This window comes from Spinacia oleracea, chromosome 5, assembly GCF_020520425.1.
Source record: "Spinacia oleracea cultivar Varoflay chromosome 5, BTI_SOV_V1, whole genome shotgun sequence".
Lineage (NCBI taxonomy): Eukaryota > Viridiplantae > Streptophyta > Magnoliopsida > Caryophyllales > Amaranthaceae > Spinacia > Spinacia oleracea.
This window is the reverse complement of record NC_079491.1, coordinates 15321150-15393238: the sequence shown is the minus strand read 5'-3', so window position 1 is coordinate 15393238 and position 72089 is coordinate 15321150. Positions and strand designations below refer to the sequence as shown.

The window sequence follows — 72089 nt, the reverse complement described above, 5'->3', positions numbered from 1 at the left end:
GCATTTCTTCGATTAACCTTGCTGATTCGTATGCCGTCAAACACCGCAGCAGGGGGAGGCTGAATGCTCTTTTATAGAGTTGTCCCTGATATATGACGTACCAGCAGACGTCTTTTTTGATTTTCTTTGCCTCCCTGATATCGGCCGGGAGCACTCCAGTTGTCTTGTACGTCCAGATATCGTCGTACCACTCTTTGTTTGCCGTGATGACCATTATTTCTTTTCCTTTTTCATCCGTACTCCTTCTGTGCATGATTTCTATCATTACTGATCGACTGAGCTCGATTGCTTTCGAACTGGCCAGTTTTGCTAGGCTGTCTGCGGCAGTGTTCAACGCTCTAGGGACCAACTTGATCTCAAAAGCCTCTAATTTCGCTGTCAGCGTCTTCAGTTTTTCTTGATACCGCCGCATTGATGGCTCCTTTGTTTCATACTCTCCCGAAAACTGATTTGCCACCAACTGAGAATCTGTTGTCATTACTATCCTCTTGGCATCTGCCAACAAACATAGCTGTACCCCTGCAATGGCTGCTTCATATTCTGCTTCGTTGTTCGAAGCTGCAAAAGTGAATCTGATTGCGTATTCGAACTTATCTCCTGTCGGAGAGGTCATGACAACGCCGGCTCCCGCTCCCGACTGAGCGGCTGACCCGTCCACTGATACTTCCCAGGATTCTGCTTTGGTTTCATCCTCTTGATAAGATGCTTCAACTACGAAGTCGGCCAAGGCTTGTGCTTTTATTGCATTGCGCGGGTGAAACTCAAGATCGTACTCCGACAGCTCTATTGCCCATCGCAACAGCCTGCCGGCTGTATCCATTTTTTGCAAAGCCTTCTCTAGTGGGAAGTTCGTCAGGATTTGTATGGTATGTGCATCAAAATATGGTCTGAGCTTTCTGGCGGCTATCAGGACTGCATAGGCAACTTTCTCTATCAGCGAGTATCTCGCTTCTGCCGGATTCAAAATGTGGCTGACAAAGTATATCGGCTGCTGGACTTTGTCTTTTTCACTGATTAGTACGGCAGCAACGGTTTGGGCTGAAGCGGACACATACAACTGTAGCTTGTCGCCCTCTTCCGGCCTGGCTATCGTCGGCAAAGCACGAAGATGGTCTTTTACCTTCTCAAAGGCCCTTTCCTCGGTTTCTCCCCACCGGAATTTTCCGTTCTGCTTAAGAGTGTTAAAAAATGGGATCGACCTGTCGGCTGATTTGCTAACAAATCTTGTCAGAGCTGCCATTCTTCCTGTCAGCCTTTGTACATCTTTGATGCTTTTTGGTTGGGGCAGACTGAGTATTGCTTCTACCTTATCTGGGTTTGCGTCTATGCCTCTCTCGCTGACAAGGAAACCCAAGAATTTCCCCGATTTCACTCCGAACACACATTTCTTGGGGTTCAGCTTCATTTGGTAACGGCGTAGAGTTTCAAACGCTTCCCTGAGGTCGTCTAAATGGTCGGTCTCCAATTTGCATTTCACTATGGAGTCGTCGACGTATACTTCAATGTTGCGGCCTTTTTGGCTTGCGAACACTCTGTCGACCAGTTTTTGGTACGTTGCCCCAGCGTTCTTTAACCCAAACGGCATAGCCTTGTAACAGAATACTCCCCCCCTCAGTGATGAATGCTGCTTTTCTCCTGTCGGCCTTTGCAAGGCTGACTTGGTGGTACCCGGAAAATGCGTCAAGGAAACTGAGCAGCGCATGGCCAGATGTGGAGTCGACTAGCCTGTCGATTCTTGGCAGTGGGTAGCAGTCCTTTGGGCATGCTATATTAAGGTTTGTGAAATCTACGCACATTCTCCACGAGCCGTTTGACTTCTTAACCATTACGACGTTGGCCAACCACTCTGGGTAGTCGCATGGTTCAATAAATCCTGCTGCCAGCAACTTTTCTACCTCTTCCTGTATTGCTTGATTTTTTTCTGTTGAGAAGTTTCTTTTCTTTTGTTTTACCGGCCTGACTGCTCTGTCGACATTCAGTCGGTGCTCGATTACATCTGGGCTTATACCTGGCATTTCGTCTGCGAAAAATGCGAACACATCCGCGTGTTCTCTCAATAGACCGATCATGTTTACCCGCAATTGGGGGTCAATGTCGGTTCCTATCTTCACTGTTCTGCCAGTTTTTCCTTCTACCAGCTCGACTTCTTCCGACTCTCTTCCGGCCTCTACCCTAGGTAAAGTAGCCCCCTTTTCGATGCTTTCGATTGTGGGTGGCTCTATTTTCTGCCTTTTCTCCTTCTTAGGCAACAGAGATTGCTCACCCTCCGATTTTGGGGTTTGGCCTTTTGCCGGTCTTTTCATTGCTGCCTCTCTCGCTATATTCCTAGATGGGGTCAGTCGGCCTGGTGTTTTTAATGCCGTCAAGTAGCATGATCTTGCTGACTCTTGACTGCCTCGGATTCTCTCAGCCTTCTCAAAGTTAGACATGTATATCATGGTTAGATGGTATGTTGATACCACTGCCTGTGCATCGTGGATGAATGGCCGGCCCACTATGACGTTGTATGCAGCCGGCACTTTGATTACCAAGAAGTCTACCATTAGGTCCCTTGCGGTCCTTCCCTCTCCAATCTGCACCGGTAGCCTGATGCTACCTTCCGGGAAGACCGTGGCTCCGGAAAATCCTATCACAGGATAGTTGACTCGTGTGAGCTCTTTCTCGTCTATTTTCAGCTGAACGAAGGCTTCCCAAAAGATAATGTTCGCTGAACTCCCTCCATCCACCAGTATTCGTTTTACTGGGAAGTTTGCTATTTCGAGGCCCAAAACCAGTGGGTCGTAGTGAGGGTATATAATTCCGCGGCAGTCGGCTAGGGTGAACGAGATGTTTGGCATGACTTGGGGTGATGGCCATTTTCTGGTGCTATGGTAGTTTATCAGGTGGCGGTGTTCGCCCAGACTTCTGCCGGCTCCACTGATGGTTCCTCCATGGCACGGTCCTCCGGATATGACCCACACCGTCGGCCCTTTCTGGCCATTGTTTCTAGCCTCTCCACTCCGACTGGTTTCTGGTGCTTTCTGCTCTATTCGGAGTGGCGCTTGGGTGGATGGTAACCTGTTGTTTGTGTTATTACCTTGCCGGCTGCTATTCTGTTGGTTGTTGTTGTTGTTGTTGTTCTGTCGGGCTTTATATTGTGTCAGGTAGCCTCTCCTGATCATATCCTCGATGTTATTCTTCAAGTCTCTGCAGTCTTCCGTGTAGCGTCCACAGTCATCATGGAATGCACAGTACTTCGACTGTGGTATGGGTTTGTCGCTCATTGGTGGGGGCCTTTTCCAGTTTTCGTTCTTGTTGACATTGTAAATTGCGGCTCTTGGGGCGTTCAACGGGGTGTATTCATGGAATGTGGGGTATATGCTGGTTGACTGTTTCTGGTAATCTCTCCCTCTTGGGTCCCTCCTCTGTTCATCCTTTCTGAACCCCCTTGACTGACTTTGCTGTGCCGGCTGAACCGGCCTTGGTGCGACATTTCTAGTCTGTGCCGACTGAAAGTGATTTGGGATTGTCATCAGCTTGTCGCTTTTGATGTATTCATGGGCCTTCACCAATGCGCTTCCCAGATCGGTGAAGGATTTCCTTCCCAAGTATTTTTTGAACTCGCAGTGGTTCATTCCTCTCATCAGGGCCACCACAGCTATCTCTTGTTGCAAGTTTGGGATGCTGGTGGACTCGTTGTTGAATCTGGTGAGGTAATCTCTTAAGGACTCTCCGCTTCTTTGGGTGACTGCCATCAGTTCTCCCGACGTTTTCTTTCTCTGCTGCCGACTGATGAACCGTAGCATGAACTCTGCTTCTAACTGTCGGTAATTATATACCGACCCCTTTGGTAGTCCCTTATACCAGCCGGATGCCACTCCCAGCAGCGTTGAGGGAAATACCTTGCACCACATGGCGTCGAAATCTGTATACAGCATCATATGTTGCTCAAATGTGTTGCAATGGACCTCCGGATCCGTGGATCCGTCATACTTGCAGAGTGGGAACTTCAATTTCTCCATTGGTTCCTCCAGAATGTCCGCGCACAGGGGGGGGTTTGCAGGTTGGATGGTGTAACGGCGCGGCGCGTACCTCTGGGGTGCTTCTCTTGTTTCTTCGATGACCATGGGTTCTGGCCGACTGCGGAGAGCAATCGCCTGGTTTGTATTGGGGTGTTGTTCTTGTTGCACTAGGATCTGTTCTCTGAATAGGTTTCTTATCGGCAGTCTCTTCCGTTTTTCGCCGAATGGTGTTTCCGCAGCCTGGTGTGTGACTGTCCTGGGTGCGGGTTCTGTGTTTGCTTTTCTCCCTGGCTTCAGGGCCGACAACGCGGCCATCACCGCTCTTGCCGTAGCCAACTGTTCCTCCGAGAACTGACCGGCAAGTTCAGACGGCATTTGTGTATCATCCTGGGCTGGGCTTTCGGGCTCTCCGTCTGAGTCGTCGTCCTCGACTGAGTATCCAAGGACATGTAAGGGTGTTGCTGCAGTCGTAGTTTTGCTGACTACCGACTGGCTCCCTAGCTGGGGGGTGGGTTGGTCATTGACGGGTGTTATTATTGGCTCTGCTGAGAACAGCGTGGGTTTCGATGGGGTTTTTGTTTTTGTCGTCTGTGTACTCCGTGGGGTTGTTTTCGAGGCCTGCTTTTTGCTTCTCCTGTACGAATCCGACTGCGTACTCTCCATTCTCAAGGGTGATTTTTGATGGTTCGGGGGGTTTTTTTTTTTTTTTTTTCGTGTCTGGCTGTGGGTTCTGTTTACAAGTGGGGGTCCCCTCCTTCTAGCGCCAATTGTTCCGGTAGCGGACTTGGAACAGGAAAGGGATGAATGACTTCCGACTGAGACTGCTGACTGGATCCTGCACAGTGAAACCGTTAACTAGCCTCGGGGGTGATCCGAGAATTACCCCTCCGATGCTTAAGTCAGATTATGCTGGTAGCTCTGTAATAAATGCTTATAAGAATGATTGGGCTGGAATTGCGTACCTTTGGCATCGATGGGGGTACGTATATATAGACGGGTTACTTGTACGGAGGACCCGGGTTATTACCCGTTGGTTCCGGATCCTCTCTTTCGGCTCTGATAGGTAGATGATGTCAGAGCAATGTCGGCTGGGATTGTAAACCCTGGATAACGACTGCACCTTTGGTGCTTCTTGTGAGTATATGTCTATGATACACCTGTTATGGGTTGTCCTACCGGTATGCCGGTAGGGCTACCCGTACAGTTCGTAATTTTTTTTTTTTTACGTAGGCTATTTTTGCAATAAATAAAGAGTTTACAAAACTAAAACACTAAGGTCTTTAGAGATCATTACACAGATTATAAAACAAACAAATACATAGGTTCTTCTGTTTCCTGCCCTTGTGTGCTGAAAATGCCTTGTTTACACCGGTAACGAGGCGTAATCATGCCGGGGTCACTTATGGTTGTGATTTTTGTTGAGTAATGAGGTTTTGATGATTGTAAACTAATGATGATTATCTAATTAACATGTGTGCTAAGATGTGCATAGGAAGAACAAGCTATGATTAAACCAAGAGACAAGGGACATGAGCAATGATAAGCTATTGTTGACGAGAGCGGAGATGGCTACGTTATACATGTTGTTTATATGTAAATTAGCATTTACATTGGTAAACTTCATGTGGTAAGTAAAGTGACAAAGGAGGAACGAAATGATACTTTATATGGTCCAACAGGAACAACAAGAAATAGATCAGAAATAGTTTAACAGAGTTCCTAGTTGTCTGACTGTTCCTGTTCCCAGTCACCTGTACGAGATACGCATGCGTGCATCAATAGAGTTTAGGAGTGCATATAGTTCTTTCATATTTGCATCCTAATATGTTCGTTATATGCATGTGTAATTTAGAGTCCATATTGGGATAAGTTGTTTATTAGACGTAGGACTTTGCATTGGTTTAGGTCTCTTATGATATCCTATCATAAGTACATATAGTTGTGTGTGATTAGGACTCTTCATATAGTTATATATGCAATAGGAGTCTTCTAGGAATGCATATCATAGCTGGTCTCATTTATCATATATTATGGTGCATTGTAGACGATGTAGGAGTCTAAGAGTTTTAGTTTGCATAAGCATGTTAGGAAAGATTAAATGTTTAGAGTTTAAGCTTTTATAATTTGTATTATGCATAATATAGGACTGTCTAGATTCAATGTATTTTAGGTGTTTGAGTCACATAATACTTGCCGTAAATATTAAGTTCATATTAGGATAGGAATAGTATTTATCCACTAGTATATTATATTCCATATTATCCTATGTGTATTTTAGTTAAGCAAATATTATAATATATGATTTATGCATATTTATCATACTTGACTCAATATCTAAACTGGTTTATTATGCATGCAAATAAATGATAAATGACGTGTGTAGGTAAGACTTTGAAGAAGACCCAAAGACTTACAGGAAGAACGAGGATTCAAGAGTTAGAGAATCTAAGAGAAGAGGAACTTGGACTCGAGGAGAATTAAGAGTACAAGTACAGAGAAAGAGAAGAGAAGAAAATCTAGCAGCATTAGTGTGCTTAATAGATTTGTTTTAGAAACTGAAAGTTAGGAGCTGGTGGAACAACGTACGTGGAACAGTGTCAATGACGAGGGTACTGGTCCTAGTCTGCACGTAGTATATTAGGATTGCATGAGTATAGTATTTAGATCACGATACCTTAGAGTTTGTGTCCTAATAGAAGTCTAAACATAATAATACTAAGTCATGTACTAAGGAGTTTTAGTATAGTTAGGATTATGTGTTTGATAGTAATTAGGATTGCATTAGTTAATGGTTAAATAATGTTTATCTTATTTAAGAGTCATGATAGGAAAGGAGTGTCGTTTAGATAGAGTCTTCATTAATATATCTACTGCATAAAGAGTTATTATTCGATCATATGTTTGTTAGAGTCTTGGGATAAAAGTCTATCATGATAGAGTTCTATTAGGTCTAGGATTCCTAAATAAAAGATAAACATAAAATATATCTTCTAGGGTTAATAGGTAACATGCATCACTATATATACTGCATTCATAAGTCTAGGAAAATTGTCTGACTTAGTGGTGTTACGTGCTTAAGTTAAATCTACATTATAACCCACGTCAGTACCGTCAGTTCCTGTTCCACATACGTAGTTCCTGCTCCAGCAGAATTTCAGATTCTATTTGTTATTCTATCTTTTATACTTGAGAGTTGGGAAGGGGTTTGAGTGAACCTTGTAATTGAGAGAATCAGCTTGAGTCGAGCTGAAGAGTTGAGAGAGAAGATCTCTAGAGAGATCATTGAGAAGGAACGGTTGAGGGACTGTTCATAAGGGAGTTGAGTTTAGGGAACTGTGATTTTCCTAATTAGTAAAAGGGTTTAAGTCTCTACGGGGCCGTGGTTTTTCCTCTCTATTAGGGTAGAGAGGTTTCCATGCTAAAATCTCTCTTGCAATCTCTTAATGTTTTTAATTCCGCGAAAAAGTAGATCCAACATCTACAAACACTAATTCACCCCCCCTCTTGTGTTGTTCATCTAAACTAACAATTTTCTTATAAAAACATGGAGGTGAAGTTGGACTGAGTCTTCATGTAAAGACCTTATGAATTGCGCATAAGCGTCTTGAGTCAATAAACATGACCCGGGTAGCATACTATGAACCCCAAAAAATGAGGAGCAGCGCTTGTTCGTAGTTACTTGTAGGAAGGATACAAGTATATGGTAGGGAGATGATCTTAACTAGTTACAAGTTGAGTAACGTCATCGAAGGGAGATTCAGAGATGATTCTAGATACCAGTTGAGTTTTTTTTTTTTTTTTTTTTTTTGACAAAGGAAGATACAAGTTGAGTTATGCGCATAGATGAAGTCTATTTCCACAATTTTTTAAAAAAGACTCTTATTTGAAGTCAGTACATACGTATTATATAAGAGAGAAAAGATTTCCCTAAATAAGAGTCTCTCTTATTAGTGAATAAGGAGCGGCGCCGGCTAGTAGGACTTTCACGTCAAAAAGCTAGTTAGTTTTAAAATTCACCGGCCTACGAAATTACTATTCAATTATTAATTAACCTAATATGACTATATGTCTATATGCACGTTATAACCATGCTTAGTTGATCGTAAGCCACGATTGTTGGGCGCCCTTTACCAAAAAGATTACCATCATATTATGTAGGATAATTAATTAGAAAAATTTAATTCTAAAAACATAATGTTTGGCCGGCTTTCTTAATAAATAATAAATAATAAATAATAAATAATAAATAGTACTCCGTAATATATAGTAATAAATAATAAATATTACAAATTAAATGATATTGAATATTAAATAATATTAAATAAAAAATAATAAAAAATAATAATAATATATAGTAATAGACAATAAATAATATATAACATATAATATATAATAAAATAATAAATAATCATCAATAAATATTAAATAATAAATATTAGTAATAAATAATTATGTATTATTTTCATTTATTATTTATTTTTATTTGTTAATGATTATTTATTTATTTATTTATCTGAAAGATATTATTTATTATTTATTCAGTTCAGTTAAGTTACTTGAAAGAAAGAGGGGGAAAAAATGGGGAAACCAAATACCATTATTAAACAAAGAATTTTCATTCCATTCTCCCTGATACCCTTTCTCATTCTCATTCCCTTTCCCCTTCTCCAACTAAACGGCCCCCTTAGAACAGTGGTGTTCCACGACGTACGTTTCCGGTCCTATTGGATTTGTTGGTAGACTGCTAAATGAACATCAAAATAGTTACCTTTGATCCGTTTGTAATTTCATATATACCTGAACTCACTCGATCATGCAGTTCAAGCTTCCTTCCTCACCCGAATTCCGGGACTTTGCTCCGGCCTTACGGTACGTGTGGTCCGAGTGGCTCTTAAGGCTACGCTCGTTGTTTTAGTACGTTGTGTTGTTGCTCTTGGTAGGTGCTTAGCTTGTTACGTAGTCGGTAGTACTCCGTAAGTCCGTTGTTGCTTGCTAATCGATCGATTCGCAACTTCTCAAGTGTCGTAGTTGTAGCTGTTGCTTTTATTTTCTGTCACGATTGTAACATAAAGTGGTATAAAAACAGAATGAAAGAACAACATTACTCATAAAGTACACTTCCTTATTGCTTTTTTTTATTCTTCAATTAAGGTCATCTAAATTAATTTCCCTAGTTACCATTTTTATTAGGTACAATACCTTGTGCACTATACAGCCAATTTAATTTCTTTACTTAATTAGATTTTTGTATTGTACCTTGTGAGAAAATGACAAAATCATAACTTAAGTTGTATCGAGTACCTTATAAGATACAACTGGTTGTACGGAAAATATACTCCTATACTTGATGATTTAATTATAATGGACCATTTAGTTTGGGATATTCAGGTAAAGGGAAAGAGAATGAAATGTGCAAGTTTTCTTTGTTATTGATTGTTTTATCATTTTAATCATTCTCTTTTACCCTTTCGATCCTTACCCTCAAAGTCCCCTACTCTGATTCCCCCCACCCTCGTCGCATTTTATTCTTTTTCCCTAAGTTATCAACACACCACCACATCCACCAATACACCTCTACGCCAACCACCATCCCACAACACCTGTTACCCTCACCAGTCACCACCTCGTCCCAACACCGTCATCCTCGCCGGAGCCGTATTTGCCTGCCCACCACTAGTCATCCACCACATAACCCCACCCAAAAACCGACCTTCACCAACGAAAACCCAGCCCACCACCCGAAAAACAACCCCAATTACTCAAAAAATCATCTCAACCACTCGGAAAACCAATCGCGACGCCCAAACACCACCCAATCATCTGAAACACCAAGTCCAATCACCCCAAAAGCTAAGACAATTAGTACCGAACTACCGGAATGTACGAACCACGTGCAAGTGAATAATTGAATACGCGATATACTTCATTATTTTTTGATGCGAATTAGCCACAAGGACATTACAAAGGGGGCAGAGTTCAAACCTACCCATCTTACATAAACTCACAGTTTTAACCACTGTACCAAAACCTCATTTGTTGAATATTCCATATATGGAGGTAGAGATTGGACAATGCGTTGCATATGTATTGCATTTGCACCACTTTTTTTATTTTATTTTATTAATTAATATTAATTTTAAAAATTGAATTATAATTCCTCGTTTATTTTTTACTTGCAACATTTGATTTTTAACGATTGTCAATGTAAATTTTTAGCTATTAATGTCTCTAATTATACATTAGCTAAAATTATTAAAATATGATATTTTAAAAATATATATCAATGTAAATCTAACAAGATTACACATGACTATATAATTCATTAATTGTGTATAAATCACAAAGTTTATAAAAGGAAGTGTGTGAATAATGTAAAATTACAAATTGTGCAAGTTAAAGAAAAACAGAGGTAGCATATTATTACATTCCGAATATTTTGGCGTCAATTTCATTTGTAGAAAAGGAAATGGGTCAACTTCTTAAGCACTTCTTAGATTTCACTATTAAGATTATACGAAGCATGTATTTAAATTTAATCATTTTGAAATTAAAAACGTTCCCCATTTTGTACTCATTTATACAAATATACAATTCTATGCATACCCTAAAATCTGTTTGATATTTTTGTACACATCATTTTCTTCTTTAGTCGCATTCATACTTTAACAATTAAGTTTTACTTTTGGACACCTTAAGTGTTAAATTTGGTATTGGACGGACAACATGGAGTACTGTGTGTATATTTGTAAGCAGATAATATGATATGGGAGTTTTAAATTTTTAATAAATCAACTAAAAAACGTTATGACACGACAATAACGACTCGTTTGATAGCCAGTAATAAATAGTAAGAATGAAATAACTCTAAGTGTTACTCCGTATTTGACAAGAAAGATAGCATCATATTGCTCATGGTAATGATCTTATCTCAAGATGGAGTTTTTCTTTATGAATATGCATTACCACTCAATACCACTTCCCAAATGGTAATTGATGGTAATGGAAATTTATGAAGAAATAAAATATAATTTGAAGTGAACTATCATTACCAATTTACCATGGGAATGAAAGTTGATTTTCCTTATAAATTTACCTACAAATTCATTCCCATTTACAATATTTATGCCCGGATACCAAATAAACCGTAAGAGTATAACGTTTCGGGATTAAAGAAAGTTGGCAAACGATATGATTGTGGTAAATAAATAATTATCAGTATCTAATACGAAGTAAAAACAACGCAAAAAGTTAAGAGGAAGTGTGTGATATTGTAAAAACTAAAAACTTGTTAGTAATTGATAAACGTATCTTGTTGATCATGCAATGGTCGTGAGCCTAATTATAAGGGTTGAAATAAATAAAACAAATGCATGACGAACACAAGTTCGATGCTTGATCAAGATAGTCCCCTTTTTGGGCAAGGCTACATATGTACTGGTGTTAGAGTTGGGCATGGTTGGGCCAAGAGTCAGACTATTCGAGCCTGACACAAAGTTGGTCTGGTACGACACAATCCTGTTGTAAACCCGACATGACATGAGAGGCATGATGATGGGCCATGAGAATCATTTTAGAAATCCGGCACGAGCCCCACACGAGTATGGTGGGCTGCCCCGCACGTCTGCACATTTTTTTTTTTTTTTTTAAAGAAATTAACAAAAAAAAAACAAACAAACTTACACTTACTTAATAAGAGAATCCGCTAGGTCCGGCTTAACATGACATATGAGACGGGTCTTGCATAGACCTCATTTATGGAAGAGAGACATGAGCTCGACACAACACGATCCCTTGACTCATTCAAGACATAGCCTGTTAAGACACGAGATGATGCATCGGCCTATACGGCCCGACACATGAGTGCATGACCAACTCTAACCATGAACAAATTTGCCCGTGACAACTTATTTACTCCGTAAAATAGTAAAAGGTAGCTTGCCTTTTACATCATCAAACCACATGTGCAATGGTCCGAATGTGAGATCAAGTGCCGGCAATAATCGTGAAATCATTTTTTTCTTTTCTTCCCAATTTTTTTTTGTTGTAAACCGATGGAGTCAAAGATTCATTTATTCTTTTGGCTGTAGGAAATGACTAAATTAAAATGGCTCTTAAAATCCTTTTATTTCCTTTCTATGAAATAGAAGATGATATTCATGTTGTCGTCCTGTCATCGCTTTTGAGTTAATTGGAAACAACCTCTCTAGTACACCGACCCCATAATGATCAACGTTCGAACATACTTAATTTTATGTGACGTATCGCATGCTTATCTATCACGAAACACACTTTGAATTAAAAGTATCTTACTGTCACTTTTAATATGGCCTCTCAGGTAGGGTTCTCTTCACCTAAATTTCACTTATCTCATTTTATCTTATTGACCCTTATCTAATTATCTTATCTTATCTTATTGACCCTTATCTTATCTTATCTTATCTTATATATCTTATTGACCCTGAACTTATCTTATCTTATCTGAACTTATTAGCCCTTATTTTATCTTATGTTATTAGACCTGAAATAAGTGAAAATAAGGTAAAGAGAACAGAGCTTCAGTCTTAAAAATATTAAGCTTGCTAATCAGATCCAGATTTAAATTGTACGGAATTCCGACTCGTACAACGTTTTTTTCTTACCTCTAGGAAAAAAGAAAAAAAAAACAAACAAAAAAATGGTAAAAGTTGAGTGGGGTTGATTATTTGTCCCTGTTGTTTAGTGTATTTAGATATCTTTGAAGATTCCTTATCAAAGTATGATCGATCTTGTGTTGTCGTGTTTAGGGATTTATGTGGACGAGTAGAAACGTAGTCTCCTTCAACAATTTATGAACATGTCCTTCATATATGGAGCCCTAGCTAGGGGACCCTAATTAAGCCTTCGTACCCTTCCTAGTTTTCCCTCTTTTAAGAAGATCGATCACTATACTGTTTTCCTTTATTTTGTGTGTAGTAATTGGTGAACTTATATTGGGTTCCCTTCTCAAAATGAAGATTGAGTTATTATGTCAAGGGACATGTTGACGTGGTTAAGGAACCTCAACTCTAACCCATAACTTGGACCGTGAAAGCTAGTAGGCTAAGTAGAGTTGTCAATTCGGGTGACGGGGTGGGGTTGAAGTTGATCCATATAATGGCCATGTGCCCATGTCATGTCCGGATCAAGTTCATTTGCCAATTACTATATATGGTTGTGCCATAACGTACAATATGTGTCTTAGCCAAGTCAGAGCGGTTTGTGATTGATCGAGTCATTTTTAGGGTAGGTAACATCATATGCTAAACAGATTAGTACGGGTTATGTACGTACGTACATATTGCATGGAATTTGGGTTTGATCATATCTAGTATCAGATCTGATATTTAAGATTTCAAAGAAGACTAATATTTAAGAACAGAGTAAAATCTTAATTCCAATTCGATTGGATTTCTAGAACATATTAGATGCACCCGGGTGCACCGTTGTGAGGAGAAAAGGTGAGATGGACCATCCATTACCCATGGGCCATGGGCATAAAAATACCCTTGGATACACAGTACACTGGTTGCACCTAATAACTTTCATTGAATTTCAGGTTGGTATTTGGAAAGTATATATATACTTCCTTCGTTCTTGAGTATTAGCCCCAACCTGAACTTTAATCGAATTGGAATAAAAGTTTACCCTTAAATATCTTGAAAATTATTAGATACACCCGGGTGCACAGTACATCCTAGGTTATTTTTATGCCAATTAGTGATCCCCGTTACATTTTCTCTTCATATGTAAGGAGAAAATGTGAGAGGGTGCGCGGTACACCTGGGTACATGTAATATTATTCTTAAATATCTAGTATCAGATCGCGATCCCACTAACCAGCCCAAAACTTACCAGCCTGTTTGAAGCCCAAACATTGTATCCCAAACAAACTTTTACGTACATCTTCTCTCACTAGCCTTCTTTGATGGCTTGAATGCTTGATGCCCTAGAAATGTAGAAGTCGAAATAGTTACATCAAACAACATCTGATTAAAACAACTTTTCTTTTCTTAACTAGTTACATTAATTAAAGGAGTCGAATAAAGATCTAAAAGTTTTCTTTTTTGATAAGCAAGAGTAATGATATAAAGATTCAATTTTTCCAAGTTTTTCTTAGGCCCTATTTGGTTCAATTGAGTTTGATTAAAAATTAACTAATATGAACTTATATTTTGTTGTCTGAAATCTGAACTAATACTTCGTATGAACTTATTTTTGCTAAAATAAGTGGAAATAGTCAAATTAAATTAAATTAAATTGCAACAAACAAACCCAATACCGACCGTGATTCAAATTTTCGGATTAGATGAACAATAAATGTGGTGGTGAAACAAAATTAATGAAAGTAGCAAAAGAAGAATGCAAACAAAATGGTAATTGAACACGAAGTAGTTTTGTTCTTAGATTCTTACCCCTTGAGTTGAAAATTTTGATCTTTAGATTATTTAAGAAACAACTTATTTAAGAAACAAAAGCTTACCAGTACACGGTTGTTAAATACAATTTGATTTTATTTGACACACCCTTTTTTACTTTAATTTTTTTAATTCTAAAAAAACGCATAACCCTCACTTTTACTATTTTTTCCCAACCTTTTTTGATATTATTTTGGTTCAAATAATTTTAGTGTCACGTGTGTTTAATCAAATTAGAATACATCTTTTTGTTATAAACAATTTTTTTGACTTGGAAAACCTTGGAATTGAAGTGTTTTTCGTTCTTTTTCGTGTTTTTTCGAACCTTTTCATGCAATTTGTATGAAATATATTTCTATTTTGTACAGATTGAACATAATCTATTAACTATTTCGTACAAATTGAAAAAAAAATAATTAACCATTTTATAACGATTGAACTTAACTAAAATAAGTATCTCGTACAATTGAACAAAATTAATGATGATACTAGTTCTTTCAGTTGTGTATAGTGAAATAACTGTTGACTTGTCATGTAGTGGTCGTTTTGTTATACATTAGTAGCGATGATAAAACTCATTTATGTTTTGTTCAATTTGTACGGAATTATATTTTGTTCACTTCATACGGAATACTTAGTTCCGTTATTTTCAATTCGTCCGAAATGGTTAATTATATTTTGTTCAAAATGTACGAAATAGTTAATTATATTATGTTTAATCTGTACAAAATAGAAGTATATATTTCATACAAATTTCATGAAAAGCTAAAAAAAACAGGAAAAAAACAAAAAATACCTTTATTCCAAGGTCTTACAAGTCAAAAAAAATCTTCCATTGCAATCAAAATATGTACTCTAATTTGATGAGATACACAAGACATATAAAAATTGAATTTAATAATATCGAAAAAGGTTGAGAGAAAATAATAAAAGTGAGGGTTAGAGTTTTTGAAAATGAAAAAATGAAAGTAAAAAGGGTTGCGTCAAATAAAACCAAGTTGCGTTTAACAATATTTTTTTTATTAAAAAAGTAACAGAATTATCAAAAGGTCTTGCGCGCACAAGGTGTGCGATAAATTTATTGTACACTAAAATAACTTTTACCTAGTTTTTTGTAAATTTAACAGGTTTGCTAAACTTTTATATTATAAAAAAGTTGATAGATAAACATTTTAAAGGGTTAAATGATTAATTTTATACACTATTAGTGATTTTGAAGAAATAATATTTATTAAAATGAAAAATTTTATTACTAAAAAATACGGATTACATATTTTTCACATTTATAAGGGTAACTTATAATAATTTTAAGTTAAATTTTACTCTGGTGTACAAAATTTATTGTACACTACTTGTAAATACGAATTTGTGCAGAATTATAACTTCCATCCATTTGAGGTAACCCTAAACATTAAAAGATGAGATCCTAACTAAAAGTCTTAAAGTACCCTTAAACCCTTATCTGTTGGAAACTTAGAACTAGACATGTCAAAAATCAACCTGATCCGATCCGAAACCCAATTCGAAACTGATTCGAAAACCGCCCCGAAAATATTGGGTCTTGAACAAGATTGTGACCAGTAACCCGATTTTATCCGAACCTGAGCAACCAGAAAAGTAATGAATCAAAATTCGATTGAACTCGTTTTTGACCTGACCAATTGAAAAGCATTGTATTTATAGTAATAAATGAGTTTATGAGAAAATTTAAGCATAATAAAGACGTTGTTGTTACTATTGTTGAGAGTAATATGATTTTAATTTAAATTATACGCCATTTTATGGTTGAATTAGACTAAATATAATCTTGTGAAGAAAAAATTGTTAATTTGTGCCCATATTTTGTAATCCGTATATTAATACCTAAATTAATGAAATTATAATACACGTTTAAAATTATTCAATCCGTTGGGTCGACCCGAGTCCGAAAGTTGTGGGGTTCAACAAGCATTTTAAACCTGAATCCGAAAATGACCGATCCAAATTAAATCGAACCCGAAAATAATTTTTTACAACCCAGCCGACTGACCAGTTTGACGGGTCTACTTATAACTATATAAAAATAAAAGTTATCCTTTAAAACTGCATATATCAAAACGGTAGTTTAAAAAACCATCTCAAGCTGAACCAAAAAAAGCCATTCGAATCTCAGTTATGGGTTATGGGACAAATTGGTGTAAGTTTTCAAAAGAAGGAAGCCCAATTGACGCCTCCACAATGCATTTGATTTGATGTTGTTCTTCCCTGTTCTTGTTGTGTTGAGGGGAAATTTCTCTCTCTTCCCCTTCTCACTCTTCTTCCTGCTATGCTAACACCTTCACCAAAATCATGGTGTTTTGGAATCACCACATTAGATTATTGCCCCACAGAAAGCACATCAGACTCAGAACATTCTCTCTTCTCCTATCCTCCTGCAGATTCTTTACCACATTGAAGAAGATCTCCTACGCCGAAAATGTTGAAACTGTTGAAGAAATTTCAAAGCTTCTCAACCACAATAGCTGGAGCATTTTAATGGGGTCATCAGACATCATTAAGAAGCTAAACCCAGAAGTAATTCAAGCTGTTCTTCATCATAATCAGTTTTCTGATCCAATTCGGCTTCTGGGGTTCTTCAATTGGTCGCATTCTCAACTGGGTATTCATCACAATTTGTTATCCTACTCAGTTTTAGCTGTTTTGCTTTGTAATTCTAGCTGCTTTCCTCTTGCGAATGGGGTTATTGAGCGCTTGATTGAAACACGGCCTCCTTCTTATATGGTTTTCGATTCAGTGGTTAGTTGTGTTAGGGAATATAATAGGCGTGATTGTAGTTCTGTCATTTTTGATATAGTGATTAATGCTTACAAGAAAATGGGCCTCTTAAAAGAGGCTGCTGACTTGTTCTTGTGTGTAAAAGATGGTGATTTTTGTCCTAGTTTAGTTTGTTGCAATTCTTTGTTGTCTGATTTGTTGAAGAAGAGTATGATGGGTGTGTTTTGGAGGGTTTATGATAAAATGTTGGAGGTTAATCTTGGTCCTGACATATATACTTATACTAATTTGATTAGTGGTCTATGTAAAGAAGGGAAGGTTGAGCAAGGTAAAATGGTGATTGTGGAAATGGAAGAGAAGGGTATTAGTCCTAATTTGGTGACTTATAATGTACTTATTAATGGTTTGTGCAGAACCAGTGCCCTAGATGAAGCTTTGGAACTTAAACGCTCCATGGCCGAGAAGGGCCTAACACCCGATAGCTATACTTACTCGATACTCGTTGATGGATTTTGTAAAAATAGAAGGGCTTGGGAAGCAAAGTTGCTCTTGGTAGAAATGATGGGGAAGGGTTTGAAGCCTAACCATATTACGTATACTTCTTTGATAGATGGGTTTATGAAGCAAGGTGATGTGGCAGAGGCTCTCGAAATTAAGGATGAGATGACTGCTTGTGGAATTAAGCTGAATTTTGTGACATATGCCGCATTGATTAGTGGTGTTTGTAGGATAGGTGACATGGACAAGGGAAAAGGTCTATTGTTTGAGATGATTAGGTTAGGTTTAAGTCCTAGTTCCCAAATCTACAGCTATTTGATTGAAGGTTATTGCAGAGAAAATAAAATGGAGGCGGCCTATGAGCTGCTTGCTGAGATGAAGAACATGAATTTGTCCCCCACAGCTTTCACATTTAATGCAATAATCAATGCGCTTTGTCATGTTAGAAATGTTCAGTGTGCTTATAAAGTTCTACAAGAAATGACCTTTTGTGGTATAAAACCAAGTGTTGTCACTTACACTACTTTGATAAAAGGTTATATTCACGGGGGTAACTTGGGGGAGGCGATGAGAATTTTTGAAGAAATGAAGGAGAAAGGGATTCCACCTGATGTTTTTTGCTACAATTCTCTTGTAATGGGCCTCTGCAAGGGTGGAAGAATGGGTGAAGCAAGGTCTTATTTTGATGAGATGTTGGAGAGAGGATTAAAGCCAGATGCATATACCTATGGTGCTTTAATCCATGGATATTGCAAAGACAGGGAAATGAAAATTGCCAGTAGATATCTTGAGGAGATGTCAAGGTGTGGCATTAAACCAAATGATATCGTCTATACAGCTTTTATTGATGGACATTGCAAAGAAGGGAATATCGATGAAGCCATGTTGTCCTTTGAAGATATGCTCAAGCAGAAAGTACTCCCTGATTTACTCGCCTACAGTGTGCTCATCCATAGTCTCGCCAAGAATGGAAAGATGCAAGAAGCTGCACAGGCATTCATAGAGCTTAGAGCTAAGTGTCTGGTGCCTGATGTGTATACTTACAGTTCCCTAATCTCTGGATACTCTAAGCAAGGAGATATGACAAAGGCTCTTGAACTTCTCGAAGAGATGAGACGGGAAGGTGTTCATCCAAATATTGTAACTTACAATAGTTTGATTAACGGACTGTGCAAGTCTGGTGAAATAGAGAGGGCGCATGAACTCTTTTGTGAGACCACTGCAAGGGGGTTGGCACCAAACAGTGTGACTTATGCTACTATTATAGATGGCTATTCCAAATGTGGGAACTTAGTGGAGGCGTTTAGATTGTTTGATGATATGCAACTAAAGGGCATACCATGTGATAGTTTTGTCTACAATTCCGTTATTGATGGTTGCTCCAGAAAAGGAGATTTGGACAAAGCTCTGTCCTTATTTCAAGAAATGCTGCACAAGGGTATTGCTTCAACTCATACTTTCAATACATTAATTGATGGGTTTTGCAAATCAAATAAGTCGGCTGAAGCATTAAAACTATTGCAAGATATGCTAGACTTAAATATTGCACCCACCAATGTGACATATACCATTTTAATTGATCATCACTGCAAATTGGGAATGATGGAGGAAGCTGAAGATCTCTTCTTGGAGATGCAAAATAGGGATCTAAAGCCAACTACTGTAACTTATGCCTCCCTTTTGAATGGACATAACAAAACAGGTAATGGGCTTAAGTTGGTGTCTCTTTTCAATGACTTGTTGAACAAAGGCGTTATGCCTGATGAAGTTGTCTATTCCCTAATGGTGGACACTTATTGTAGAGAAGGAAATTGGATAAGAGTCTTTCAGATGTTGGATGAATTATCACTTAAGGGTTTGACATTGAAGGAAAATGTATGGGATGCGTTAGTTGAAAGCCTAAACCAGAAGGAACAATTTTCTGAAGCCTTAAATCTACTTGATGATATGGAACAACAAGGTCTCATGCTTAGTTCAAATGCTTGCACTAATTTAATTCGTGCTTTGTGTCAATCCAGACATACAGACGAAGCAGCTAAATTTCTTGAGACCATGGTTCAATTTAAATGGGTTTCCAGCTGCACTATCTTGAATGATTTCAATCACATTAACGATCAAGACAATTCTAAGAGTCCCGACCAAATTTCAGGGCAAAGGGTATTGAATGTTGCTAATCTGGTGTAAAGTCGTTCAGAGAATGTTGCCTTGTCACTGATCTCATGCCGTGAGACTGCCAGCAGGCGCTATTGCAGGGGATGTCGCACAAGTACATGTAAGTCAGATTCTTGTTCTCCTTTTTCTCTCTCTTTATCTTAACTCTGATATATTGGTCTGATAAGAAAATATTGGTTTTGCTACCCCATCTTTTTTGTCTTTGGTTCATACATAACATTCTTACTGAAAAAGAAGGAGAAGTAAAATTTATTCTTATTACTGCTGATGGTCCCTGAAATAACACATTTTCATCGGACATTTGGTATCACCCAATCCTAGTGAATTTGAAGCGCAATACGTTGTAGATTTCTCTGTAACTCTCAGTTCGAATAGGTGCAATTTCTGTACTAGTAGTAGGCTGCTTAGGTTCTCGACCATTCAAAATTTTATTCTTGACATGCTATGTGGTCTTTCTCCTTGTAGAACTGTGTGATTTTTTCTTAAGGCTCCGTTTGGTAGGGCGTAAAACATTTTCCGGGAAAATAGTTTTCCTCTATTTTCAACTTTTACATTGTTTGGTTTGCAAAGGAGTGTAAAACCCTTTTCCCTAGGAGTAAAATTGCTCTCCCAATGATGGAAAACCATTTCCCATTCAAAATGAAGGGAAAACTGTTTTCCTTCCTTTTCCTTATCTCTCTTGTACACTCCTCTCACTACGTGCTTACTTTCCCTTTCATTTACCTTTTGTTTCATTATTTTTCTTACATGGAACCAAAAAACGGAAAACTAACTTTGGAATTGTGTTTTTCCATTGTAAATTGTTTTCCATGAAAATTATTTTACACTAAAAATATTTTACACCCAATCAAACGGAGCCTAAATGTTGCCACGAGCTTTGGCATCATCCGCATCTGTAGAGTTATCTAGTGGAATGAGATACGGGCTCTGATTGCTGAGGTTTCTGTAGGGCGACACGTTGGTAATATGGGGAAAAAGTGTTCACTTTGGTGATTGGGAAAATTAGTAAAGAAGGCTGGGTTTTCCTTTCCTTCTTTTGATTTTGAATGCTCTTAATTATTTGCTTGGGTGGAAAACAACGAGGATGCCAACAAGAAAAGTGATCTGGTGTAACAGTAACTTGTTTGTTTACTGCTAAAAAGGCCTTCTTAATTATTTTTTCGACATACTAATTTAATAGAGGTTGGAGTTACATTATCTAGCTCCTTGTTTCAAATCTTCAGGATTAAACACTGTTTTTTTGAAGCTTGATACTTCTGTTGCTTCACAAACTCTTTAAAATCTAGATTGTTTGTCTGAGAACTTCTTCCTGTCTCTTATGAACGAAGGCCATGGAAGTCATTACACATCTTGCAAGCTTTGTGAGATGCAACTACTTGTTTGTCTTACGCACATCACCTCTTTCTGTGTTTTTTCAGGGAAGATCTTGGAAAGCATTACATGCTTTTGCTGCATTTGGAGAAGGGAAAAGAAAAAGGACCCTTCAGGTATAACTTCTGCATATGAATTTAGGTTTTTATTTAGTTGTGGACTTGTGATATACAATCCGACTAAACTTTTTGATATAGACTGTTGTGCTATATGAAATTTACAAACTTTCTCCAAGAGTTAGGCTTCTTTAGGTATGGTGAAAAACTTTTTCAGTGAAAAATGATTTTCCATGTAAAACATTTTCCAAGGAAAAACACAGTTCCAAATTAGTTTTCCATTGTTTGGTTCCTTACAAGAAAATTCATAGAGAAAAGGAAAATGAGGGTAGATGGGTGGGGATTGTTGGAAAGAAACAAGAGGGAGGTAAGGAGAAAAAAATAGAAAAAGTGGTTTCCCTTCCTTTCAAATGGAAAATGTTTTTCACCCTTAGAGAGAGTTATTGGAAAATTATTCACCCTTGCCATACTAAACAACGTGAAATGATTGAAAAGGGGAAAATCATTTTCCATGAAAACGTTTTTACCAAACCAAACACTTTCCATTTGCAAAAATTTAAATGCTACTCCCTACATATCCCGATTCATTTGCAGGGGTTTAGAAATCTTTAACATCAAGAAAATAGTCAAAGTTTAATTAAAGTGCTGTTACACTGACCATTTTGCAACGTTTCTCTTAATGTATGACTGGATCTATTATAATATATTTGTGAATGATGTACTCATATAGAAAACAAAGTGCAAAATGCAATTTATAGCAATTATGCTAGTAGTTTGTACAAATATATACAGGAGAGTTACATGGGTGAAGTACTTATCATGTACTTTTAGGCATGGCATGAGACATTTGCTACTGCATTATATCGTGGAAGTTGGGAATTCTGATAACTAATCTTTGAAGATGGCATGCTAAGCAAGTGAATCAGTGCCTCTAGAGTCTAGAACCTCTATGAACTTGAAGGTGTTTAGAGAAGCAAATATAGCACACTCCCACCAATCCCTGTTATTTGTCCACTAAACAAACCCTTTTTGTTCCATATCGTTTATAACCGTACACCGAATATTAATGCCTTACTTTGCCAATATGGATAAATACTTAGAGTATGAATACACTACCTAATTTTTTCTTGATAATAACCTTTTCCTGACAAGAAAAAACCTGTATTAAACAGCTGAAAAAAAAAGTTCAAAATAAAGACGACAAGTTACATTTTAACTAAACTTTTTAAAACCTCCCTGACCGAGTAACTCTTAAAATCCCCAATCGCCTTAGCCTATAACAAAGCTATATAAGTGACTTTGTCCAATAACAATTGAGAAGACAAAGACTTCTGAAAAGACCTTTGAATTCCGCAACCACACACCACACGAATGCCATAGAAGCGTTGCCCATTAACTACTACTTCTCCTATACATTACTAGGACTCGATTACTCATTTCCGACAAGGGTATGAGCCCAAGTGTCTGACTCAGCTTTTTTAATCTTTTTTTAATTTTGTCCCAAAATGAAATGTCAAAGTGTCAATAACCATGGTGGCGTGTTGGACCCGACATGGGAACTTGAGGTGAAATGAAGAGTCCGAGTTACATAGCTTCTCCATACCCTTACCGAACCCATGAAATTTGATATTTAGCCAATCTACAAACCTTTAAAAGGAAAACCCAAGATTCCTCCTAGTGGTTGGGAATGGAGCTTGTGAGGAGAGAGAAAGATGTTTGCGGTTGGCCATTGGTTGCCTAGTTGGGATATGGTGTAATGGTACCATTAGTACAGTTAAGTTCGGCTGTTTGGGTATCTTTTGTGTGGCAAGAGTATAGTGGGGGGTGGGGGTATCTTGTGTAACGAAGTGAAAAAGTAGAAAATATACCCCTCCCACACTCTCTCCTCCTGCCAAATATTGTACCATTTAGATATAGTGCAACTATTTCTGAATGGAGTCAGTATCTTATAAGGGTCCCCTTTATTTTTTTACTTCTATTTTTATTTGGTTTTAATTATTCTTTTGCACTTTTATGAGCTATTCAGAAGATATATCTTCTACAATTACAGATGTAAATCATGTAATGCGTGGTTATGTAGAATGTAGTTTTGCTAGAACCAGGGATGTAACTAATGACAAGCAAGTAGACATGCTGCGATTTGACTAAACAAGGACATTTGATGATTTGGTAATGTGATATCGACAGAATTCTGATTAAGCAAATTACTACGTTACAAACTAGATCAAAACGGATTTTCTCTTGACGTATACCTTGGACGAACGCTTGCAAACTATATTTTAGCTTCAAAGGCTTGTAATTTGCATCACAATTTTGAGAAGTTATGTGAGAGGATGAAATTTTAGGTGAACTAGTTTTTATCCCGTGCGGTGCACGAGTTTCCTAATGTAAAATTTTGGTCACTGTCTATGTAATGCCTAGGAGGATACAGAAAATTTGAAATTATGAAATATGATGCATTTGGAGTATAATGGAATTGAAATTAAAATGTGAAACAAATAAAAAGTACTTTTAAGGGAAAAGAACATCTAATTAAAGAGGAGAAATTGAAATGATGAACGTAAATGCTGGTTTTACACAAAAAAAAACAAAAAGATACACGTGGCATCATGGTATGCAAAGCATCCTGGTTTAAAATATTAGCATAGATTAGTGTTAAAATATTTGTAATTATCTACATCCTGTTTTAAAATATTGGTAATTTTATCAGCTGATGTAGGCCTTTGCCAATTGCCATAAAATTGCATTAATGCATTCTCCTGCCCTGCCCATTGGATAACTGGTTGGAATGAAAAGAAATATTTGTCCTTAAGATAATGTATGTCAAATATTATTGATACTTGGCTGAGCCAGTTTTGTGAATTTAAGTGAACATAGCACTTGTCTTATCAGCTTAATGTGCACCTATTACTTGCTACAATTTAACACATTTTCTTTTGCAGCTGCAGGTTTATAGTTAAGAGAGTTCCAACAATTATGTCATATCTCTTGATTAGAAGTTGCAAGAGTGCAAGTGGCTGATTGGTCAACTAATAAAACAAGCAGTAACCAGGTTGCATGGTTCTCCTGGAGAATATAATGCACAGCTTTTTCATAAGCTCTGGCATAGCAGTGAAGGAAGTTACACAATCTACTGAAAATTGAAAGGTGATTTTCATTGATGCCAATCACACAGTTTCAAAATTGCATCAATTCATTGGTTTGGGTATTAACTTTTTTGGATTATCATTGATTTCACATTCCAGGCTCAATTCCTTTGACAAAGGATACATATTGAATGGCCTGACAAGGGCCGACCAAGGGGAGGAAAGAGATCGCCTTGCTGGTCCCCCCCTTCTGGTTCAAATAATTATTTATTCGTGCAAGTTTTTCAGATTTACTAACTTCCGCAATCCTAGAATAAGTCATCTGTAAGTTCAAGAATAAAATCCCATCTGATTCATGGTGCATTTACGTAGCTAATTGTTTTCAGATGGATACTGATATACTCTTTGGTTGGTAAATTAATTGTTTGATCTTAGATCAAGATTCAAGATTACACAGCCATTGTAGTATAATACTGGCATTGAAGAACAGAAGTGTACTCTCACCTGTCAGCTGCAGAAATTAACACTACAGCTGAGAAACTGCAGCAAAAGAAAAAGCCTTCTTGCTTTAGAATGCTCTGTACCAAAAATAAGTACATGCCTGTTTTTTTTTTCCTAGTTTAAATGCTTCTGGTAGTATTACTTTTTACCAAGGCATACCATTTTTTGTTAGATTAATTGTTTTTTTTGAATGAATCTCTTGTAAATACTGTTGTAGACGAGGTTGACGTTGCAGGCTGAATATCCAGTATATTCAGTAACTACTGATGTAATAGACCAGGTTGAAACCGAGATTTACCTGTTAACCTATGTCTTTCAGTTAGGTTAATTCGAAGATATCTACGATCTTCACTTGTAAATGATTGTGGTTTACTGATTTACTTCCGTTGTTATCGCTTCAAATTCACTCAGGAAGTGCAACAGCAAAGCTTAGTAATATGCACTCTTTGTGCTTACTGCACTCTCATGGATTTATCGAGTACGGTAAGTACATGTCACATATACTTTATGGACAATTCTTTGAAACAGCTAGGAGTCAAGTTGATATACTTCTATTATAAGTTTATAACAATGAAATTGAACTCAAAAATGAACATGGATTTGGTAATTTACTGCATGAAAATGAAAAGGAGAAACCAGACAACGTAAAGAATTCACGGTCGCAAGCTAGTTAATTTACTGCATCAACTACAAAACTTTCTCTTCATGCTCAACCCTTGCATCAGCTAGTATATTATGCCCAATCTTTTTTGTTTTACCCCCAGAAAGAGGATTAAAGCTACAAACACTTTAGAACAGTTGTTGATATCCAATTTCGATGGAGAAAATACCAAAATAAAATCATGCGCTTGGACGCGTGCTGAAAATCTATACAAATGAATGGAATATAATTACATAATTGTACAAGCTACTTATCACCTATGAGGATGATCTAGTATCATCAGTTTGTTAGACAAAATCCAGTCCTCTCCGTCCCGTTTCTTACTGCATAACCAAGAAAGAGGGATTCACAATCTCCAAAAGCCCACATCAGTGACCTCACCTACCAGTATTAGTTACAAAACCCAACACTATACCGGGGAATCAGAAAATTGCAAGCAAAAATGAAAAAGGAAGGAATGAGGGTAGTCTTATACATGATGGAAGCTATACTTTGGTAAAATATGTGTTTGAAGTGTGAACCTCGGATAAGACTGTCAAGAAAAATGATGAACCAAGATATGACCTGTATGAGCTTCAGGGAAGGATGCAAAATGCTGCATCTCTTAACTCCTCGCTATTCAATTTTGTGTGGTATATATATGCTTCGGATTCCTTGATTCTTTCTTTTCACTATCTGATATTATTATCTGTTAAGAGTGCCAAAAGATCAACATCGTTTAATTTCAAATCCAAAGCCAGCTGCATTGCAGATTTCCCTATGTTGTCGATGGTCCTTCCGCTAGCTCCCCTGTAACAAATATTACCAAGTAAGTTCAAAGTAATTTTGTAAAAACAAAAATCAAGATAGACTAAAATCTTCCTTAATCCCTCTGCTACAGAATGGGATTACTAATGTCATTCTACTAACTAGTCTCATGTTTTTGCTGTCAGACAGCACATGTACAATCCTGAAAAAGAAATCCATTAGGAAATGAAATTCCAGTGTCATGGACAGCTGAGAAGCTCGTGGTTTGATTGCTTGACTGGCGCAGCAGGAGTCCAGTCTTGGAATTTTTAGGTTGTTTTGCAGTTCAACAGGCAGAAGGCATCAGGTGTTGAAGACAGAGGGCTACTCTCCATCATTTCCAAATGGCCATTGCAATAAATTTAGTACACGGGAACATAACAGAAAAGATTACGGGACCTAAGTTCGGAAGACTAAATATAAACTGGTCATGTTTTGACTTCTTTGTTCTGTTTCATCGACATTGAGCAAAGTGACATCTCACTGGCCCACTACTCTACACTTAAAAAAGTTAACATGTTCTCAATTCCTAAAGCTTTGTTGGTGGCTTTTCCTTCAGCCTAGGTTTTCAGACTCAACACGTTGATTCTGTATTCTCCATTTGGTGGTAGTGCACCAGAGTGTTTTCTGCAAAGGGGGAGAAAACTTTGCACTTAAGTCCCAAAATAAAGATTCATATCCCTTTACTTTTATTTCTTTTGTTTTCCACTCACCAGAAACTACCAGAAAAAGAAAAGTACAAACACCTTTTTGCTCATTCACTCCATTGTCTTATTTTGTTCTTCGCTTCTTTTTGCACCAAATGAAAAAGTTTGTTCTTTTTTTTAGTCTTTTATTGTCTATGTTCCATACTTCCAAGTTCCATATACAAAGTATCAATTATACATCCACTTTAGTGCCCAAAACACGTTAAAACCCCATTTATTGGACTTTTACCCTAACTCCATGTCTCCACCTACATATTCAAGTTTCAACCAATTCAGCGGATTTGCTTATTCAAACTCCTCCTTGAATTTTCAACTTTGACTTTCACTTTCACTTTCAAGGCTTCAACGGTTCAACCATCAAAACTAAAACCCAGCAACCTTCATATATACCAGGAACTAACTTCAATACCAATTTTTTCTAAACATACTCTCCATATTTGTCACTCCAGACACACTATCACATCTTCCCATGATTCCCTACCTATGTCAGATTTTGAACCTTAATTGGCTTGGACATTCTATAGTGACGAAAACATTAAAAAACATGACACATCGATAAAATTAGCATATCTAACACATCTAAAGAGTTTTAAGTAGTAGTCATCCATTAAGCACATTTTACTCTTCGTTGTTCTTAAAGAGTCTCATCACCTTCTATTGCATCGAATTGCTTATACAACTCTTGATCTTTATATGGCTCATTGATAACAGTTGTCGCCTTTATCTTCTTGAGTTTTTCTCCTTGTTCTTTTTACCTTGAGACCAGCTCAAGCTCCATGAGTCCCTCTTCTCAGGTTCTGTTTTTGTTCAGCTTGTTCCATCATAACCATCATTCTGAATTTTATGCAACCAAACACATTGAACCAAGGTATGGGTTTCTAGGTATGACTCATCCAAACCCATGCATTTGGTATCCAACTCCATACCTCATACCTGAGATGAACCAAACTCCTCTCACTCACTCCTTTCAAATTCAAAGTACCTTTTAAACTACAATTAAGTACCTTAAAATACGTACTTCAGATTCTTGGAAACTTCCCCGGAACAACTTTACAATCTCACAGACATCATATAGCCCGTATCATTAACAAAATGCAGTCTGTTTGATACTTAAAAATAATTGTATAAGAAGAGAGACAGTTTGATGAGCCAATTTGACTTGTCTGGTGTAATACAAAAGCCAACGGATCAAGATGAATTTCCTATGTGCCAACTTCAGATCATGTTGGACATTCAGATTAATATAAAATTAAACTAGGGTGGTTAATGCAACAGCTCAGGCTAGAAACTTCTTGAAAAATGATTACAGAACTTAAACAACACTCTCGAGATCATAAAAAACTATAAGCAAGAATTTGGTCAGCTGCAATGAATTTAGAATTCAGATAGGCAGTGTACGTCAAATTTAAGTGCATGGTTTTTGAAATGATCACAGCCCAATGGCTTCCTAAGAAACCTATTGTTCTGAAAGAAGTACCAAAATCCATTGAGAAAATAAGGAGATGGGGTTGCTCAAACAAAACATACCTCATTAGAAGTACTTTTGCTGTATCAGTTTTCTGTTCTGTGATACAGTGATGAAGTGGTGTTCGACCTCTTGAATCCACAGCATTTACATTTGCACCATACTGTAGGAGAAGTTCAACCATGCCTACATCAGCAAATTGGCAGGCAAGGTGAAGCAAAGAACATCCATCAAGAGAATTTTCTCTAGAGGCATCTTTTCCTTTCATTAGTGAGCTCAATGATCTTGAGGCAGTCCTGTCAACCGATTTTGCTCTACCTCTATCAGCATCGCGAACGAGGGGAGTCTCATCTGAATTTCTCATTCTTGGCATAATAAATGATTTAGCAGTTGATGGTTGTCGATGTATGGCATTAACATCTGCTTCAGAGCATACAATAAGGTGATAAACTGCTTTCTTATTATTGGCACGAACACTCTCCCACATCTGTTGCGGCACAGAGAATGTATTTTGATTTCCCTTTGCCTTTCGAACAAAGATTTTTTCTTCATACTGCAATCAAGGGAAGTCATCATCACAGTCTGGGCTTAAATCAAAGATCTAAGTATGTGCAAGAGTTTTCATATCACTTCAGTATATAATTAAGCCACTAGAAAAAGAAAGGAAAGGTTCAGATTCAGCACTGCAAATCAAGAACTGAAGATAGAAACCTTTCAGTTCTTGCACAAGACATCTTAAAGGAAAAGACTATCAGGAGCAAGAGATATCTTTTCAATAAAATTTAAGAACAGGGTGCAACCAATCTCCAGCTTGTCCCACTACCATCAAGCATATAGTAAGATTCAACTGTACACGGTAGCACAAAATATCAGGCTGATTTTTATTAAGCAGTTGCAGATCAAACAACATCCAGCAGGAAGGGCAATTGGACGGAAAGTTAATACATAACGGATTAAAGACTATAATTTTTTTTCCCAGAATCAATAAGTGTCTATAAATGCTCTTGCCTCTGATACGAGCATGCTAAAAGTTCCGACTTATGAGAGACAATGAGACACATACTTCAGTATTTCTAGGAATCACATACATTTGAATTTCAAACATTCGATTTACGTGCACGAGCCCATGAATACATATGCTATAATTTTTTTTGTTTTATCTACATTACCATCGTGGAGAACAATAAAAAAAAATTGACGGTCACATATCACAAGTCTTATATCACCAAAATCGGTTGAAGTCAATATAATAGATTACAACAACAACCGCAACCAAGCCTTAGTCCCAAAATGATTGGGGTTGGCTAACATGAACCGATACCTTTGCATGAATAAACAACTCTTTGACTGCGACGGGATCATTCGATGTAGGCTTTTTCATGAATGCCGGTTTATGTTGCTCGGACTTCGGGAAACTGCAAAAGTGAACTGAAATTTTAGCACAGTGACAAAAAAAGAAAAAAAACATCTTTAAATTTAATATCATGTTAAAGCTTACATCACTTACATTACCGGTCGTTCATCTGCTTGGGAATAGTTTTGGGCATGCAAAAATTCTTCCCACACTGAATTTGCATAGACATTACCTAGGGATTGAAACAAAGATATAACCGAAGGCTCCCACACTCTTACATCAAGTGTTAATGACCTCACCTGCAATCAATAAAAGGCATCGCCAATCAGCACAAAATAAAAGGTCGATAGTTATTTTTATCAAGAATTTGGGAGCTGGGGTTGCATTGGACTGAGCAAGAAGTCAATAGAATAAGCTGTAAACTGTGAATAAAGAAACTTAAACAGCAATTTGTAGAAACAATAAAACACATGCCAATTTTAGAAGAATATCAATCAAGTTGTCATAAATGATGCAAAGAATTCCAGAGCAATACTTGCCTTTCTCATTGATCATACACTGTATTATACAACATATATAATATGTGGAAGTACTAGTAAATATACACAATAATAGTCGCACTAAATTTAGTTTATTCACATAATCTAACAATATCTAATTAAGGAATTTAAAGTAGGTAGATAGTGTTCTACTTGTTCAAGATTAAGTAGATAGAGAGGAAGATAAGTCTCCAGGTTCTCAAAACATATGCATTGAGCTCAAACATCATTCTGATCTAATGCTACAATTGTTCTCACCATAAATTATCTGAACTTCTAAAAATCCAGTCCCTGACCCTTATTACTTCACGGACAAGTTAAAAGAAAAAGTGAATTATTGAATAAAGTATTCAACTTAATTGATGTGACAAACCTTCGATATATGAACTCCAAGATTGCGATGTACACCAGAACATTCAATGCAAATGAGAATTCCAAGGTTTAAGGAAGCCCAATCAGGTCCATTAGCACCACAATCAGCACATTTCTCATTACCAGTCACTTTTCTTAAGACGTCAATAGGTTTTTCAACTCTCACACTATGTCGTTGCTGCTGGAAACTACGAGGCCCAAAGGAATTTGAAGAACCTTCTTCAGTGACTGTTGGATCGCCAATAGAAGAACATTCAGAGGAACCACTATCTGTCATACTGACTGCATCCCTTTGATCCCCCCACGATGAAAGACGCTGGGATTGAAATTAAGTATTCATTATATCAATGGTGTGGATATAAAAACAACTCATATATTTATATGTATATTTTTTTATCACTGTAAAACAGCAGGAAAAAATACATTGCAGATATACCCCTTCAATGGCTTGTGAAGTCAATAATGAAGCAATTACACCTCTTATCTTCTCAATCCACTCCATCTGATCTGTTGCATTCTCAGCCTACATTTCCCAACAAAAGTAGTATTGACATTAGTTTATGCTCCGCTAAAAAACTAAGAAAATATATTTCCTGGCAGTTATAAAGCCCTTGTATTATTCACACCAGCAGCAGAGTACATGCCAGGTATTGTTCTCATTTGTTTTTGTTGGGCCTTCCGTTACAAATGAAAGTGGAAAGTACCTGCAACGTGTAGGTCTTCACAGGCGAGATGATCCTGAAGCAAAATCTCATATCTGACTGTTCAGCATCAAGTTTAATCGTTGATGTAAGCAGGTTGACAGTGTGACGTGCCACGGACTTTTCTTCACTATTGGAAACATTGTTGTGATGAGTAGAGATCCATCGACCAAGTACTGAGCCAGGATCAACAGAACTATGAAGTGGACTAGAAAGCCTACCGGTTGCCATCTGAAGAAACCATTGAAAAAGCTAGTAAGTGAAGGTGGAGTATATGAAATGATACGAGAGCTTTTATTTTGTTCAACTTACTGATGCCTTGCTCCGTGACTTTCGATAATAGTATAACATCCCTCGACTGTCAAGAACAAAAAACCTTCTTTTCCAGTCAGCCCTCAAACTAGAAGAACGTTTGAATAGATATCCTTGTTGAATGATTTGGACCTGTATACACAAATTAAAAGTGAATATAGGTAACTAAGAAGCACTCAAGTTAGTGGCATTTGACATAAGCTCTGATTGTGACAGCAGTCGTGAAAACACCTTTCCATTTGCAGAAGACTGCATAACTTCTTCTATTGCTTTATCAGTGCTTTTGGTAAAAGGTGGTGCACATTCCATTCCATGATAATCACGAGACCCATTTACAGATTGTCTACTTTGTTCATCTATCTGCCTTTTGTACTCTTTCATCTTTTCATTGAGGGATGTGAGCTCATTGCTGGAATTTTGTTTTGACTGCTCTGCATAGTCAAGAATCTGCAAGCGACAATTGGTGGTTATAACCTATAATTTCACAAAGAGGAACTACAATAAGGTGATTTATATCTTTTGGTATAAGTTGAAATGAATGAATTGTCTACAGTTCATGTAACCTAGGTCCACTATTTGAGTTTATATCTAGAAAAGGTTCTGAGACCAATCAAGTACAGAGGTGAACATCAACAAAATAAACTGACAACAATAAAACTAATTAGAATCACATGATACAAGGCGAACCTGCTTCATGAAAGGTTCCATCTGATGCAGCAATTCATAACCCTGGAAAGCAAAATATTAAAACAATCAACTACCACACAGTACACACGGTTGCAGATATCAGATTACACTGATAACAGAAAATTCCTGACATATAATTTACCTGCTTAAAGTAATGGAGATGTGCATCCATCGATCGGCTAACAGCTTCCAGAAACTCATAATGTTTTTTCGCTTCCACATTTGACAGAGAAGTAACCTGCAGTTTGGATTTTGGAGCATTCTACCTCATTAAGTTGGATGTAGACAAAAAATCATTAACAAACATACTTCCAAGGAAATCTCAATGCGTGAAAGATCAGGTGGATGGAACAGATTCATACCAAATTGAAGCGTGCTTGATCATACACAGCTCTTGCAGTATGAAGTTCCTGGAAGGGCTCTCTACCAAATTAGATTATGAGAAATAGTGATCATCGACAATAAATCAGCTTATCATGTATGCATCAGAAAACTTGGCGAAGGACTACATACCTCCTCTATGCTGGCAACTGTATCCTTCCTGGCACTTTTCTTTAGTGACAAAAACTTCTCACGGGCCTGCGGCAGTGGTATAGTATGGAAAATTAGTTTGAGTATCCTAAGAGGGGAAGGGGGGGGGGGGGGGGATTTCCATTATCCAACTCTCTTGAGTAGTATAATTCTGAAACTTTAGGTCATAAGAACATCCTAAGAATTTTCAATATTATCATACCGTTAATTGTTTCTTACACCGATTAACCACTACAGGAATAGAAAATCAAGATAGAAATACATAAAAAACTTCAAATGCATCTTAGCAAAATCGAATTAAAAACTTTACGCTTCCATCTTAAGTGCCATACGTATTAAAACTTTACTGCCATACGTATTGGAATATAGGTTTTACTCGTACTAGAATCCACGAGTCCACGACATATCATATTTCCTAAACATATATGGAAAATCTATTGTTTCCTAATTTCTCTAACAGAATAGAATCAGCAGAAAAACAGTCTTGCACATGTGAATAACATTCCAAGACAAAATATAAGTCCATAATCAGTGCCATAGATTGTTAAAAAATACTTTAATCAAATCAGTTGGAAGAGAAGCATGATATTATTGATATATACAATACTGTTCAATGACTATCTAAACATAATCCAGATTCCAAATAATAACTTTGAGAAAGCTCACCTGATCATACGAAGTGGCAGCCTTGTCAAAGCGTTTTCGAGCTTCCTGTTTCAAAGCATAATAGATCCTTATATAAGAAAGTGAGTAAAGATCCTCATATAAGCAAGTATATTAAGCTTAGTCATATAGTGATATAGGATTCGCATGTTGCATGAAAGAGAGAGAAAGGAGCATGTTTCAGAGCATTCTATCCAAGATTTAAAGGGATATCATTGCATTGCATCAAGGAGAATACTTTGGCTTGATGGAGTTGTAATGATAGTAAACAAGAAACAGACCATGTCGTAACAGGACACTGATATCATATGGAAGCCTCGCAAAAGACTGCCATAAGGACAGTTGTTCCCACTTGAAAGATTCTAATAATTCTATCCTAGGTGTGTTTCGTTTTTATACGAAAAGCTTCATCACAAACATAGTAGATTATGTTGACGAATCCTATTACTCACAGTGAAAAGCCCCCTCAAGTTGATGCAGAGCAGATCAACGTAAGCAGAATGAACCAATGTACACCAGCTTCTACAAATTCATAATTAGGTTCATACCTAGCTTTTCTTTGTTGGGGGGGGGGGGGTGTGGAGGAAAGAAATGAAGACAGAAATGGTGAATACCATCAAGTACCTTGACATCATACAGGTCAACATTCACAAATTGTAGCAGCTTCACGTTCAGTAAGTTCTCCACCTAATAAGGCCAAAAGACAAAATCAGCACTTATGGGGTCAACAATACAAAAAACAGCTTGCCATAGGTTTGCTATACATATATGGGAATAAACTCCTTGAATGACAGGAAGATATAGAGAGCAGTCAATCATGGCTAAAATTTAGCCAACAATTTCTCTCAATTTGTTTCAATTTAATTATATTAAATTAAAATTATAAACTTGAGATTATTTACTCATATGCTTCAGGTGCTTTTTCTTTCACATTTTGAGAGCAAAGTCCCAGCAGGGAGAAACTACTCATTAGTCAAACTCGAGTCATTGGAGTTCAACAGGAGAAGAAAAATAAGATATCCAAAAACTTCTACCAACATCCCACCAACAGTTGGACACTTGGACATGAGCAAACTAATGAGACACTTTATGTTTTCTCTCCCACAAAAAGACCAAGTGATAGACTAAAAAACACTAAGATACCACCAACAAAAAAATGGAATGAGCTCAAACCCTGTTCTTATTCACAAATGGCATTAATCATGGTTTGATAGAGTATTATTTTCCAGGACAATCTTTTATAATCTTATCTCCCCTGCAAGCTTCATACCAACAAGCACCCATTTTGCCTCCTAACATTTTATGTCCCACACTTCCAAGCATTGTTTATATTACAAGTGTCAAATGGGACATATAATGTGGGACTCAAGGAGTAGCATTTTCCCATTGGTAACAGTCTAGAACAGTGCACATCAGAGCACTTCATAAGCTAGAAACCTGAAGGCCTTAGGGAGAGAAATTTGAACTTTTTTAGGATTCCACCAGTAACATTCAGAGTGATAACGCATTGACCATTCTCACAAGTTTACTAACCAATCTCAGATGGACGTGCTAGTATCAACAATAGATGCATCCAATACACAGCTAAACAAAACTTTTCTCTTTCAACAATTTGTGATAGATATGCTACTTAACTTTAATAGTGGGATAACATATGCACAACTATTGAAATTATAATACACTCCGTATATGAGAGTTATGCAAGCACTTCCCACTTCATACTAAGCAACCTCAACCCTGAAGCTTTAATGTCAAGAAATAAAATATGCATGCTTAATAATAAATATTTCATTTTAGTAAGTAAAGGATCGAGTACCTGCGATCGAAGAACTTCCTTGTACGTACCGATCTCTCTCAACGCGATAGTAAATTTTGCCATGACAGGGCCTGGAATCAGATATACACATAAAAATGTAAAAGGATGCTTTTCTGTATCATTTCGAAATATGATACACCAGAAATATAGTTTAGAAACTCCCGAAACAAAATCCATATACTAAAAAAAAAACCATCAGAGAGAGAAGTGTTATAGTTTAATATAGAAGAGTGGAGAATGAGATGTGATACCTCCAAAAGAAACACCTAAAGGATCATTATTCCCTCCCGCAAATGTTTCAAGAGCGCTTGCAAAAGCAACATCTGCATCATAACCCTCTCCAAGCCCTTCCCTGAGTTTTGAAAGCACGAGTTCAAATCATTAGAATGACAAAAGGAGCTTTAGATGCAGTATGCACATCTCTATATAATGAAGATGAGCTTGGTGGACCACGGATTCCTAAATTACACATAATATATCACTTCTTAATCTTGAATCCATCTACTATTTTTTCATCAGTACATGAATTATTCAATAGAAAGCCTCAAGTTCCCCAATAAAGTCTTTAATCCTTAAATTTCTACTCCTTCAGAACAAGATGAATTAATACTTCGAGAAAACTGGTTGATTCTCAAGATTATAATCAGTAGGAAACGGAATCATGTTGCAGATAGTTAAGTAGTATTTCTAGCCAATAAAAACAGGCCTCCTCATGGCATATTACAACAAATGTTTAAAAAGATCATAAACTTCCTAAATAAAGGTCAGTTCCCTCATACATAAAGCAATAGTACCATATTGTCAATTTGCTACCAACAATCACTAAGCAGATCTTGTATATAGCGTACTTACAACATTTATAGCAATACCAGGGTAAACTTTCATTTAAAGGGGTGACTCCTTACTCTTTTCCACTCAAAGTCTCACGATAAGTTATTGTAAGTCCGCCTCACCAAAAAGTTGATATTACTATAAATGAAAAAAGGAGCACGCGAGACTGCGAGAGGCTCATGTATTGCGCAGACGATGACATAGCACACTATGAGAATCAAGTAAAAAAACACCAGAATGACTAGAGAGAAAAACAAAGGGTCTTACGTGTACTTATGACATCCTTTGTAAAACTTCAAACTTCGATCCTTCAGCAGTTCAGAGTTTTCTTCCAAGCACTGAAGCTGTTTCACCAACCCAAAAATATAACTTAAGTACTTGTTCAACAACAAGATTACAAATGCGAATATGGCCATTAAAAAAAAGGACAACCTCTTTTCTGCTAACAATTTTACAGTTTCAATCATCCATGTCAAAAACATAAGCTGATTTCTATCTTATTATGATGCTTGGACCACCCTTAACCTCTTATTAGGATAAAGGAGACATTTTGAACATTTTTTACAGCAATATCATAGACGACCAATTATTTATAGTGTGCAGGCAATTATGTAAGGTTGTAAACGGTGATTCAATCACAGGTCTCGGTACCACCCATGACTTTAGCAAACTAAGCTAGTTCGCTTTTATATAAACTACCAAGTAATTAGAAGGGGATGATAGACTAGAACAAATTATAACAACATCTATTGATCTGCATTATATCAACAAATCCCTTGCAATTTTGTACCTCAAAATCTATGTTCAAAACCAAAACCCAGAAAATAAAAATTCAAAAAATTAAAAATAAAATGTAGGGAATTCAGGTTCAATTACCTGAGTCCTAAACATAGGAGAATCATCCAGCTTTAAAAAGTCCATTTTTGAGCCTTCGCCCATTCTTCTCTGCAAAAAATTAACAAAAAATAAACCAAAAAAATCCAAAAATCAACCTGAATAATAATTATTCAGACAAAATCAAACATTAAATTAATTACCCTGGGAGATTGTCCGTAACAGAACATGCAATTTTCTTAAAACAAACACCTCCTGAATGTTTCCTCTTTTAATTTTTTGATACCAAAATTTGGATGAATTTACGATTAAAATGAAGAAATCAAACCCAGAAAAGGCCTTAATTGAATAACATAATTAATAAATAAAAATAAAGACCATGTAAAACAAGGATTTCCAAATTCCATACGTAAAAACTAACAAGTTTAGAATGATAGAGAAAGAAGAGAGAGAAAAAAGTGCAATATTTGGAAATTGTATTTTTCTAAATATATAGTTTCTACTTATTTTTTAATTAACGAGAAAGTGATTAATTAACAGATAAGATAAAATAAAATGGTGGTTTTTATTTTAGACAGAGAAAGGAGGATCGGAGCGCGTTGAGTGGACGGCTTCCCATGTTTTTATTTGGATGACGAAATTATATGAGTAACATTTGCTCATTTCGTGACGCCCCAAATTAAAACATGGGAGCCATGTTTTTTATTTTTCTTTTCCGTTAACCGGCATGCGCAATTTTTATCACAAATTTTTACTCGTTCTTATTCATATGACATAATTTTCTCTTAGGAAAAACTCTTTTTAGTCAACGTAATTTTATTATGGGAAAGTTTTATATAATGAATTATCATCTTTGTCCTCACTTTGAAAGAGGTAAAACCGTGAAAGTGATGGTTGATTGTTGTTGTCAAGGGGTCTCTTTTACCTCTCCTTAATTTATGTGCCAAAATTAATTGTGTCATGTAAATAAGAATGGGGAAGTATTTCAAAGCTTGGATTATTCCTGTAACCTTTATAATGTTGATCCATAAAAAAATTATAATATAAAATTAATCAAAACATGTTAAAAGGCCAAAAATTGCGTGAAAGTGTGCAAGAACTTTTGAATTTTTATTACATAGCGGTAATATTTATGTATAATTACACCAAAAATAGCTTAAAGTTGTATAAGCAATATCAGAACATCTTTAAAATGACTTTGATGTTAATATATGTTTTGATTAGGGATTGATAATGGGTCGGATCTGGCAAGACCTAGATCCAGACCCACTTTTTTAGAGGTGAATCCACATCCGACCTAGTTTCGTTGTGACCAAAAAAATCTGCCCCTGACTGAAGGAATATCTCAGTTGATGGGAAAGTCAAAGTTTGTTACAACAAACTAATTACACTCTTTTAATGTAAATAAAATCTATTTATCATCCTACTTTAGAAACAATTGTATATATACTGTTAGGCTTCATTTGAGGAAGGCAGGCAATAATAAATATCTCTCTCTCTTTCTTATTCTCTCTGTTAAAGTTTTACATGGTATCAGACCTAAACAATTGCCACAAAAGTTCAACGACTTTGTGATTCCTTCTAATTCTGGTTTACCTTCTTTTCACGCTCAAGCTTCTATGGTTAATATTTTCAATGTGTTTACTGAATCGTGTTTAGCTCACTTAGACATAGAAGATTTGGCAAGTCTCCATAATGTTCTCACCACTCATGAGCCTGCTCATTATAATCAAGCTAAAGATGATCCGGATTGGGTTGATGCAATGGATCAAGAGCTCACAGCTCTTGAAAAGAATGATGCTTGGGAATTTGTATATTTGCCTAAGGATAAAAAGGCAATAGGATCTAAATGGGTTTTCAAGATAAAATTCAAACCAGGTGGCAGGATCGACAGATTCAAAGCCAGACTAGTTGCCAGGGGTGATAAACAGATTAAAGGAAAAGATTTCAAGCATACTTTCAGCCCCGTGGCTAAATTTACTACTGTTCGAACTCTAATTGCTCTTGCTGCAGCAAATGGTTGGCATCTACATCAGGTGGATATTAATAATGCTTTTCTTCATGGATATATCGACGAAGACATTTACATGCTTCCTCCACCCGGATATAAGAAAGCTCCTCCGGGTATGGTATGTAAACTCAAAAGATCCTTATATGGTTTACGACAAGCTGCTAGGCAATGGAACCTAGAGCTTAGCAAATTTTTGATCAGCATTGGTTTCAATCAATCCAAGCAAGACTATTCTATGTTCATTCGCAATCAAGATGGGAGTTCACTGCAATTGTTGCTTATGTTGATGATCTTCTCATCACTGGTTCTGATCTTGCTGATATCACTTCTGTCAAAGAAGCTTTACATACTGCTTTCACCATAAAGGACTTAGGTGAGCTCAAATACTTCCTTGGTATTGAGGTCACAAGGTCATCTGCAGGTATACTTCTCAATCAGAGAAAATATATACATCCTTGATATGCTCACTGACACAAAAATGGAAGCCTGCAAAACGACTCCTTTTCCTTTTCCAAGAGCTTTAAGACTGAGTACAGAAGACGGTGACAGGTTACAAGATCCCGAGGTTTATAGAAGACTTATCGGAAAGCTTTTATATCTCAATATGACAAGACTAGATATCAGTTATGTGGTTCAGCAGTTAAGTCAATTTCTTAGTGATCCACGGATTCAACATTTGAATGTTGCACTAGATGTGCTCAGATATCTCAAGGGTATTTTGCATCTAGGCCTTTTTTATGCTGCGAACACCCCTTTGACACTCACAACATATAGTGATGCTGATTGGGGTACATGAGCGTTTTCAGCAAGGTCTTTAACTGGTTATTGTGTATTCCTTGGTAGTTCCTTAGTCTTTTGGAAAACCAAGAAGCAAAAAACGGTTTCAAAGAGCTCAACCGAGGCTGAGTACAGGAGCATGAGCCATACAACGAGTGAGGTTGTTTGGATAGAGGCAATGCTTCAAGAGTTACAGGTTCATGTTCCTAAACCTGTTGATTTCTTCTGTGATAATACTGCTGCTCAACATATTGCTGAAAATCCCATCTTTCATGAGAGGACTAAACATCTAAATGTTGATTGTCATTATGTCAGAGATTACTATTTGCTTGGTTTTCTCAATTTGCTACATGTTAGATCTTCCCTTCAGCTGGCTGACCTTATGACCAAGGCACTAGGAGCTGATCAACATCAATTTTTAACTTCCAAGCTTGGAATTGTAGCAGTTCCTCCCAATTCCAGCTTGAAGGGGGGTGAAGGAATATCTCAGTTGATGGGAAAGTCAAAGTTTGTTACAACAAACTAATTACACTCTTTTAATGTAAATAAAATCTATTTATCATCCTACTTTAGAAACAATTGTATATATACTGTTAGGCTTCATTTGAGGAAGGCAGGCAATAATAAATATCTCTCTCTCTTTCTTATTCTCTCTGTTAAAGTTTTACACTGACCCAGATCCATTTGGTCTATGGTCCAAAATTGTATTTCTTTTCAAGAAGAATTTATCGCTCAATTTTCTTATCGTGTGTGTATTATTCGCTCATTTTTTAACGCTGCTTTTAATGAACCATGAAATACCGAAAATTCGTTAGGTTTTTTTTTTTTAAAGGTACGGAGTATATGTTAGCTTTGTATTACAATAAAAATTCATTGTTTTTAATATCGCTACTTACTTCGTATAAGTCACGTTAAACAAAATTTAAATTGTTTAATATCGATCATATAAAATCAATATAGTTTTACTATATAAGTAGTACAAAGTATTCAAATGTACTACAAATTTTCTGAAAAGGACGTGTAAGAAATATTGTGGGGACAAGTGAAAATGAAAGTATAACAAATATTGAGGGATGGAGTGTTTGAGTAACATTTTATTGCAAAAAGTATGTGATTTTATAGTAAAATTCTGTAGCAATTGCTTTAATTTAGCCACTATTCCAGAGGACATTAATGATTCCTATATTACTTTAATTCCTAAATCAGATTAGCCGGAAAGCATGGCGGATTTTAGACCAATAGGGCTGTGCAACACGATATACAAATTAGTGACTAAAATTATCACAAATCGACTTAGACCCATTCTAGATAATTTAATAAGCCCTCTTCAATCAAGTTTTATTAAGGGGAGGGGTATTGAGGATAATGTGATCGTTGTGAAGGAAGTTGCACATCACTTTCATAAATCTAGAAAAGGAAAGAACATAATGGCATTGAAATTAGATTTAACTAAAGCCTATGATAGTCTTGAGTGGAGTTTTATTAGAGATACATTAATTAGCTATAATTTTCCTTTAAAAATTATTGATTTGATTATGTGCTGTATCACTACCCCAAATATTGCTGTTTTATGGAATGGTGAAATCACGGAAAATTTTAGACCCTCAAGAGGCATACGGCAGGGTGATCCTTTGTCGTCTTACATTTTTGTGTTATGTTTGGATAGACTTTCTATGCTTATTGAGGAGAGAGTGAAAAAAGGAGAGTGGAGTCCGTTAAAACTAACTAAAAATATCTCTCTTTCTCATGTTTTTTATGCGGACGATGTCTTTTTATTTGGGTCAGCCACTTCTCAGAATATGGAAATTATTATGCAAACTATTGATGATTTTGGAACTATGTCAGGGTTAAAAGTTAATATGAGGAAATCTTCAATTATTTTCCCACTAAAAATGAATCATACTATCAGAAACACTATTGCTCACCCTTATGGGCTTCGCATTTCAACTTGTTTTGGAAAGTATTTAAGAGTGGATATAAGACCAAACAAATTAAAAATAAACAACTACTTTGGACTCTTATACAAGACGATGGATCGAATAAAGGGTTGGCAAGCTAAGTTATTAAATATGGCGGGAAGGTGTACCCTTATTAAATCAGTTTTAAATACCTACCCACTTTATACGATGCAGACTAATATTATTCCGAACAATGTGATAGATAGATTAGAAAAATCTTGTCGAAAGTTTTTATGGAATAAAGTGGATAGAACCAGATATCTAGCCCGTATTTCTTGGAAAAAAATCACAATTCCTATGGGATTGGGGGGGTTGGGAATAAAAAAGTTAAAGGAATGGAATATTTGTTTTATGGCAAAATTGGGATGGAAATTATTAACTTTGTCGGAAAAACTGTGGGTTCGTATTTTTAAAGACAAATACATTAAAAACGGATCCTTTTTTTATTGTATGTCCAACCCAAGGCATTCCCCGATATGGAGGGACATTTTAAAGGGACGGGACCTTTTAAAAAAGGGAATAAAAATTGGAATTGGGGATGGGAAATCCACTTCGTTTTGGTATCATCATTGGGTCGGAACTGAACCATTATACAAAGTAATAAATAGGGATATTCCGGATGCGGTGGGACATTTATATGTGTGTGATATTATAAAAAATGGAGTCTGGAATTTTCAAAAAGTGGCGCATATTCTCCCTGATCCTATTAAAACTGATATTCTAGCTACTCCATTGGCCAGAGTGTCCCAAGGAAAAGATTTCTACACTTGGGTAGATTCAAAGAATGGAAATTTTAGTATTAAGTCTGCTTATTCCCTCCTTTGTAATTCCCTTTCACATTTCCCTATTAGCTCTAATACAGTTTCTTGGAAATCTTTGTGGAAAATTCCTTCACCATTTAAGTACAGAATGTTGTTATGGAATTGTGTTCACCAAATCTTGCCAGTTGCTGATAGTCTATCAAAATATGTAGAATCCATTTCTGGACAATGTTGTAGATGCTCCTGTGATGCAGAAACTCATCTGCACTTGTTTTGAGACTGTGGGGATTCTAGCATCCTTTGGAATTTTATTTTCCAACGTATTTCAGTAGCTAAGGAAGTGTGCTTACATTCTTTTTTTAATTCTAATTGGCACCAATGGATGCAGTACAATCTTAGTTTAAGCACAGCCTGGAAAGTTGTTTTTATAGTGGCTGTGTGGCATATTTGGAAGGCTCGTAATAGAGCAGTTTTTGAGCTGAAAATGATCAAGAGCCATTCTCCGTTTATAATGCTTTCTATGTGGACTATAGGGAAACTAACTCAATGGTGCAGGCTAAGGTTGCAGGTAACTGGTTGCAGAAGGCTCCAGCTTGGAAGCCTCCAGCTCCTGGTTTTCTGAAACTTAACATTGATGGCAGTTGGAAATAAAAAGACGAAGCAGGGGGTGGTGGTGTTTTTAGAAGTGAAACAGGGAGCTGGTATATTGGATTTGCAAGTAAATACAATGTCATCACTCCACTGGCAGCAGAGTTGTATGCACTAAGGGAGGGTCTTCAAATGGCACTGGATTATGGGGTGCAGAAATTGGAAGTGGAAACTGATGTAGAACTATTGATTAAGTTGTTAACAGCTATGGAAGATTATTATCATCATGAATTAGCTCCAGTTATCAAAGACGTGGCTTGTCTTATGACAAGGTTCAGTTCGTTTTCAATTACTCATCTTCCCAGGTTGTTCAACAAGCTTACACATTGTATGGGACAATATGCAATATCTATGGCATTGGGTCATAAAGTGTTTCTCAACCCTCCACCGTTCACAGACGTGGTGTATCAGACACAACTTAAACAAGCAAAAGACAGTTTGAGGGAGATGGGTGAATCTTCATCTGGAGCACAACGTCATACACAGCTCATCGATTTGGAGATCCCACCACCACCAGAGGCAGCGCCGTCCACAACAATAACAACAGAGATCATATTTGGTACAATCCCCACCAAAGTCACAACCCAGTTGATCAATGTCAAGAGGGAATCAGATATGCAGCAAGGAGAGTCATCGAATGTTAAGGAATGAGTTGGGTGTTTTAGTGATCCTCCTTTCGTCTTTAGATGAAATCAGTTAATGGGCAAATAGTCAGGAGAGGGGGCACTGTTTTTTGGGTAGAAATTAGGGTTTGTAATTTAACTAGTTTTTGTGATTACGGGCTACAAGTTTTTGGTGTTTCGCCCGTAGCTTTTGTAACGATTAGATTGTGCTTTAACGATTAATATAATATAACATCTTCGTCTTTGCGTAAAAAAAAAAAGAAGAAGATAATGAAGAATTTTATCCACATAGTATTGAACTAGATTAGGTCCCGTGCACGCACGAATATTTGAAAATTATTATTTGAAAATTTTAATTGAATTATTTATCCTTTAAATCTATTGCGTAATTAATAATCTCGAATGTACTCATTTTATCATATTTTAACTTACTACGTATTATATATTTTATATGTTTAATATAATGATCTGACTAAAATATTTGATATATTTAATATGCTAATTTGACCAAAATATTGAGTAAGAATATTTTCTATTACTGATATGACAGTTTGACTAAAATATTACCAAAATTTTAATAATGGCATAATCCATAATCCTATATTTTGTTTCCATATATAAACATTTATACAAAATGAGAGAAAATAAAAAAAAATAAAAAAAGAAGTAAATATGTCTTTTTAAGAATGAGTTTTTGGCGGGAAAAATTTTCACCAGGAAGTGACATGTGTCATTCCTGGTGTCTCTTTTAGTATATAGTAATAGATGTGAGAGAGGGAGTGTTCTTATTTACATGACACAATTTTATTTTAGGGAAATTCCTTTTCAGTTGACATAATCTATTATGGGAAATTTTTATATGGTGAATTATCATCATTGCCCTCACTTTCAAAAGAAATGAAGGATGATGATCTGGTGAAAGTGATGGTTGATTGTTGTTGTTAATTAAGGGGCACTTTTGTCCTTTAATTTTCTCTGTTACTTGTCCTTAATATGTGTGCCAAAATCAATCGTGTCATGTAAATAAGAACGGAAGAAGAATATTTTTTTTTGTCGACTTTTGTACTCCATATTTTTTTTGGTCGTACTATTTTTTTAACCTACTTCTACTTTGTTTTATTTTTATACATATTTCATCTTACCCTTTTCTTCACAATAATTACACATTTCCACCGTGGATTAATTTCTCTCATACTTTACCCACTATTTCTCATCTATTTTAAATAAAAATAATTTGCATATCATTATGCCACTTGCGTCTTTCCCTTTGTATTTTTACTTTTTTTTTTCTTTTACAAAAAACAAACATTTTCTTCTCCTCCTTACATTTTCATTCATTTTAATCATTATGTCTCTTATATTTATTACTTACACATTTCAATATGAATAATTTTCATCAAACTTCATATTCAATCTTTACCATTGTTTCATTATATTTCTTTATTCTGTCTTTTACATAAAAATTATGACCACTTTTTGTAAATAAGAGAAGTCGTGCAATGCGCGTGCGGGCTAAAAACTACTCCCTCCATCCCTAATGTTTGTCGGTTTGTGATGTGCCTATTTTATATAGAGTTTTCACCCTCGTCCCTCGTTGATTATTGGCGCTCTTCGGAGCCATTTTTAGTACTAATGTACTCTTTGTAGTGTGTTTGTAGTTTCAGGTTTATCATTGTAGGAATTAGCATATTTGGATGCATTTCCTACTAATTGGAACCACTGCAAGAGATGATGTACTTTAGAGAACACGAGCATTGAGTTGGAAGAGTTTTGAAGCAAGGCGAATAATGAATGAAGTAGAAAAATGATTGTAGTCCACTATTTTAATCATAACTCAAGTTCTACAAATCCAAATGAAGTGATTCTAAATGGGTTGGATTCTAGACTTCAAGATATTTCCTAAGAGTGGTCACTCCCCTAATTTTGACGAATAACGAAGGAGATATGGCGTTTTGAAGATAGGGGATCGTGCAGTTTGTACGCGCGCCCGATCGGGCAGCCATGATGTTTTCGCTGCTGCACTGTTTGACTGCCCATTGCCCGATGGGGCAACGACAACCCCAACCAGCGTTTTTAGTTTAATGATTCGGTTTTTCTTAGATTTTAACAAGCCTATAAATACTCAAGTTTTAAGAACTTGTAGACATCTAATTTTCAGCACTCTTAGTCTATTGCACTTAGTTATATTCTCTCAAACCTTTGTTAAACACTTTTAATCTTTCAATCAAAGTTTGAAGCTTTCATTCAATTCGTCGTTCATAAAATTTGGTATTGATTCATCCCTTGTTTTATTATTTTAGATCAATTATGTTTTCATTTAATATGATTGCGTTGTTTACTTTAATTATGCGTGAGTAGTTTTAATCTAGGGTTTTGGGAATCCATGAACTAATATGAAGGGGTGATTGGTTATTGTTGATTGTTGGCATTGTTGATTAGTTTCCTATTGATTGATTTCATTACTATGCGAATAGATTTGGGCAGGTTTAATTGTTTTAGTCAAGCAATCTCAAGTTAAAATTCATGAGATGCAACTTGATGTTTAGGCTAGATTCAATAGGTAGAGTTAATAAATTGTGAGAGCCTATTAATTCCAATTCTATGATTAGTATCGATTCGAGAGAACATGCTATTCTGATTAATTGTTTTATTGACTGTTATTGATTGTTTTTCATCCCGGATTATTATTCATCGGTGAACCTATAACCTAAGTCTTTTATTAATTGATTTCTCTTTGTTTAATTATCTCCGCAGTTTAATACTCAAACCAAACCATATTCTTGTTTCCCTATAGTCTAAACTTTTAACCAAGTAAGGCTTGGCCTAGTGGTAAAGGTTTGGCCTTATAACCTCAAGGTTATGGGATCAAACCCCACTAGGGGCTCTTTGGAGGTGAGAATTTCCCCTATAATCCCCCTCATTTCCAATGAGTCTGACCTGCAAAGATGGCTGGAAATACCCGTGCGAAGTACTAGTGCAGTAGGGTCCTTCATCTTACCTTCAAAAAAAAAATAGTCCAGATCTTTATTTTAGTAGTGGAAAGAACGTTATTTCCCTGTGGATTCGATCCTGGCCTCCCTTGCTATTTGGTTAGTGAATTTAGGTTATCTTTGATTAGGTAATACGACTTTAGCTTATCAGTTTGCCCCATTATATTTTTTTGGGGGTCAAAATTCAAAACTTTTGACCATGAATTCCCACTAACCTATAAGAAACAATATAGTCGTGTGTGCTTTTATTAGACTCAGTTCAATGTTTAATCTTAGAATATCAATTTATACAATTTTTACGCTAATAGAATTGGAACTATTTACGTTTTAAGTCGCATCTTGAGATGGTGAAAGTCAAACAGGGCAAACATTCAGAGGAAGTAGGTACTTTAATATATCTTTCTTACCTTTTTCAACTTTTTCTTACACTCGTTCACTTTTTATCGAAACAAAATTCTACCATAATTGAGCATTATAAGAAAAATAGAAATAACCGGAGGCTGTATATTTTTTTTGTCAACTTATGTTAATACGTAGTATCAAGAACAATTAATAATAACGGGAGTACATGAAGTATATAATAGGTCATAAACTCATACACTATTAGGTTGATTACTTGGACCTTAATTGTTAAACAATGCCGTCTTCTTGCTATTGATTGACAACTGTTCACGCGGACCTGTAAAGCTTACAGAAGAAAAAGAAACAGGCACATTTCATTCAGTTGTTCTAGTTACAGTTGTCTGGAAAGATCTGACAGCCCTACATATCTCTTTCTATCAGCATCCACGAAGACCATACTAATAGTATAAACCCTAAGAAATAGTACAAAACTGTGAAATACAAAATTGTTCATTTACCAGAAACATGTAAATTTGATCAGAATGAACCAACAAAGGCATTTTCAGTAACAATCCATCAATTAGAACTCCAGAATTGAAAAATGTAGTTATCTCCAAGGCCAGTAGCTCCTGGTCTTCTTCATCCTGTTGTCAAGTGAGGGGAACTCGATCATGTTATAAGCAAGATCAAGAACTATTGGATTCCTGGGGACTGCTTGGGAAGCTGGAGGGAAAGCTTCAATGCGAGGAGGTACTTTTGTGTTGGAATCACCGATAGCGGGCTCGTACACGTCGAGTTTTTCAGCAAGGAATTTATCCTGTCAGAATCAAGTCAGAATGAGCAAAATAGCATACACTAAACAACATGCATACAGAAAGAATATGCAGGACAAACCTTCTTATCAGCCCCAGTCAGAGACATATTTGATATCTTTTTAGAAAGCTGTTCAGGAATCTTCTGGTCTTCCAAGATTCCTGTAGCATGTTCTATACATATGTTTGATCTGCACTGTTGTTGTAATGTCTTCAACTCTGCAATCATCTCCTGTCACAAAGAAAGTAAAATGTACAGATCAAACAACTTCTTGCTGTGCTACTCACTAATCCATATTGCTACAATTCAGAATTCAAAGAAAAATTGCTAAGCAGTCAGCATATACAAAATATCCTAGGCATCAAATCCTTCCATCCCACGTCTTCTTTTTCTTCCATGGAAGTACGTAGAGTAATACACCCAAATTCCTCTACCCTCAAGGAACAGACAGATACGGCCCAAAGCCTCTTTGAACATGGTCCAAATAACTGCAATTCGCATGTATGAAGTGGAACTGCTGATATATATACTGACCTGTTCGCTGTTCTCCATACTCTGTGATTTTTGCAATGCATTCTCCACCACAGAAAGAGCACGAGAATACAATGCATAAGCTTCAGCTCTCTTTCCTGCCAAACTGTAGGATTTCGCCAGATAAAAGCACCTGTAAAAATTGCAGTTGCGTTGAAGTTGTTAGGAACTAATAGTCCTGAATATATCCCCAGAAATCCAGATACTTATCAGGAATACTCTCATGACAACAACGGTGGCAATAATCAAGGAATGCTCATGATAATACTAGCTGGTGAACAGATGCACAACATGGGGGTCCTTGACCCTTTACATGCACAAAGAGAAAAGTAAAACTAACTGATGCCCCTGCTGCTATTCTCATTTAGATTTACGAAACGTCAAGTTAAAATGATGCATTTGCCAAAATCATGTTACAGAAATCACCCAGAAATTCGAGCAGAAAGGTTGGAACCAAATATAAAAAAACTTAACAATTCAAGAAAAAAGAATGTAAGAAAATTACCTTTCTGCTCGGAAAGCTAAACTTTTGAGAGTGCATTCCTCAGCAAATGCCACCTCTTCTTCTTTTCTATCCCTCCCAGAAGTGACTAAATCAGACAGATCCGCTACATTCTGCAAATGATAACAGCTGATCATGATTTTTTCCATAAAATGTGATTTACTTGAACAAATGGAATACCAACCGCCATCATCCGATTAAGTGTAAAAACTTCCATAACATGTATCATTTCTGAATACTTACTTGTAGTAGAAGATCGTACAAGCGAACAAGTTCCTCAGGTTTGGTAACCTTTTCATTTTTATCATCACGGTTTTTGCTGAGTTTGCTTTTGGCAATGCTGACTAAAAGTTGATTCCGCTCAATAGTACGCTGTCCGAGGACAGCACTTACAGCTTTGTCAAGTCCATTCAAGTCATCTTTCACATTTTCAGCACTCCCAGCAGTGACCTATGGGACAAAATTTTTACCATTCAAATTTTACTATACACCATTGAAATCAAGTCAAAAGACAAAAGATAAACAGCATGGTCCAGACTACCATAAACAGGGCATACCAAATCATTCCGAATGCTACTCCTTGCATCGTGATAGGCAGAAAATATTTTGTCAAAGACAGCAAGTTTTTTCTCAGCTGACAGCGAGTCTGCATTTGGACCCTGAACATCCTTCTCCAATTCCTGAGCTGCTCTCAGATAGAAAAGGAAAACTTCATATTAGGTGGTTTATTGTAATATCAAATGATTGGTTCTGTAATATGACAGCGAAGGCTCAGAAAATAGCAACTAGTAGCAGTAAAAGATGGACAAAATGATCCATCTCTAGAAGCATGCTCTGTGCCTGAGCTGGTCACGTGTAGAAAGAGAAAACTCCATAGCAGCCTAGTAGGTAGTTTAGATACACAGTCAAGTGTAACATAAAATGATCGATTGGGCAAGATGACAGTGAAGGCTCAGAAAATTGCAACAACTAGCAATAAAAGAAGTACAAGATACTCTTATCTCCGAAAGCAAGCTCTGGAAGAGCCAGCCCCTAGCTTCAATTCTTATGCCATACCTTACTCATACCATTAAGATAAAATTGAGAGAAAATCTCCCAGATCATCCCGACTATGGAAGGACAGGGTCACAGGGGTATAATAAGTAAGTTCATTTAGTACGAACTACGAAGTAAAATTTAAACAAAAATGATATAGTTACAAGAGTTCCAAAAGAACAAAATTTTGACATCAATGAAGAGAGGAAGTGATAAACATGAAATATCACATGTTATAACCACTTTATACCAATTTATTGACTCCTTAAACAGTAATAGTGGCTAGTAGATTTTTTTTCTTGAAGGGAATGAAAATAATATTACTAACAAGAGAAGCTGACACATTTTCACATCCAAGCCGACCCAATATCCACACAAGATACATACACGGAGGTAGTCGGTAAAACAGATTGGTATTTAAAACCCTTACATAAAAGGAGAATGCACATATTTAGGTGAATGACTATGCACGATGCAGAGGAGAACAGAAAAACATTGGAGAGCACAAACAGAGGATTAGTAATGAATTAGCGTGAAACTGAAGTCAAAGTCAAGTGCATGAGGCTAATTTTATGTCAACGTGTATTCCAGTGATCTTTCCCCTAATTATGAGTAACTAATTTATTTTTCTACGATTTAGATGAAACCCTAACTATGTAATTTGATAAGTTAATTTGTGTCATTATTTTTGGTTTTATGATTGTGTCCATTTCGTATGGAGCCAAAGAGATTCGTTTGTTGTTTTGGCTTTGGGATATAATAGACTAAATCAAAATGACTCTCAAAGCCTCTTCGCTTCCTTTTCATGAAGTAGAAGATGGTCGTCCTGTTATCGCTTATTGGTCAATTGGAAACAACCTCGTTGCAATTGCAGAGGGAAGGCTACGACCCCCCTACCACGCTTGTTGCGGGGGCCTCTTTGAAAGCAATGGGGTAATGATAACGATGAATGATCTTTGGTTTATGATTGCGTAACTTACAAAAATTGTGCTTGCTCTTGTAGGATTCAAGGTATAATGTAATGCAATGGCTTTCATGAATTGTGATTTTGTGATTTAACAGTTGAATGAATAGTCCATGCTTTAATTATACAGGCTATGTCACGGTGTCACCAAGTTAGTCTCAATATTAAATTATACCTGTGAACCAAAGCTTCTAGCCTAAAGCACTTATAAACCAATATTTTGTTACTTACTTCAACTAATTTAACTCAATCAATAGTGCTCCTCCACAACCACACCCCAGCTCCTTGTACCTATGAGCTTCCATCTCCGGCAGCCAACTCAATCTCGCTACCACCGGTCACTACCCTCACCACCAATCCACCACAGGACCACCGACATTGTTGTACATTAAAGCACATGGACGTGAACTAATCTTCTTACCCCCAAATACTAAACTGCCAAAAAATAACCCACACAAGCGCTCATCAAAAACCAACTGACACTATATGTTCAACATGGTAACAATCCTAGAGATGTCACCGGATATGGCGGATAACATGAGTATTTTAGAAAACAATGCATATGTATAGATTCAACTGATTGTTGATCAATATCAACCACTGAAACCCTGCATTTAGTTTATGAGAGGTCAAATTCGATCATAATTCATAAATGGTTGGATCTACCCCATGAGGCCACTGACATGGTGGTTATGCGTGGACTCTAGAAACTGACCAAACACTCCAACCTTCCCCACCAACTTCTCAGAAAATTCCCAGTCACCACCACCTCTAACACCTCAAAACCCACATAGTTCCATTAAAGAGAGAGGGAAGATAATTTAAACTGACGTTTATGCAGTGGAAAATATATACCTATAGTGGATGGAAGGGGGAAATAAAAAGTAAATAAATAAGTATTGAGCTATTGGTTTGTTGACTAAGACGATAATTGGGTGAAGGTTCTGTAAAAACTTGGTGAAAACTTGGCGGTGGGGAAGAAAGGACAAATTTTCCTTAGTATTATTTGAGAAACCGAACAGCTGAAATGGATTTATGAATTCATCTTTCCACTCAGACCAAACAACAATAATAAGTTCCCGTTCCAGATTCCTTTTCCCTATTTCCTCTTTTTTAAAATACCTTTTACTTCTCTATTGTGAAACAAACAGCCCCTATTTTCATTTTGGAATGGCAGAAAAGACAAATGTAAGTGATCTTTCCAGAGGAGTCATCACAAATATTGAGAGAAATTTATGCTAAGAAAGATTCATTTATCAAGACAGATGGCATGCCCTTGAGGAAAGATAAATAAGCACAAATAAACTTTACTCAGGTCATTCTCAGTGACTATGCTAAGGTACCTGGGGAAAGGCAAACATAAAAACACTGCATTTCCAGATGCCTCGACATTTTTGGGCTGCTTTTATGCAAGACAATATCAATTTCAGGTTGCTATAAAGGAGACAAAAGCCAATCCACAGTATGTCTTACGGGCTACTGCACCTAAACGCATTATTGAACTTTCATTTGTATGTCCACATTGGGCTACTGTTTGCTCTGTGTTACTACTGTGGATGAGAGTGGAAAGAAAGCCTGCTAGTCAGGGTGCTGAATGGCATCAATCGGATGCTACCACAGAGGAAGGGAAATGAGAGTTGTGTTGCTGCTGAATAGTAGTCTTCCAGAATAAAAGATTTCTACTTGAGGCGAAAATAGGTGGTTCAGCTAATAGTCAGTACATTTCATCCCTTTACAAAAGAGCATATTCATCAATTGAACTCAAGGTATTCCATCTAAATTCCTCTCCGTCCTCAAACGGAAGAATGGACCTTAACAATTTCTCAATTCCCATGAGGAAGCTCTGGTCAACTGATGCAATTTCTCACCGCATTGTCCGCAGTATAGAAGTGTTTGTTATGAATGACATTGAAAAGGATGTGTTTGATTCAAATACATTTTAAACTGAATTTTATTTTCATTACAAACATATTTCAACAGAAATCAACTTTCAGAATTCATTCCTTTGCTTGGCTCCTTGCCAGAGAAGTTAGTGAAGAAAGGGAGAGGAGAGACAAAGGCTGGGAAAGGGATGAAGAGCAGGAAAGTAAGGCATGTGAGGGATAATGTGATATTCTTCTTCAAGTAACTAGTAAACTATTTTAAACCCAAGAATATAAACCCAACAATTGTCGGTATGATAAAAAATCTTTCAAGACCAAACTCAAGGGAGTGCTGAACTATGTTGCCGTATAATAAAAAGATATAAGACTACTAACCTTTTAGAATGGAAACCCTTGTCTTAGGATTGGAAATTGGAAATCTATGCCCCAGCCAATTGAACTCTGTCATTGAAGCAGCCTGTTGAGATCTTGCCTCAGCCATGACAGCCTGCATATACAAATACGGTTAAAGCTCTTTGAGAGACCTCACTGTATTACGCAAATAGGTTTAAACCCAGCTCAACGCAGGATATATTATATTTTAAACATTATTGGGTAAGCACCCTACAAGCGCTGCATACCTTTAGCGATAAAACTATCAGAAGTACTTGTAGAAAACTAAAGCATAATTTTGATTAAATCACCTATCGAAAACCTCCAAGCTACAACGAGTTCTGGTACATGTTTCTTAAAACTTCTAGGTGAAAGAAGCAATTTTTATTTTTCTTCTAAATTTTCCTTTCGAGCTAAGTTCAAGGACCTTCACAGGAACATGAACTGGCAGAGTGGTACAAAATACTACAAGGACAAACTTACCTCCAATTTGGATTTGAAAAGGTCCAGTGCTGGCCCCTCCATTTCACCAATCGGCAAAAGTTCTGAAGCTTTCAGATTAGAATGGCCAATTTTGTGCAAGCAGTACTTAATACTTGGCTCTAGCTCCTCCACGCGTTCACGACACAGAAGCTGATTTTCAAGGTCTCCATACTTCCCAAGCTCTTCATAGACAGCCCTGCATTGTGGACATTACCAGAAGAAAAATGTTCAGATTAAATAAACTTAAAATGAATATTTTGTCCCAATCATACACATGCATATCATTCCAACAATATGCAGCCTACAGGAAAATACCAACAAATGGTATTTATACAAGTACTCTAGCATCTTCATAATTTACATAAATCATTTATATATATGAAGTGCACAAAGGGATATGATTCAATCTTAAAATAATATTTGACTGCTAAAAGCTAGAGACACTATGATGCACCTGGCACTCTTGAAATTCCGTAAGGCCATGTCCCAGTTCTGATCTTGCTCAAACAACAAGTTGCCTTTCATATATGACGCATACGCCTGGTCGTGGTAAAGAACACATGATTAGTTCCAATTGATACAGAAAAAACTTCAATACCATGTTGCTCATGCAACCTAATCTTTTTGAAACACATAAAGCTAAACATACCAAAACTAAGTTGAAGTCTAATGCAGCTTAACAAATACTTCCTCCGTTCTAAAACATTGCAACACTTGGATGTTTACAATATTCACACACTCCCCTTTGATCATCTATTGTGATTTTTGCGCGAGGAGAATACAGTCACATAAGATCTTGTTAGATTTGCCTCGATATTTACTTTCAAGCTATCAACTTTTTATAATTTTAGCTTATATGTAATCATAGATATTGACGATCAGAGCTATGCATCGGTAAGCGTTAAACACTACATGTTGCAAAATCTATGGAAAGGAGGAAGTGGCATATGGCGACCCCATGAGTCGATTGATAACACAGGTCAACAAAAACATGAGTTCATCAAAACAAAACAGGATCCAACAGTAGCTTTGACAACTAAACATGAAAAGCTCCAATAGTGTGGTTAAGGACTTAAGGGGTAATTAAACAACCCTTAACTTGCCTATAATCACAATCTCAAGATAATTTTGCACTCCCTCTGTCCCGTTTTTTAACTTCCTACTTTTTCAAGGTCTCCAATGCACACCTTTGATCAATACTATTTTTAATTATGTATCATCCCCTCCACCTCAAATTAGTTTCTATATTGGCTTAATGGAGATCAAAGTTCATCAACTTTGACCGATTTTCAATACGTGCAGAAACATTATCATACGTGAAGAAAACATTATCATGCGTGATCTTGTTAGGTTTGGTTTAATGTAAAGTTTTAAAATACCAACTTTTTATAATTTTTACAATAACACGATCAAAGATGTGTGTCTTGGGATCTAAGAAAAAACAAATTTTGATACATCGAAAGCATCAAAAAGGATTTGTTGTTTAAAACCACCCCTGAATGAAGCGTTTGTTTTATAAACCGCCTACAAACGAGAATATTAAGGAAAACCCACCAATCACTCCCGCAAACACAAAGCTACACGCCAACACATACTGAATATCACCATGAATAACCATAATTAACTTGTAACCTCCTACCCCCTCCCCTACTCTACTTCCAATCCCACCCATACAAAGCCCTGCCACCTTTCCCAACCCACCCTAGATCCCTTCCCCTTTGGCAGCTGCCTAGTTAGCATAACTTCCCTCTGGTATCACTTCGCTGTCCACTTCCCCTGCTGCACCTCTCTCTCTTCTTTGCTGAAAAATCTGTCCACCTGTAAGATTTGATATTGTCTTGCGTTACTGGTTTGACCTATCAGCCAATATGGAAAGTTATTGGTGGTAGCTGTGGGAAAAGAAAGTGGATATTATTGGTCTAGGGAAGTTGTGCGCTTGTGGTTTGAAGAGGGTTGTGCAACGATCGTTGTGGGAGTTATTCATCCTCTCTAGCTCTCTCAGTGGTTTAAAACAGAAATGTAAAGTTGACTAAATGTTAGTAGAAGTTCAGAAGAACAATTCTAGGTAAGGAAAGAAATGGTTCATAAACCCTTGAACCTCAAAGAAAATTCATGAGATACATGGTGAGTTTTGCCCATAAAGATTGTTTCTTTCTACTAGTCATTAAAAGTAGAATGTAAGTTTACAGCTCCCATTTACCATGGACTAAGCACCCCTACTGAAAAACCAATAGATGATTTAAGTCCATTAATAATTCAATAAGACCAAAATAACACTTGTTATACATTTAAAGGAAAAGGACTAGGCGAAACTAAACTTAAGAGATACTCCAACTTAAAAGACAACTCAATACAATAAAAGTGATATGAACAAGACCAAACCTCAGCTTCCAAAGAGGTTCTGGAGTCTCCCTTAATTGAGCAAAGCTGAGCAAAAAGAGTAGCCCATTTTACAGCCTTCCTCAATCTTCCAATCAGATAGATGCGTTGACGCCCATTTGGACCATCTGGTAGTTGTCTTTTCTCCATGGCATGGCTCCATGCTCTTTCAGTAGTATAGAGAAGAATATGGAGAAACCTGTAAACATAAATTTTCGAATACCAAAAATTTGTTCAGATTTGTACAGTACAGAGAAGGGGGAAAATGGATGAGGGTGGAAAAGGATGAAAGGTAAACCACATAAACTCCACATATAAGACATAAGTAGTCGAACAATTAAAAGCATACCTTACATCAGTGACAGTGCTCTCGCTAATAACTTTCCGGCTGTATTTACTACGGCCATGGGTAAACTTGAGTGATTTATACAGCCTTCTCAGACGAGCTGTACAATACCGCCTACCATTCAAACATGCCAATAAATCAATGTAAGCACTTTAATAATATGACACCCTCTTGATTCCATATCGAAGGTAGATGAACTTCTTAAACCATTAAACTCAATACAAGACGAGCCTATATACTAAAGTCGAGAGAAATACCAAGCATAAAAATGTTACCAAACACAAGGTAGCAATGATTAACTCTGATTTTTTCAAAAGATAAAATTGGATGTTTAAGTCTAGTCATGGAACTAGAAGTGTAATGTATGTTAACCCACCACATAAACGATCTTCGCATAACATGCCTAACCAAATGCAGTGTTACCACTTACCACCATCTAAAAAAAGAACTTCATATGATCCTAGTATAACGAATTCTACCCATTTTTTAAACTACCATATCATTCCCAAAAGCACAAAACATTATAGACTTCCCTCAATGCAGAAATGTGCCAAATGCATTAACAATCATTGGGTTATCAACATTCAACAGGACAATGAAATTGTGCAACTTTCCTTAACCTTCCCCTCCACACCCCCTGGAGACCCTTCTAGTAGCTCTACATCGTGCAATTACAGAAAGACAAAGTTCATGTTCTATACAATCGATCAAAATTAACTAGACAAAGAATAGAGACAAGTGCAAGTACCTATAGCGAGTATAGTCGCCGTGGCGAAGTCCATGCTGCATTTGAGCAGATTTCAAGAGCTGCAAAACTAACATCACCACGAAAATTCAACAACGAAATCAAAATTACTGACATTTCGACAATAGTGATCCAAAAGGCGAAAAGAAAGGAAATTTAATTTACCATTGATGGAGAATTTAGGTTGATCGGAAACATCCGACTTTTCGACATCGATGTCCATCACTGAGTCAGGGCGGGCCAAGGAAGGATAGAACGGTGATTGTCAGAAAAAATGAATAGGATCATACAAATTTCAAGTAGAATTTCCCATGAAAAACACCAAAACAAACACAACAGGATATATGTAACAATTTGAAATCCACCGTATCAGAAAAATTGAAACATATAATACAAGTATAATACGAATCTCACCACACCAAAACAAAGATAACAAAAAACCCAACCCAGAATACATTTAACAATGCAGAAAATTGCAAATAAAATCAACAGAAAAGTCGATTGTAGATAATTACCGGGTATAGCAGCACCAGAGAAGGGGAGTTGGTCGGCAGAGGCGGCGACGACTGTGGATACAACTACAACTACTCCTGCAAGACGCTGCCTTTGTTGTTAGGAGGAGAATGCGAGAGGACTGAGGAGGAAGGGGATGCAGATTCGAGATCTATATTGCTCCGCCGTACCCCTCCGTAATTTTTTTTTAACCGGTTCTAGTAATAAGAGCGATAGCAATTAGAGGTTTGTCAAGTGGTTTGGATCGATTTTTGGAGGTTTGGATCGATTTTTGGAGGTTTGGATCGATTTTTAGAGGCTTGTAGACAAATTTTACCATCGTTAGGAAAAGTTACAAAATTTAAAGGTAATTAAAGTGTAAGTGGTTTGGCTTTGACAGCAAAACATATGGAGTATTGATTTTCATTTTTTTGTTTTAAGTGAGGTGAAGGATAATAGGTCCTTTATATAAACTTTTGTATATGTTTATCTATTATTGGTAGAAGATTCATTACAATCAAGGTTTGTAAAATGATGATGTGGTATGAGAATAAACCTCGTTAAAGTTTTTTCTATTGCTACTGTTCTAAGTAAGTATAGTTAAATTTGATATAATAATGATGTAAGTGGAGCAATTGGCAATAAAGAAATATAAGAGCATCAATACTAGGGGTCACTCTTATTTGCCCACTCTTAATATCTCTCTTCATCCACATCATCACTCACTCTTAATAAGAGTTATCTATCTAAAACCTCAAGAAATACACTATCTCTTATTTACTCCCTCTTAAGCACCATTTACATGTTTTGTTTTTTTTTTTTTTTTACAAAAATGTCAAAAAAGCAAGCAAAGTATCTCATAATCATCCACATCACCCCCCCTCTTATTTCTAAGAGCTACCTCTTATTTAGAGGATGTCCCAATCAACCTCTAAATAAGAGTAACCTCTAAATAAGAGATAGCTAAGAGTTACCCTATTTTTTTTAAGAGCTAGCTCTTAGAGATTCTCTCTCCTTAAGAGGGGGCTAAGAGGGAGCTATAATTGATGCTCTAAAAAGCGAGTGACATGTAAAAGTTACCAAAAATGGAATTGTGACTCCCAAAAAATACGACTGGGAGTAGTAATTGTGACTCCTAAAAAATACAGAAAAGTTACTAACTAGATTTTACCCTGTGCAATGCACAAATTCTATTAAATTGTTATTTAAAGATAAAACTCCTATACCAACTGCTATATTTTGTGTATTATTCACTTTGTCCTTTATTGTTTTCCCTATGAAGCAAATGTGTGTTATTAAGAAACTAGTTTGTGCCTGTGCTAATGCACGGAATTTCTATAAAATTAGAATGCTAAAAAAAAGAGATTAGGGTATATAAGAACAACTATGCATGTTGAAAATGATAATACAATTTTGGAGTGGTTATGAAATTTATAAATCAATTTGTATACCTTTATGCTACTGATAAGTAACATTTTAAATGAACGTAGAAAATTAAAACGTTAGTAGATGTTTAAGGAATATTTACTTAGTTAGGTATTTCACTTCAAATTTGTTTTAGTCTATTTAGCTAGTTTGAAATACGCTTATCAGACTTATTATATTAACTGGTTTGTTATGATTACATGGGTGTTAGTTAATTTTATGATAGTAATATTTTCTTGGTACTAGGTGATCATATATTTATTCGTCAATTGATTATTTAAGATATGATCAAAATTTTGTAGCTATATTTTGATGTTACTCCCTCCGTCCCTTGTTATTATTTACGTATTTCGTTTAGGGCATCTTTTTCTATCTTTACGTTTGTAATATCTCCTTTTGTATTGTAACGTAAATGATCTTAATATTCTGTCAAAATCATGCCAAATGATTATTTTATTCAGTCAAATTCATTGGGGAATTAAATCTCTCATATTTTTCCATTGGACATTAAATGTCTCATACATTAAATGTCTCACTCTCTAATGTTAAATTTTGGGGAAAAGTGAAAACATTATTGATAAACGTAATTCGCATCTTTTAAGTAATGAAAATGGAATCCTTTATACATATAAACTATTTGTTATATCCTGTGTATGCATGATACCAAACCTAAAGATTAAAACATGATGTATAAAGTGAGTAATTATTAGTAGAATCTCATTTTTTGTTTGTTTTCCAACATTTTATTTAACACGTTAATGTTATTAACTCTGAAATTTAATAACTTAACTAGTTTGTGGCCCAGGCGTTGTTCCAGGTTTTACTTGTAGTAGGGTTTATTTTTTGTAAAAATGTGTCCATTTTCAAAAGATTGTATTTTACATTTATATTGGAAAATATAACATACATTGTAGCTAGTTAAGATGGTAAGAAGTGAAACTTTAATCCATGAGGTTTGATGTTCGATCCTTGCTACATGATTTTTTTTGGCTGTCAACATGCCATGATGCTTATTAGCGGTGATGTGGCGTAATAAGAAGGGGGTATACGTGACACATATACGTTTTCATAAGCACCTTTTAATATATTAGTATAGATTTAAAAATGACGATCTTAAAGAAACGAGTGTAATATTTAATACATTTGATATTAATATATAACATTAACTATTTTGTTATGTTAAGATGTCCATATATGGTACAATCCTACCTTGCAAATGATACAACCTCAAATTCCAATTTAATGTTAGAAACGTAAAGGTTGTGATTGATATTTATCAAGCAGTAAAAATAAAATTGTATTTTCTACCTTTTGTCAGATTTTCACATGTAGTATACCACAATAATACCTTTTTCAATTGACATAAATTAAAGATTGACGAAGTATTTTTATTATATTATTTAATCGGTATTAATTGTTGAGATTGTAATATTGTTACATGTTTCGGGTATCAAACGATACCATGATGATGGTATGAGCGTCCTTGGTGTCTTGAGTTTCGGTTGTGTGCGGTGTCTGCAAGATGAACTTTGGGTCAAGGGGAGGTCTCTGAGGCAGAGCCTCCAACGTTCAAGTCAATACAATTGATGTATAATTAAGAGTAGTTTGGGGGGAGAGAGAGAGAGAACGAATTATGGGTTCTATATGGTTAGAGAACGACCTCTTTTACCTTGCCCCATGAGGGGTATATATAGTATCCTTGTTGGGCCTTTGAGGCCTTTAAACCTTATGAGTGATATTGGGATTGAGTAGGTTTCATTACTCATTAGCTCGGGCTAAAATGGTATGCCCATTTTAGCACCCAAACAATAAGGACCCCAGACCCAATTCTATTTGAAAAATGGGTTGAGTTTTGATTTTGATTATGTCCAAGTGAAAATCAACTTTCGCTGGAATTTTATCCCGTAGCTCGGAATTCAGCTTCGGATTTTATCCTTCGGATTTTACCTTTGGATTTTTATCCTCGGATTTTACCTTCGGTTTTTATCCTCTACTTTTTAGGCCGCTTAGATTTTAATTTGATCTTGGGACAAATTCGAAAATTTATTTTATTCCGACTTTTTAGGTTAGATTTAAATTTTTTCTTGAGAAAAATTTGAAAATTTTATTCAGCGAAAATATGCCGCTTAGATTTTAATTTGCTCTTTGAGACAAATTCGGAAATTAAACTATTTTATTCCCGACTTTTTAGGCCGCATAGATTTTAATTTTCTCTTGAGGCAAATTCGGAAAATAATCATTTAATTCCGGCTTTTTAGGCCACTTAGATTTTAATTTTCACTTGAGACAAATTCGAAAATATTTTTTATTTTATTTTGTTTTTTCAGGCCGCTTAGATTTTAATTTGCACTTGAGACAAATTCGGGAATCTATTTTATTTCGGATTTTTAGGCCGCTTAGATTAATTTGCACTTGAGACAAATTCATAAATCTATTTTATTTCGGCTTTTTAGGCTGCTTAGATTTTAATTTGTACTAGAGACAAATTTGGAAATCTATTTTACTCCGGCTATTTAAGCCGCTTAGATTTTAATTTGCTCTTGATCGGAAATCTATTATATTCCGGATTTTTAGGCCGCTTAGATTTTACTTTGCTCTTGAGACAAATTCGAAATCTATTTTATTATGACTTTTTAGGCCGCTTAGATTTTAATTTGCACTTCAGACAAATTTAGAAAACTATTTTACTCCAGTTATTTAGGCCGCTTAGATTTTAAGTTACACTTGAGACAAATTTAGAAATCTATTTTACTCTTGAAAAATAACCTTGGGTGCACAGTGCATACGCATGCACCTAAGAATTTTTAAATTTGGCAATACACATAACAATTTTACTTTAAAATATAAGCACAAATCCACGATTTTAATTTTTTTTTTTGGAATCTTTGGATGTACAAGTAAGCTACAATACGTCAATACCTATTTTTGAGTGGGGGGAAATTTGGAGCAAGTATTTTTAAAATGATAGTTTTTCTAACTGAAAATTTAGAAGAAGAAAAAACCATTTGAAATTTTTAATTCTTTTTGTACTCCGTATTTGGTAAATATGATTTTTTCTTCAATTCTCTTTCGGTTTTATATTTTAAAGTAGTTGTGCGCATGCAAGGATAAAAAAATATCTAACCAATTTTACATTATACACAACGTGGACCATTATTCTTACTGGATTTTTTTAACCATTAGATTCTCTTAAACCATCATTGTTTTAGTAGCTGAACTAGATCATCTATCAAAATACACGGAAAAAATCCGAGTTTACATTTGATGAATTTATTAAAATTAAATTTTAGATTCTACAGTCACAAATATTGGTTAATAAATTACCGTGTAGGTTTAAATATAGACTCGATATGATGAGTCATTTTTTATGTCTTTTTTTAAAAAGGGATCGGATATTCATTATCATGTAGTCTTAGGACGTACAATTAACATATGGCGCATTCCAATTGGACAAACTAGTTTAGTCAAATTTATATTTACCAATAATTTCTCCCTTTACAAAGACAACTCTTGGATTTTGATGTTCACCAAATTAAAGTTGTCTAATTTTCCTCAAAACAATCAATATTTAAAGTGTTTAAGCAGTAAAAATAAAAATAGAACTCGCTCTTAATTGTCCACTCAACTATCATTTACTACCTTTTAAATAATATTTGCAAAACATATTATGTACACCGTATATCAATAATTTCGTTTAATAAATAATGTCTTATGTTATAACCATATGATTATATTAGGATTAAAATTATATATATTGTTTATATGAAATTTCAAGTAAGCATAATGTGCATAAACAATATGAATATAAATTTCGATGCAGTTTATTGGTATGATGCATGCATAATTTTATAAAGCTATATATTGTTTTGTAATGACGTATATTTATAAATGTTTGTAATGACGTATATTTATAATTTTATAAAGTACATTTGTCAAATAAAGTTCCTAACAATACTACTCCCTCCGTCTCTTTTTGTTTTTTACGTATTCCATTTTGGGTGTTTCATTTTGTTCTTTACATTTCCTTTTATATTATCACATAATGCATTAATATTCTATCAAAATTTGTGCCCAAATATTATTTTAACCAATTAAATCCACTGGACATTAAATATTTCTCATTTTCCCAATGTCAGATTTTTGATAAAAGTGAAAACATTATAAATAAATGTAATTTTTCTTGTTTAAATAAAAAAAGTAGAGGAATCTCAATGTATATTAAATAGTCGTTAAATCGCGTGAAAAACATCAAACGTAAAAAACAAAAAGAGACGGAGGGAGTAAAATTTAAATGAAAAATAATATTTTGTATAGCAAAAGAAGAAAACAAACTATACAAATACTCCGTAGAATGTATTTGTTTGTTTTTGTTAAAAAAATTATTTTATAGCTGTATTTTACCATTACCATGTTGCAATTATCACAAAATTAGTAAAAGTTCGTTATCAATAGTTTATAATATATTTATAATATATTTATACGGAGTAATATAATTAAGTTTGGAAAAATTGGTAATATTAAATCAACCTTGGCCGATTTTCTTTTATTAAACCCACTTATGACATATTTTTTTTAATAATCCCACCTTACTACCAAATGATTTTTATTGGTCCCAACAGGTCACAAACCTGTTATAGGCGGTAATATGTCCCTACGTGGCAATACTCTCTTTCGATATATTCAGTCATCATCATCAATTCATCACCATCTCGTTGACTTTTTCACCGATTATTGGTCGCTTAAGCCAAATAAAAGTCGCTGGTAGTAAAGGTGGGATTATTAAAAAATATGTCGTAGGTGGGCTTAATAAAAGAAAATCGGTCAAAGGTTGGATTAATATTACCAAATTTTCCTATAGGTTTAATATTTATACGGAGTAATATAAGTTTTATATTTATACGGAGTAATATATTAGTACAAAATCGCGCATCGCACGAACTTAAAACTAATTACTATTAAAAATAACTAACACAATAATAAATATCCAACGTTCCCGCATTAGTACGGGCAAAAACTAGTTACTATATTAATAATTAACTAATTATTAATATATCTATTTGACACTTAATTAGTTATACGTGACGCTGTAATAGAGCATGTTGCTTTAAAAATAATATCAGATTAAAATTTTATATTTAAAGATATTCATTGACGATCTACCATGCATGATGGGGGAGTCCATACTCAAAGGAATAGCAAAATATCACTATTTATTTTAACCTTGGTTCCAAAACTCGTTTACATCATAATTGGAAAACACTAGTAACCTAATTCACCAGTCTCGCAAAACAAAAAGATGAAGCAAAAATCACCTTCAAAAGAGCAGCAACAAATTAAAACACTATCGTGTTTACCAGAAGATATAGTGATAGAAATTCTGGTGAAATTACCTGTAAAATCCCTCCTCCGATTCAAGAGTGTTTGCAAAAGATGGAATTCTCTAATTAAAACGACTTCCTTCATTATCCGCTACAACTCCCCCTCTCGGCGACATAACAACAGTAAGCTTCTTTGTTTCCGCGAAGACCCAATCACCCAAACTCATGTCGTATCATTACATGATCATAAAACCTTGGAAAAGATTCAAGATTTAGAATTTCCTTCATTTATTGATGATGATAGTGTTCCTTTTGACAAGGATATCCAAATATTTGGGCCGGTAAATAATGGTATATATTGCATAAACGATAGACTCAATCTATGGGGTGGTACCCTTATTCTTTGGAATCCTTGTACTAAATCCTACAAACACATTCTCCCAGCTACGATTTCTGATGCGACTGAGAGGGATACAAAAAGTTTTCAGATTGGATTTGGATATGATGATAGTATTAATGATTATAAGATAGTTGTTATTTGCCACTGGGACGAAACGGTCTACAATGGAGATAATCCACCTACTGATCGTTGGCATGTTAGGGTTTATAACAACGCTACTGAATCATGGACAACCATTCACAATCTTGAATATGGTGTTACAGAATATTTGGGGTTTCCGTACATTGATTTCTGTTCGGGGTTTTCAGCAAATTGCTTCATTAACGGTAAATATCACTGGTCATGTGCAGTAAAAAAATATCCTAGAATATATGGTAACAAACTTAGTGTCCTTGTGTTTGATATGGCTAGTGAAACCTTCAACGTGATGCGTGGACCTCCCGTCGTCGGCGTATTGAATGAGGATGAGGATGAGGATGAGGATGCCATGGATGACTACTGTGAGTTGGAGGAGATGAGTGTTTGGGTTGTAAAGGAGACTATAGGTGTGATGGTTTCATGTTCGAGAAAGGAGACGGTTAAAGTGTGGATAATGAAAGAATATGGTGATGAGGATTCATGGGAGTTGGTATCCACAATTGCAACTAAAACGTATGAGGAGTATCGGGTTATTGGGATTCCGAATGATAAACATATTTTCTTTGCAGATTTTCATGGAAATTTGATCTCTTATAACTTTGAGAATGACCAAGTTATTGAATATGCTGCCTTTGGACCGTACAAGGGCTACTCGGGGGATGATAGTGATACTCTAGGGGTCTTGAACTACGTTGAGGCCCTTTCACTGGTTTAGATTAGATATACACATTGCCTAATCTTTAAATTGGTCTCTTTTCAAAGTTTGTTTTAGTACTTGTGATATCTTAAATCACAAATTCTTATTTACAATGGGTACGTGTACAATAAATATTGTACACCGAAGTAAAAGTTAACTCAAAATCTTTAAAAGTTAAGCATATATATATAAAAGTTATCTATTTTCCAGTGATAATTTTTTTTATTTAGTAAAACTTATTTCTTCAAAATAACTAATAATGTATAAAATTAATCATTTAACCCTTTAAAATATTTATCTATCAAATTTTTTTTTACTAATATAAAAGTTAATCAAAACTAGGTTAAAGTTACAAAAGAAAGGGTTAAAGTTATCTTGGTGTACAATAAATTTATTGTACACCTTGTGCGCACAAGACCTTTTGATCTTAAAGTTATGTTGCTAGCTTACTACCTCTGTTCTCTAATGAGCTTACCTTTACTATTTGCACGATAATTAAATAAGAACTTTAATGAGTATGTGATGGTAGGGGTACCAAATAGAAAAATGAGCAGCTATACACTGCATAACCCGAATCAAAAGTGTCTTATGACTAGAGCGGTCAAAAACTAATCCGATCTGAATTGATCGAACCCGTAACCGACCATGAACCGAAATTTTGGTAAAATAGGTAACCCAAAACCCGACTTGTATCCGACCAGAAAAAAAATCGATCACCGATTTTAATCCGACCGGTTAGTGGCTCGACCTATGCAGTGAATATTTTATGCGTGAATATTTGAGATGACCAAATCAGTTATTGACTCAATCTTAACCCGTATTCGAGAGTAAACCCGGCCTGAATTTTAACGAACCCGAAAATTATCCCATCCAAAAATTATCCGACCTACACCTGAATGATAAAGTGGTCGGGAACGACCGGGCCTGTTTATGACCCGAGATCCGAAATAACTCGACCCTACCCGACTCGATGACCTGTTTTGACAGCTCTAGCTATGACCCGAAACAAAAGAGTTGGTCTACTACTTTCGACTTTGATGACTTTGTGCCGTGTGCGTTATATGTGGAAACTGTACGTAGAGGTCGTGAACGACTTGTGCCTAGGGGTGCAAACGAGCCGAGCCGAGCCGAGCTTTACCCTATTCATGTTCGTGTTCATTTAACTTATACGAGCTCGAGCCCGAGCCCGAGCTTTCAACCGAGCTCAAAAATTTGTTCAAGCTCGGTTCGTTTAAGAGATTTTGTGTTCGCGAACTGTTCGTGAACGGCTCATTTATTAATCGAGCCGAGTTTATAAACGAGCTTTTTTCATGAACGAGCTTTCATAAACGAGCTTTAGACTTTGACCACTTGAAAATCTTACAAGTTATAATCATATCAAATAATAAAGATTAAAATACATTACTTTATTTTATAAACAAACTAATAATTTAAATTAACAATCTTAAATAACATTATAAAAATTAGCTCCTACAGAAAACTCAGCTCCTCAAGCGATATGATACATAACATGCATATAGACGAGCTTTTTCACGAACATAAATGAACGAGTTGTTCATGAACATAAATGAACGAGTTGTTCATGAACATAAATGAATGAGTTGTTCATGAACTTAATTTAACGAGCATACCTATGTTCATGTTCAAGCTCGTTTATTAAGCAAGCTTCAAAAGTTGTTCAAGCTCGGCTCGTTTAATAAACGAACGAACATGAACGAGCTTTAAACGAGCCCGAGCTCGAGTTGTTTATTGACCGGCTCGGCTCATTTGCACCCCTACTTGTGCCATTGCCTCCAAAGAGTACGTTCATTTGACGTAATGACTTTGGTGTTTGTTCTTTTGATTGGGTGAGTCAGAAAAAGTAAGTCATATAAGTTCATACTCCGTATATAATACGGATAATAAGTTCGGAAATATAATAAGTTTATTTTAGATATTTTTTTTCAAGTAAAATAAGTTCAGATAAATTCAGATAAAATAAGGCGAATAAAACGGAGCATAAGATAAAATGAGACGGAAATTGTGCATATGTTATTGGTGTTTAGGCACATGCACTGCGTACAATGTACATCAATGGAAGAGTACGTTATCTAAAATAATACGTTAATATAAATTATAAAATTTTGATATTCTTACAGAACTGATTGAGACAAATAAAACAAGACACCCCATATTTTTTTTTATCATATATTGAAAAGAATGTTGAGGAATTTCTCCAATTCTATACATAGTGTTTCTGAATTGAAATATGATTATGTAACGTTGGAGTAGAAGTATAAAAATAATAATAAAAAAAAGAAAAAGAAGCAAAGAGAGTATAAAGAACGGAGTAGTTGGCAACCTCAACTAGTTAACATCGACTACATGTCTACATGGACTTCGATAAACCGCAAATGAACTCCTTTTACGCAACTCTCTCTAATTTTCCTCTTCCAACTATTGGTAATTTAGTAGTATTAATCAGCTCCTACTAAAGACTCCAACATTAATTACGTGTTCCAAAAGCATGCCACTAAAAAATCAGTTCATAATAGCCTCAACCTCAAAATATCTCTTCTTTCCATTTGTAGGTTGCCTAGCTCATAATAGCTTGGACTTTGTCCTGTTAAATTGCAACAAAAATACTTTATTTTATACTCTTACACACAAAACCAAATCGTTACTCTCATGTCCTTAAAAAAAAATCACCTCAATTTCCTTTCAAATTTGTATCTTTAAATTTGCTCATAACATCTACGAATATAATAGGTGATTCTCACATGTCTTCTCTCACATTTACTTTTTATTTATCTACTTTCTTAATAGCTTAAAAAAATAAACTCCATAATTTAAAGCAATATTTAAGGAATTGATGGAACACTTAGGACAAAATGATACAATAAATAAAAAAAATTCTTAAAGAAAATGAAATACTTCTTCATAAATCATAATCAACAAATAAAATAAATAAAATTATTTTAAATTATTTCTCTTTTGAAAACCAATCAATTGTTGCAGTCAAATGTGAATGGACTTTGCTAAATAGTTAAGGACGATATCCAAAATTTGAGATCGGTCGCATCTCCTAATATCATTTGTCCTTTACAACTCTCCACTAATAAGACAAAATTATCTATCAATGTAACTTAGACTTTTTCAAAACCTTGAAAGATCTCCGTTTTGGGGCCCAAATGTACCATTAGAGCTATGATGATGATTATAGTTATTATGGTGATGATCGGCACCGTCAATTTCACCGTCATCATCGTCGTATCTTTCATCGTCGATGACATCCTCATCGGACGTCAAAGGAACAAGACAACATGCTCCATACATATGACCATTTATACAAACAAAATACTCTAACCCACCTTGATTCGTCCCTAATCTCTTCGCCGCTGTTTTCGGAACTAGTTTAGCTGACGTCATACTCCACACCCGCGCTCCACAATACGGGCACCGAACCCGCTCCTCCAACTGTACTTGCCGCCCTATCAAACATGCTCTCGTTTTAGACCTCATAAATCCCCGGAAAACACCTCTATATATCCCCAAATCGTCCTTCCCCTCCCCCATCGGGTGTTCGCAGGGATCGCTCACGTATAACAGATCCCCGCGACACCGCTTCGTCAAGAAACTGAGGCCCGATGTTTTTGAGAATCGGGCCTCGTTGACGAAGTGGCCCGGGAGGGTCACCTTAAGCCGGAGGTTCGGGGAGGGTTGGCACCCGCAACAGAAGAACATCAGCTTTGCCAGCGCGTGCCAACCACCCCCGATCCTTGATCCTGGTAGCCCGTGGCTTAAGGCTGCCACCATACGCGGAGCCCTGAAGTTGCACATCGCCCGCCACAGTATTCTCTTCGATACCGCTCGAAACTTACGGCTTACTCTCGCGGTGGCACAAACCGTTTTCAGGTCCCATTTTATGTATCCGAACACCAGCAACAAGATCTCTTCGTTAAGGATCCTTGATTCCGGCGCCGCCTCTGAATCTGATTCGTGACCCGTTGGGCAAGGGTAGGCCCGTTTAATAGCCTTATTCATATTTTGAGATGGTGGGAAAAAAATTTGGCAGAGCTTATTATGGGAGTTGTGAGCGAGACTGCAAGCGTTTAAATAAAATTCAGGATTAACGGCTTGGAGGTCACACGTGCTATCTGGTAATTGGATAAAATTGTGCTTTGTGTGTAGGGAAACACGTGTTAGTTCCTCATTTGATGTGGTGCCACGTGTTAATATAGGGAAAATAAAATGTCCTATCGTTTTATGATTAAAATATTGAAATGACATAAGAAACCAAATGTTTCTGTACAATAAAATCTGAAATAGGACATGTGTCCATCTGGGTCATAGAATCTGATGATAATCTTCCAAAAATATCTCCTCAATAAAAGATTAGCACTTCAAAAATATCTTTCCAGCTGCTCTAATTACCGAAAACCTACCAATTATTTGTTGATTTCGTGGTAATTGAGGCTGAACATGGTAGGGAAAACCCGTGTTCGAATCCCCGCAATAACAATTGGGAGGAGACTGGAACCTATACAACCAGAACCCGTGTTCGACCCCCTGCAACAACAATTGGGAGGGGACTGGAACCTATACAACCAGAACTCGCCCCGAATTAAGGGTGAATCGGGAGCTAACACTAAAAAAAAACGAAAACCTGATTTACAAATCATAATTTTCCAATATCAGCCAATGAATACGACCACTCCAATGTCCAACGGGCCAGTGAGGCGATAAGTGTGTTATGTTCACTTGATTTTTGTTGTTGAATCAAAATTTGTATTAATTTATTAGAACTATTGTATTAAAACGGTTTGAAGTGCAAGTTAAATTTATTGTACAATATTCTTAACGGATTTTTCATGAAATACCCCCGAATTATGGCGTAATTCACCAAATGCCCCTCGACTTTCAGAAATTCACCAAATGCCCCTCACAAATGACTTAATACCCAAAATACCCTTACTAATGACGCGCCGTTAGTCCTCCGTTAGCCTAATTTTTAAATTCACCAAATACCCCTATTTTATTACTTATTTCATATAATACCCCTATTCTGAAACTTAATTCACCAAATACACATAACTTAAAATTACCCATTTTGATGCTCAACGGCTAGTTTTATGTTTGAAAATTAGCCGTTGCTTATTGTTTGCTTATAAAAACCCCTTTTCTGACTATTTATTGTAGTTTTTCTATTGTTTTGTTAATTTCATATCATTTTTGTCATGAGTTTTCTTTCAAAATCATCATCCACACCCATGAATCCACATATGTAAGAGTCCCAAACAATTTCTAATATTATGGGAGGAAATTTCCATCCGAGGCTCCGATACAACACTCAGTAAGTTTCAATTATGATCCAATAAGTTCAGGCCTCATCCAGTAAAGACAATGCACTTTAGCTGAGCAAAAGGCCAAAAAACCCCATTTTCAAAGGGATCTTATGTAAGTGAAGCTGAAGTAATTCAATCTAAAGCTAACACCTTAATTTTCTTATTGTCCGAATGGTAAAGAAACTAAGAAATCAAGTTCAATAACACATACATTTTTATCACAACCTCGATTTCAACTTGGATTCATGATGTGAAAATCTTGAGTTTGGAGGCAAATCTTTGTGCCAAGATTCATGTTTTTTCACTGGTTCATGAGCTTTGGAACATACCTTAGTTTCATTTTTTTTCTTGTTCCCTCAAATCCAAAAATAGACATTTGTCCATAAATCTGACCATGTCAATAGGACCTAGCTCAAAAGAAAAGTGGGAAAACCTTTATGCCTCGACTGTAAGGTTGAGAGAAAGTTAGGAGATTGAAGAAAGATGTTTAGAGGCAGTAGAGACAGGAGACAAAAGGGAGTTAACGTTAAATATGTGGCATGGAAGCAATAGAAGCCAAGGTAGCTGGAACATATGCGTTAGAATAAAATTAATAAGAGCTTTATTTTTAATCTGTTTGCATATGTTAAAGATATTTCCCATATTGAAAAAGGAATACATTCCGATTGCGTGATAAATATAATTAATTGGTCACATAAAGAATAAGGTACAAAAGAAGTAGCTATTTTCTTGAAGAGTTGCGACGTTTTGAGGTGTTTTTAGGAGTGTTTTCTGTTTTAGTGTTGTACCGGAGCTTCAGATTGAGTGTTGTATCAGATATTCGGATGTCAAAGTTTCTCCCATGATAACAAAATTTATTTGGGACTCTTACATATGTGGACTCATTGGGTGTGGATGATGATTTTGAAAGAAAACTCATGACAAAAATGATATGAAATTAACAAAATAATAGGAAAACTACAATAAACAGTCAGAAAAAGAGTATTTATAAGCAAACAATA

At 36.0% G+C, this 72089-nt stretch overlaps 6 protein-coding genes across 9 annotated transcripts in view; 2 read left to right on the top strand and 4 right to left on the bottom strand.

The window, feature by feature from the left end:
• The window catches only part of LOC110800556 (uncharacterized), a 2451-nt gene extending 1046 nt beyond the window's left edge, over positions 1 to 1405 (bottom strand). The window contains exon 1 of the mRNA XM_022005871.2: positions 1 to 1405. This exon is cut by the window's left edge and continues 1046 nt beyond it. Within this exon, the coding sequence (XP_021861563.2) occupies positions 1 to 1405 (1405 nt within the window).
• Positions 1406 to 16571: 15166 nt separating this feature from the next.
• On the top strand, positions 16572 to 25181 carry LOC110784618 (pentatricopeptide repeat-containing protein At5g61990, mitochondrial). 3 transcript variants are annotated; one of them, XM_056830149.1, is made up of 6 exons: positions 16572 to 19388; positions 19705 to 19958; positions 21277 to 21345; positions 24228 to 24432; positions 24531 to 24695; positions 24807 to 25181. In XM_056830149.1, exons 1-2 carry the CDS (start codon positions 16763 to 16765, stop codon positions 19776 to 19778), a joined length of 2700 nt encoding a protein of 899 aa, XP_056686127.1. In that variant the 5' UTR covers positions 16572 to 16762; the 3' UTR covers positions 19779 to 19958; positions 21277 to 21345; positions 24228 to 24432; positions 24531 to 24695; positions 24807 to 25181. The 3 variants fall into 3 exon arrangements, with proteins under 3 accessions (XP_056686127.1, XP_056686126.1, XP_021844763.1); XM_056830148.1 differs by having other exon boundaries at positions 16574 to 19958; positions 24234 to 24432; XM_021989071.2 differs by having other exon boundaries at positions 16574 to 19958.
• Positions 25182 to 25578: 397 nt separating this feature from the next.
• On the bottom strand, positions 25579 to 37657 carry LOC110784617 (ADP-ribosylation factor GTPase-activating protein AGD3). Of its 2 annotated transcripts, XM_021989069.2 has the most exons (20): positions 37335 to 37657; positions 37174 to 37242; positions 36565 to 36641; positions 35718 to 35818; positions 35467 to 35537; positions 34275 to 34337; positions 33654 to 33698; positions 32970 to 33035; positions 32819 to 32866; positions 32599 to 32694; positions 32457 to 32498; positions 32001 to 32216; positions 31770 to 31901; positions 31461 to 31688; positions 31193 to 31279; positions 30758 to 31072; positions 29999 to 30144; positions 29813 to 29906; positions 28554 to 29044; positions 25579 to 26322 (listed from the first exon to the last, which is right to left on the bottom strand). In XM_021989069.2, exons 1-20 carry the CDS (start codon positions 37359 to 37361, stop codon positions 26205 to 26207), a joined length of 2532 nt encoding a protein of 843 aa, XP_021844761.1. In that variant the 5' UTR covers positions 37362 to 37657; the 3' UTR covers positions 25579 to 26204. The 2 variants fall into 2 exon arrangements, with proteins under 2 accessions (XP_021844761.1, XP_056686128.1); XM_056830150.1 differs by lacking the exons at positions 35467 to 35537; positions 35718 to 35818; positions 36565 to 36641; positions 37174 to 37242; positions 37335 to 37657 and having other exon boundaries at positions 34265 to 34282.
• Positions 37658 to 47587: 9930 nt separating this feature from the next.
• Positions 47588 to 57983, bottom strand: LOC110784616 (uncharacterized). Its single transcript, XM_021989068.2, has 14 exons — positions 57810 to 57983; positions 57460 to 57519; positions 57298 to 57364; positions 56553 to 56663; positions 56207 to 56402; positions 54279 to 54364; positions 53825 to 54020; positions 53345 to 53456; positions 49645 to 49772; positions 49331 to 49537; positions 49091 to 49200; positions 48589 to 48718; positions 48136 to 48285; positions 47588 to 48058 (listed from the first exon to the last, which is right to left on the bottom strand). The coding sequence occupies exons 2-14, from the start codon at positions 57515 to 57517 to the stop codon at positions 47849 to 47851; spliced, it is 1761 nt and encodes a 586-aa protein (XP_021844760.1). The 5' UTR covers positions 57518 to 57519; positions 57810 to 57983; the 3' UTR covers positions 47588 to 47848.
• A 6429-nt stretch (positions 57984 to 64412) lies between these two features.
• Positions 64413 to 65953, top strand: LOC110784563 (F-box/kelch-repeat protein At3g23880-like). The gene has a single exon (XM_021989022.2). It carries the CDS (start codon positions 64508 to 64510, stop codon positions 65780 to 65782), a length of 1275 nt encoding a protein of 424 aa, XP_021844714.1. The 5' UTR covers positions 64413 to 64507; the 3' UTR covers positions 65783 to 65953.
• A 2738-nt stretch (positions 65954 to 68691) lies between these two features.
• LOC110784586 (EID1-like F-box protein 3) lies at positions 68692 to 69847 on the bottom strand. The gene has a single exon (XM_021989037.2). The coding sequence runs from the start codon at positions 69785 to 69787 to the stop codon at positions 68900 to 68902; it is 888 nt and encodes a 295-aa protein (XP_021844729.2). The 5' UTR covers positions 69788 to 69847; the 3' UTR covers positions 68692 to 68899.
• Between the last annotated feature and the right edge of the window lie 2242 nt (positions 69848 to 72089).

What these genes read in the sequence shown, in the direction of transcription:
- LOC110784617 (XM_021989069.2), bottom strand. Translation starts at nt 37,361, where the DNA reads ATGTTCTGTTACGGACAATCTCCCAGG. An exon ending in TTTAGGTGTTTCTTTTGGAG is followed by an intron (nt 35,538 to 35,717) that starts GTATCACATCTC and finishes ATCTGATTCCAG; the next exon opens with GCCCTGTCATGGCAAAATTT. An exon ending in ATCTCCATTACTTTAAGCAG is followed by an intron (nt 32,499 to 32,598) that starts GTAAATTATATG and finishes TTTGCTTTCCAG; the next exon opens with GGTTATGAATTGCTGCATCA.
- LOC110784618 (XM_056830148.1), top strand. Translation starts at nt 16,763, where the DNA reads ATGGTGTTTTGGAATCACCACATTAGATTATTGCCCCACAGAAAGCAC.
- LOC110784586 (XM_021989037.2), bottom strand. Translation starts at nt 69,787, where the DNA reads ATGAATAAGGCTATTAAACGGGCCTACCCTTGCCCAACGGGTCACGAA.
- LOC110784563 (XM_021989022.2), top strand. Translation starts at nt 64,508, where the DNA reads ATGAAGCAAAAATCACCTTCAAAAGAGCAGCAACAAATTAAAACACTA.
- LOC110784616 (XM_021989068.2), bottom strand. Translation starts at nt 57,517, where the DNA reads ATGGACATCGATGTCGAAAAGTCGGATGTTTCCGATCAACCTAAATTC. An exon ending in GGCGACTATACTCGCTATAG is followed by an intron (nt 56,664 to 57,297) that starts GTACTTGCACTT and finishes TTTGAATGGTAG; the next exon opens with GCGGTATTGTACAGCTCGTC. An exon ending in TTTTCAAATCCAAATTGGAG is followed by an intron (nt 53,457 to 53,824) that starts GTAAGTTTGTCC and finishes TTGTATATGCAG; the next exon opens with GCTGTCATGGCTGAGGCAAG.